At 37.7% G+C, this 67,591-nt stretch overlaps 6 protein-coding genes and 2 pseudogenes across 12 annotated transcripts in view; 3 read left to right on the top strand and 5 right to left on the bottom strand.

Annotated features, from left to right (window-relative positions):
- Window positions 1–2,092: 2,092 nt before the first annotated feature.
- Window positions 2,093–4,569, bottom strand: LOC148698277 (cellulose synthase-like protein E1; annotated as a pseudogene). Its single transcript, XR_015961061.1, has 5 exons — window positions 4,249–4,569; window positions 4,005–4,136; window positions 3,311–3,406; window positions 2,866–3,213; window positions 2,093–2,781 (listed from the first exon to the last, which is right to left on the bottom strand). The product of XR_015961061.1 is annotated as a cellulose synthase-like protein E1 (transcript).
- Window positions 4,570–11,387: 6,818 nt separating this feature from the next.
- Window positions 11,388–17,342, bottom strand: LOC137715137 (cellulose synthase-like protein E1; annotated as a pseudogene). The gene is made up of 9 exons (XR_015961060.1): window positions 16,998–17,342; window positions 16,590–16,911; window positions 14,428–14,568; window positions 13,998–14,129; window positions 13,542–13,754; window positions 13,298–13,429; window positions 12,604–12,699; window positions 12,161–12,508; window positions 11,388–12,076 (listed from the first exon to the last, which is right to left on the bottom strand). The product of XR_015961060.1 is annotated as a cellulose synthase-like protein E1 (transcript).
- Window positions 17,343–22,800: 5,458 nt separating this feature from the next.
- On the top strand, window positions 22,801–23,460 carry LOC137710178 (uncharacterized). The gene is made up of 2 exons (XM_088690418.1): window positions 22,801–23,058; window positions 23,152–23,460. The coding sequence occupies exons 1-2, from the start codon at window positions 22,801–22,803 to the stop codon at window positions 23,458–23,460; spliced, it is 567 nt and encodes a 188-aa protein (XP_088546544.1).
- A 4,732-nt stretch (window positions 23,461–28,192) lies between these two features.
- LOC137715958 (cellulose synthase-like protein E1) lies at window positions 28,193–33,601 on the bottom strand. Of its 4 annotated transcripts, XM_088691727.1 has the most exons (9): window positions 33,202–33,563; window positions 32,794–33,115; window positions 30,667–30,807; window positions 30,238–30,369; window positions 29,789–30,001; window positions 29,448–29,675; window positions 28,987–29,334; window positions 28,807–28,903; window positions 28,193–28,704 (listed from the first exon to the last, which is right to left on the bottom strand). In XM_088691727.1, exons 1-9 carry the CDS (start codon window positions 33,471–33,473, stop codon window positions 28,349–28,351), a joined length of 2,109 nt encoding a protein of 702 aa, XP_088547853.1. In that variant the 5' UTR covers window positions 33,474–33,563; the 3' UTR covers window positions 28,193–28,348. The 4 variants fall into 4 exon arrangements, with proteins under 4 accessions (XP_088547853.1, XP_068311426.2, XP_088547855.1 ...); XM_068455325.2 differs by having other exon boundaries at window positions 28,193–28,903; window positions 33,202–33,601; XM_088691729.1 differs by having other exon boundaries at window positions 28,193–28,903; window positions 33,192–33,530.
- Window positions 33,602–37,942: 4,341 nt separating this feature from the next.
- Window positions 37,943–43,826, bottom strand: LOC137715727 (cellulose synthase-like protein E1). 2 transcript variants are annotated; one of them, XM_068455069.2, is made up of 9 exons: window positions 43,464–43,823; window positions 42,155–42,476; window positions 40,379–40,519; window positions 39,991–40,116; window positions 39,559–39,771; window positions 39,217–39,444; window positions 38,735–39,082; window positions 38,565–38,661; window positions 37,943–38,462 (listed from the first exon to the last, which is right to left on the bottom strand). In XM_068455069.2, the coding sequence occupies exons 1-9, from the start codon at window positions 43,733–43,735 to the stop codon at window positions 38,062–38,064; spliced, it is 2,148 nt and encodes a 715-aa protein (XP_068311170.2). In that variant the 5' UTR covers window positions 43,736–43,823; the 3' UTR covers window positions 37,943–38,061. The 2 variants fall into 2 exon arrangements, with proteins under 2 accessions (XP_068311170.2, XP_068311169.2); XM_068455068.2 differs by having other exon boundaries at window positions 37,943–38,661; window positions 43,464–43,826.
- Window positions 43,827–46,455: 2,629 nt separating this feature from the next.
- On the bottom strand, window positions 46,456–50,556 carry LOC137715760 (cellulose synthase-like protein E6). The gene is made up of 8 exons (XM_068455105.2): window positions 50,195–50,556; window positions 49,428–49,746; window positions 49,164–49,304; window positions 48,940–49,071; window positions 48,342–48,554; window positions 48,006–48,230; window positions 47,557–47,904; window positions 46,456–47,182 (listed from the first exon to the last, which is right to left on the bottom strand). Exons 1-8 carry the CDS (start codon window positions 50,488–50,490, stop codon window positions 46,637–46,639), a joined length of 2,220 nt encoding a protein of 739 aa, XP_068311206.2. The 5' UTR covers window positions 50,491–50,556; the 3' UTR covers window positions 46,456–46,636.
- A 6,635-nt stretch (window positions 50,557–57,191) lies between these two features.
- On the top strand, window positions 57,192–61,607 carry LOC137715088 (weak chloroplast movement under blue light protein (DUF827)). The gene is made up of 3 exons (XM_068454309.2): window positions 57,192–57,728; window positions 59,033–59,235; window positions 59,603–61,607. The coding sequence occupies exons 2-3, from the start codon at window positions 59,068–59,070 to the stop codon at window positions 61,385–61,387; spliced, it is 1,953 nt and encodes a 650-aa protein (XP_068310410.2). The 5' UTR covers window positions 57,192–57,728; window positions 59,033–59,067; the 3' UTR covers window positions 61,388–61,607.
- Window positions 61,608–63,320: 1,713 nt separating this feature from the next.
- LOC137715478 (Sucrase/ferredoxin-like family protein) overlaps window positions 63,321–67,591 on the top strand; it is a 4,611-nt gene continuing 340 nt past the window's right edge. Inside the window, exons 1-5 of the mRNA XM_068454819.2 lie at window positions 63,321–64,037; window positions 66,086–66,171; window positions 66,261–66,566; window positions 66,711–66,794; window positions 67,129–67,591. The exon at window positions 67,129–67,591 is cut by the window's right edge and continues 340 nt beyond it. Coding sequence (XP_068310920.1) covers window positions 63,654–64,037; window positions 66,086–66,171; window positions 66,261–66,566; window positions 66,711–66,794; window positions 67,129–67,585 — 1,317 coding nt within the window. The 5' untranslated portion in view covers window positions 63,321–63,653 and the 3' untranslated portion in view covers window positions 67,586–67,591. The remainder of the gene's footprint in view (window positions 64,038–66,085; window positions 66,172–66,260; window positions 66,567–66,710; window positions 66,795–67,128) is intronic.

Genomic DNA, 67,591 nt, shown 5'->3' with positions numbered 1-67,591 from the left:
ATACTCCTCTTAATTCCACATGCATTCTCACACATGCACATCATTCACTCACATTTCCACCATTCATTCTTTATTCCTTTCCAAACATCTCACATGCATTTCTTCATTATTTCCTAACCCTACATGCATTATTTATTGCATCTTCACATGCATTCACACACACTTCACACATTCAAACCGTGAGCTCCCATTCCTATATGCCATTTTCAGATTTCCACCCACTAACCTAGTCATCAACACATGCACTTCCACCTTTCATCCACAATGATTCATGATTCATTCACTTTGCATCCTTTAATTCAATCACATACTTTCCCATTGTATAATACATCCACATGCATCTTTAACCAACAAACATTACAATCACATGCATTCACACACCATCTTCCCTTTTACAAAATACATTGCCGTGCCTTCCCTTCACAATTTCAGCTTTCCTCCTTTTAATTCCACATGCATTCACTTCATCATTACACCACCACTCATTCTTTAAATCCACATGCACATTCAATCATTCATTCAAGCCCCCTTGTGCCATGTTTCACCCTTTGTTCCCACCTATCACATGCATAATCATCAAACAAACTCTAATTGCCGTGGGTTCCCTTTGCTCCCCTTGTGCAATTCCAGTTTTCACATGTGTCCTAGCTGTTTTTCCATCATTCCTCCACACAAATGCTTAAACAAACAGCCATATGTTCCCTCCATTACCCCTATAAATACCCTAGCATTCATTCATTCACTCCCCATTCAATTAGCATCTCATTTCATACACAACACACCACAAACACTTCCATTCCTTCCCTAGCCGTGAGTTTCTTTCCATTTTGCATCTTTTCTTCCATCTCCAACCACTTCCCATCCCTCCAAAACACTTCACATAATCCCCAAAGCTCACCTTAGACCTTGTGCTACAACAACGAGGAAGAGAAGAGTGCCTAAACGTTCATACAATTCAAGTTAGAGTTGTTGGAATGTTTGGGTGTTTCTTTGATTTCAAAGTTTAAATTCAATTCTCTTTGTTTTGTACGTATAAGGATTGGAAGAGAAGAGTGCCTAAACGTTCATACAATTCACGTTTGAGTTGTTAGAATGTTTAGGGGTTTCTTTGATTTCAAACTTATGAGGAACTAAACCCCCTTTAGCTAGGGGGTGATTCAAAACTATGTTTATATTTGCAATATGAATTGATTAACTTTCGTTGGAATTTCATAAGTTGTGGATTCAATTTGTTTAACCGTTTGATTGATAATTTATTTATGAATGTTTATTAAGAATGCGCGCTTAATTTTCATGCATGAATATGACGCTAGAATATAAGTGAATTTCATCTAATCGTTATGAACTTATATTCACAAGTAGTGGAGGTTGCTTATAAACAATCGCGTTAAACGAATTCTTGGCATAAGTTTCATGCGTATTCCATAGTAACGAATGCATCGTCAATGTTTATGATTTCCGTTGAACTTAATGATCTTTGTTGAATGTCTCTATCATGCGTATTCCATAGTTAGGGACTTTGATTAAGAATAATTTGGTTGTAATGCGTTTTCCATTCAATCCAACGAATCTAGGGAAATCTGAAAGTTAATTTAAGCGGACCTAATTAACTTGGAGCATTGAGTTTCACAACTTATCGAAAGACCAACTGAGAATCAATTTTGTATGCAATTGTAACATGTGTGGAGAAGAACCCCTTGGCTATTCCATCATCCATATTTTTATCACATTCATATTTACATTTTGCCTTTAATTATATTCTGTCTTTTTAATTTAATATCGTCCAACCACAATTCTCCCCCCCCCCTATTTTGTTAAGTCTTAATCATTCGTATATGTTTTATTTTTGTATCTTTAAAGGCACCAGAAAATGCTAGACTAGTAGCCACCAGAAAGAGTAGCTTGTAGATGGCCCACTCAATGATTTCATAGCAGCTTAATATTTGTAATGTGTTTAAGGTAGATGATTAACTTGGTATCCCGGGATTGCATGCTGCGTATGTAGTCTTTCATAAGAACATAAAACAAACTCACTCTTTTCAGAATAGCATAGGGAAATTGCATGGAGCAAGCCATGGAGCAAGAAAGAGGATGAAAAATCACATTTCTTTGCTTGAAGTAGGAATAAAATCACATAAACATAGGTTTTAGGAAGTCATCTTAAGACGAAATCCTCATGGACAATTGACGGCAGTGACAATTTTTAATTGTTCTAATAACGAATTTCTTTCAATACAAATACTGGAAACAAATACAAGCAGACACTGCAAATGCCATCGATTTAAAAGCTACAGAGCTTGGCATCTTTCCCTTGTCCTTCCTTAGGTAAAGGGCCTGGTATAATGGTAGGTTGAGAAGAACTAAAACCCCACACAGAAGAATTTGCAAAGGCATTTTCTCATAAGCTTCTGCTATTCCTTCTCCAGAGATTGCTTTTAAAAACCCAAGAAAGCAGTACAAATTGAGAATTGCTAGTGTTGCAAGTACGGTAAACATTGGCGACGAATCTCCAAATTCCATAACCTCTTTCTTGTATCGTTCTGACACATCTTCATCATCCACCTTAGATGTTATTATGAATGCTGTATCAGAATATCCAAGCGAGTTTAAAATGGTGTCAATGAAGGCAAATAGGTAGGAACTTGTTCTCTTGTAAAGCCAAATTCGTTGATCGTTCCACCAACCTAAGATTGTGCCACCACACCCCAAAAACTCAACAAAACTCCAAGTGTACTTCAAAATTATCACGTATGCAAATGGTATGAGCCAAGGGCTCGAGACCTAAGTCCAGAAAGCAAAACCCTTATTATAAACATTGAGTAAGTTGCAAAAGAAAATATGTATATTTTGCCACAAAAACAGTACCTGTGGAAATAAGGAAATGCCTTTGAGGAGGTAAAGGGAAGGGACAATCGAATAAAATAACGTTGCCAAGGAATTCGAACACCAGAAGCAGTAGCAACAATATCCAAGTTGAAGACCAAAGCTAATTTTTCCATGTGCATACCATGCAGGGCTGTATTTAGAAAGCAAAATCTGGAAATTGCCTTCTGTCCATCTCTTATGCTGCACAAGCGTCTGAGTTAGCGTGGTTGGGGCTACTCCTAAGAAAGCTTTCCTTAAGGGATTGCAATACACTGATTTCCAACCGCGGCATTGGATTGATAGCCCTGTGATCACATCTTATACCGGACATCCATATTTCAATCCCATCTGCAAATTATAGACATTCATCAAGCTCAAATTAGTGTGCAGTTGTGTGTGTGTGTGATCGAGAGAGAGAGAGAGAGAGAGAGAGAGAGTGAGAGACCTCTTTTCCCCATTGAGTGTTCTCTTCAAATGTACAGCTTGCAAGACTTCTTGAATTTTCTTCTAACTCATGAATTCTACTTTCTTCTCTTTGTCCGTTGTGTGGAAATTTTCAGGTCGACGGGCCGAGGGCCCACTCCAACAACACCGATACTGTCCCCACTTAACCACCTGCACAATCCTCAGGTGTGGGGTTTTATCACAAGAGGCCACCTGCACAATCCTCAGGTGTGGGGTTTTATCACAAAAGGCCTCGGCCTCGGTATTAATTAGAGAGGGGTATTTCTATTTAAAGCATTCTTCTCTTCTCCCTCTGTCCGATGTGGGACTGGGGGTTCCAACACTCCCCCGCATGTGAGACCCCACTTATGGGTCACACGTGAATTTCCACACATCGGCAACCACGTGGAGCCATGTCGGGACTCACCCAATCACGCGGGGTCAATGGGGACCCACCCAAACACGTGGCAGTACGGGCCCGTCCCCTGGCTCTGATACCATGTGGAAATTTTCAGGTCGACGGGCCGAGGGCCCACTCCAACAACACCGATACTGTCCCCACTTAACCACCTGCACAATCCTCAGGTGTAGGGTTTTATCACAAAAGGCCTCGGTATTAATTAGAGAGGGGTATTTCTATTTAAAGCATTCTTCTCTTCTCCCTCTGTCCGATGTGGGACTGGGGGTTCCAACACATTGAACTCCCATTTCATATCAATCTTGGATCCCTTGATAAACTTTCTCCCACAAAGAGTCTCTCTTCTGTGAAAGCATCCACTTCCGACATATAGAGTGCCGCCATAACCATCCAAGCCATGGAATTCCACCTTCAATCCCACTCCAACATGTCAACTATAAAGTCCAATATAATTTAACATGAAACTGCAATTAAAATAAGTTCAATTCTACAGTCTTGTAACTCCATTTACATCTACTCACCTCGTAGATTACGCGTAAAGAATTGCTATACAAGTCATTCTTAGTTATATTTTCAAAATTCTGTGGGAACTGTACGAAGGCAACCTCTTGGCCTTCTTCTTCATCCATGAAGAAACAAAGCACATCACGTATGGCCATGGAGTTGTTCGAATACATATCGCAGTCTACATTAAGGATGACCTGGCCATTGCTAATGTTTGAAGATACCCTAATCTGCATTAATGTTAAGGATCACATAACAAACAGTGAATGATTATTATATCAATAAACACTCTAAATTTGATGGTTTTGGAAGCAACATTTTTGGTCTATGAGGGCGATCCCAAGCCAACAAGACTCCCTGCTTTTGTGAGGGTTAGGTGGGAACATCTATCGGAGGTACCGTCCGGCTGCAAGACGTAAAAGAAAGCGCTTAGTGGGAGGCAACCCATGCATCCGAATAGAGAAGAACTTGGAAACCCCTTTAAGAAACTTATTTTTATTCCTTTCTTTTTTACGGCCTTTACTTTGCTTTCTTTCTCGTATTTGTTTATTTGCTTGCTCTGTTGTGACTTTCTGCTTAAAACATTGAGGACAAAGTTTGATTTAAGTGTGGGGGGGTAAACAATTTGTATTTGCATGAATTTCGTGGGATTTATTCACCTATCACTTAGAATGTTGTTTCTTGCTGTTTTAAGCGTTTTTAGAGTGTTTTAGTGTGTTTTATAGTGTCTTGGTATAAAACTCCGAAAATTTAAGACAAAAAAAAAAAAAAATATAAATAAATAAATAAATAAATAAATAAATAAAAAATAAATAAATAAATTTTTAAAATTCTTTTCTTTGTTGCTATTTCGTTTTTGACTTGTTAGGTTGTTTAGTTGTTATTGTTTGTTTGTTTATTAATTCTGTGAGTCTATGATTGTAACATTAAGAAAATGTTTTGTTTATTGATAGGCACTGCTAAACAAAGAAAGATGGAGCCTTCACAAAGGGCGTTTACTTGAAGCCCCACTACTGGGCAAAACTCTCGGAGCGGGAGGCATCGGAGCGGGAGGCATCGGAGCAGAAGACATAGGAGCAGAAGGCATCGGAGCGGAAGGCATCGGAGCGGGAGCATTCCAGGCCCCAATACTTGGCCAAACGCTGGACGAGCCAGGAAAAATGTGCCTCTGGAAGTAAGCCGAAAGCCTTTGACGGTCACTTTGCATTCGAACATTGGATTCTTGCAGCTCATCAAGCTTCCTCTTCATGCCCGTTGAATAGTTGTTTGCAAGCACATGCAAACTTCTATTCTCATACTTCAGCTGCTTGATCTCTTGCTTGAGACTTTCCACCTCTGCCATCAATGATTCCACCTGACGGGAGCGGGCAAGCAGGCGTTGGCCCATATTGGACACAGAGCTCGCACACTGAACACTAAGTGCGAGGGACTCTTGAACGGCCAACTCATCGGACCGTCCTGACAGCAGCCTACTATCTTTTGGAGTGAGGAGGTTCTTAGCTACTATTGTAGCTGTTGTGGCGTCCTGCATCACGGAGTCTTCACCTGTGAGAGGACCGTTAGAAGAAAAGAAAGAAGGGCGCCATACGTTACCTTGACGCGGCGCGCCCGTATCACTGCTAAGGCTCAATTCCAAGCTAAGGTTCGATGAGTTTGCCATTTTTCAAAAGTGTTCAAAGAGAAGGGATGGAGTTAAATTTCAAAGGGTCGGAGTCGATTTTCAAGAATGGGAAGTCTTCAGAGTGTGTTTGTTGTAGTGATCGATAGCTCTATAAAAAGCCAAGGCGACGCGTCCACCGATTCAAGAAGCCGGAATTTCCGGCGTAATTTAGGCGTTGCTTTCTCGGCTTTTCAGAAGACGCACGTGGAGGCCATCATCGCAACTACACCTCTTTAGCCGACAAGCGCAAAGTTCGGCGACGCTTTCTCTGCTTTTCAGAAAACGCGTGCAGCTTTGTCAAAAGGAGCCGCATCTGCACTACCACGTGTCTTTCAGAAAGCGAAGGGGCGTCGTTCAGAAATCGAAGGGGCGCCTGCTCAGAAATCGAAGAGGCGTATTCAAAGATCGAAGAGGCGCCACTATTTCAAAAAGACGGATTTGCGGGATCAAAACGTTTGTCGACAAGGGTAAAAAGTACCACCACTTGCTATTATCTCTATATATGTCGACCTTCATTTTGTTTTTGGCAAGGTAAAACCTGAAGAAAATGCCCAACTCTTCCTCACCTCTGAGGGAGCACTCCCAGCAAAGCCTTTCGAAATACTCAATTCTTTCTTCTTCCCCAAAGATGATACCAGATGCCTGGAGTACAGATGACCCAGGAGGAAACGGCGGATTGAAATACGCTGATTCATTCACCGCTTCTTCAAAAGCAAAGGTATCTCATATCATCAAGGTCAAAAGCAAAAGTATCTCATATCATGCTCTTTCCCTGTCCTTTTCTTTGTCCTTGTTCTTACTCGTATGGCAAAGTGAAAGAAGCAATCAGCCGGCACTTGGAGTCAGTCTTCCGATCTGGAGCCAACTGCCTGGAATCTATTCCTGATTGCTTACCTAGCGTTGCTCTCGAGTAGTCATCTTCAACGGTTGATACACTTCCAGAGAAGGGACCACTCCTGCACAGATTGAACAAAGAAACAGATAAAAGGGATAAGCTCAGACCTTCGGGGGAGACCAAAAGAACCATCCTGCTGCCCAGTTCAAGAAGTAGCACAAAGGAAAATCAACGATGGGCAGAAACTAGTTCAAGAGTAAGCCTGTGGAATCACCAAGATAAAGCCTCAATGCAATTATCAAGGAGAAGATGGAATTTACACTCTATAACCAGATTTGCGTCCCTAAACTCTTCTCTTTGTTAATCATATTATGCCATGTTTAGTATGTTTAAGTGCTTTTTGTGTATTTACTTATGCTTTGTGTGTGAATCTATGCTTAAAACATTGAGGACAATGTTTGATTTAAGTGTGGGGGGGTAACTAAGTATATTTGATACAAATTCGTTGGATTTTATCACCTATCACTTCACATGTTGTTTCTCACTGTTTTAAAAACTGTTTTAGTGTGTTTTGTCTTAAAAATTCGAAAATCCCATAAAAATTTGAAAAATTGTTTTGAAAAACCCAAAAAGAGTTGTTTTTGTGTGTGTGTTTGTGTCTTAGGGTACCTTCCAACACAATGATGAGGATTTGGTTTGTAATTGCATGACTGTTAAAGAGAATTATAAACATAGAGAAAAGTTTGATTTACTCTTGGTATATGCTTGGTTATGGTTATAATGTATGACTTCACATGCAATCATAAAAGAAAATTTAGTTTTTGTAACATGCCTGAAGGAAGGAACTCAAACAAATGCTACAACCCTGAGAGACTTGAGCCTATAACGTTCTTTGGAGAGTTTAATCTGTGATTTCTTGTTTTCTAAAATCGTTGCATGATCTCATTATTCTTTGCTTGGTTACTGCTTAGAAGGCGTTTCATCATATAGTTCCAAATGCTAGAACTCATGCCCATTTCATTCAAAGCATGTTATTGATTTGCATAACATATATCAAGATGAAGTTGTATAGTTGCCACCATAGCCAAATAGCCTCGCTTCCCATATTTCGTATATGTTGTAAGTTTTACCCCCGTTGAGCCATGTTAACCCATGTTCTTTGTTAACCCACTTTATCTTCGCCTAACCTAGAATATGACCGTCCTTACCCTTGTTCTTAAAAGATAGTGAGTATGACTTAATTGAATTCCTTTTGAGTTACATTATGAAAGAAAATAAGTGTGGGGGAGAGAATGTTTAAGTGTTTTTGTTTTGGAGATTCAAAAAAAAAAAAAAAAAAAAAAAAAAAAAAAAAAAAAAAAAAAAAAAAAGAGAAAAGAATAAGTGATTGAAGAAAGGTTCCAAAACACCAATTCTGGGCGTAAATTGTCTAAATTCTCCCTTTTTGTTCAAAAGTTGAGTTTTCATTCAAAAGTGAATTCTAAGTTGATTCAAATGCTTTGCTCACTATTTCTTTAAGAACCTTTGTTTTCCATATCCCTTCTTTGTTATCCACATACCCCAAGCCCCGTTACAACCCTTGACTTCTATCTTGAGTGTTGTGTATTTCAATTTGTGGAGTTTGAACTTGGTATGAGCTTATGGTGTCACTGGTTCTCGCGTCTAAGTAGTAGCATTCCATTCATGAGATCATATCTAAACTTGATTATTAACTCCAGAATTTGCGTTCTTTGTGATACATATATGTGAGTGTCGTTTTCATGTTTACATCAATCTTCTCACATATGACTAGATTAGGGTGTGTAGTTAGAGAATCTGAGTAAAAATTGAGTGCATATCTTGAAAGAAAGTGAGCAAATTCTCTAAGGCATGTTACTACATTCAAAACATGGTTTTAAATGCTTAATTGTGAACTAGTATATGGTAACTATGATTAAGAATGTACTTAAGTGTGAAGATGACTAAAATCTGTGAGAATGATGATTTTTAACATGTCATGTGCATTGGAAATCCCTAAGACGGTTGTTGGAAGGTTTAGGTTGTGTTTTACGTGTTTAGTGTCGTTTTGTTTATTTGTTTTTATTCTGTTTTGCTCGAGGACTAGCAAAAGCTAAGTGTGGGGGTATTTGATAGGAGCATATTCATGCGACTTAAATGGCTTGTTCTCGTGCATTTACGTTATGTTTCTCTCGTTATTTTAGTCCTTTATGTTTCTTTTGTGTGTTTTCAGGTTCTAAGGGCCTAGGGAGCAAGAAAGTGCATTTTGAGGCCATTTGGAGCATTTTTGGGCATGGATTGGATAGCTTATCCATGGAGCCAAGAAGATGGACGAATTTGAAGGCCTTGTATGCACTTGAAGACACAAAACAATGGCCCTAACCCAATTACATTCACCTTGCCTTGGGCTTAACACATTATGCCATACAAACCAACCTATTTTAGGCCCATTCTATGTACTTAAACCCTAGCCCTTTAAACTAGTTCATTTATCACTTATCAAACCATTCACTTATCACTCACCACATATCATTCACTTATCACTTAACATATCATTCATTTATTTCACTTCCATACTCCTCTTAATTCCACATGCATTCTCACACATGCACATCATTCACTCACATTTCCACCATTCATTCTTTATTCCTTTCCAAACATCTCACATGCATTTCTTCATTATTTCCTAACCCTACATGCATTATTTATTGCATCTTCACATGCATTCACACACACTTCACACATTCAAACCGTGAGCTCCCATTCCTATATGCCATTTTCAGATTTCCACCCACTAACCTAGTCATCAACACATGCACTTCCACCTTTCATCCACAATGATTCATGATTCATTCACTTTGCATCCTTTAATTCAATCACATACTTTCCCATTGTATAATACATCCACATGCATCTTTAACCAACAAACATTACAATCACATGCATTCACACACCATCTTCCCTTTTACAAAATACATTGCCGTGCCTTCCCTTCACAATTTCAGCTTTCCTCCTTTTAATTCCACATGCATTCACTTCATCATTACACCACCACTCATTCTTTAAATCCACATGCACATTCAATCATTCATTCAAGCCCCCTTGTGCCATGTTTCACCCTTTGTTCCCACCTATCACATGCATAATCATCAAACAAACTCTAATTGCCGTGGGTTCCCTTTGCTCCCCTTGTGCAATTCCAGTTTTCACATGTGTCCTAGCTGTTTTTCCATCATTCCTCCACACAAATGCTTAAACAAACAGCCATATGTTCCCTCCATTACCCCTATAAATACCCTAGCATTCATTCATTCACTCCCCATTCAATTAGCATCTCATTTCATACACAACACACCACAAACACTTCCATTCCTTCCCTAGCCGTGAGTTTCTTTCCATTTTGCATCTTTTCTTCCATCTCCAACCACTTCCCATCCCTCCAAAACACTTCACATAATCCCCAAAGCTCACCTTAGACCTTGTGCTACAACAACGAGGAAGAGAAGAGTGCCTAAACGTTCATACAATTCAAGTTAGAGTTGTTGGAATGTTTGGGTGTTTCTTTGATTTCAAAGTTTAAATTCAATTCTCTTTGTTTTGTACGTATAAGGATTGGAAGAGAAGAGTGCCTAAACGTTCATACAATTCACGTTTGAGTTGTTAGAATGTTTAGGGGTTTCTTTGATTTCAAACTTATGAGGAACTAAACCCCCTTTAGCTAGGGGGTGATTCAAAACTATGTTTATATTTGCAATATGAATTGATTAACTTTCGTTGGAATTTCATAAGTTGTGGATTCAATTTGTTTAACCGTTTGATTGATAATTTATTTATGAATGTTTATTAAGAATGCGCGCTTAATTTTCATGCATGAATATGACGCTAGAATATAAGTGAATTTCATCTAATCGTTATGAACTTATATTCACAAGTAGTGGAGGTTGCTTATAAACAATCGCGTTAAACGAATTCTTGGCATAAGTTTCATGCGTATTCCATAGTAACGAATGCATCGTCAATGTTTATGATTTCCGTTGAACTTAATGATCTTTGTTGAATGTCTCTATCATGCGTATTCCATAGTTAGGGACTTTGATTAAGAATAATTTGGTTGTAATGCGTTTTCCATTCAATCCAACGAATCTAGGGAAATCTGAAAGTTAATTTAAGCGGACCTAATTAACTTGGAGCATTGAGTTTCACAACTTATCGAAAGACCAACTGAGAATCAATTTTGTATGCAATTGTAACATGTGTGGAGAAGAACCCCTTGGCTATTCCATCATCCATATTTTTATCACATTCATATTTACATTTTGCCTTTAATTATATTCTGTCTTTTTAATTTAATATCGTCCAACCACAATTCTCCCCCCCCCTATTTTGTTAAGTCTTAATCATTCGTATATGTTTTATTTTTGTATCTTTAAAGGCACCAGAAAATGCTAGACTAGTAGCCACCAGAAAGAGTAGCTTGTAGATGGCCCACTCAATGATTTCATAGCAGCTTAATATTTGTAATGTGTTTAAGGTAGATGATTAACTTGGTATCCCGGGATTGCATGCTGCGTATGTAGTCTTTCATAAGAACATAAAACAAACTCACTCTTTTCAGAATAGCATAGGGAAATTGCATGGAGCAAGCCATGGAGCAAGAAAGAGGATGAAAAATCACATTTCTTTGCTTGAAGTAGGAATAAAATCACATAAACATAGGTTTTAGGAAGTCATCTTAAGACGAAATCCTCATGGACAATTGACGGCAGTGACAATTTTTAATTGTTCTAATAACGAATTTCTTTCAATACAAATACTGGAAACAAATACAAGCAGACACTGCAAATGCCATCGATTTAAAAGCTACAGAGCTTGGCATCTTTCCCTTGTCCTTCCTTAGGTAAAGGGCCTGGTATAATGGTAGGTTGAGAAGAACTAAAACCCCACACAGAAGAATTTGCAAAGGCATTTTCTCATAAGCTTCTGCTATTCCTTCTCCAGAGATTGCTTTTAAAAACCCAAGAAAGCAGTACAAATTGAGAATTGCTAGTGTTGCAAGTACGGTAAACATTGGCGACGAATCTCCAAATTCCATAACCTCTTTCTTGTATCGTTCTGACACATCTTCATCATCCACCTTAGATGTTATTATGAATGCTGTATCAGAATATCCAAGCGAGTTTAAAATGGTGTCAATGAAGGCAAATAGGTAGGAACTTGTTCTCTTGTAAAGCCAAATTCGTTGATCGTTCCACCAACCTAAGATTGTGCCACCACACCCCAAAAACTCAACAAAACTCCAAGTGTACTTCAAAATTATCACGTATGCAAATGGTATGAGCCAAGGGCTCGAGACCTAAGTCCAGAAAGCAAAACCCTTATTATAAACATTGAGTAAGTTGCAAAAGAAAATATGTATATTTTGCCACAAAAACAGTACCTGTGGAAATAAGGAAATGCCTTTGAGGAGGTAAAGGGAAGGGACAATCGAATAAAATAACGTTGCCAAGGAATTCGAACACCAGAAGCAGTAGCAACAATATCCAAGTTGAAGACCAAAGCTAATTTTTCCATGTGCATACCATGCAGGGCTGTATTTAGAAAGCAAAATCTGGAAATTGCCTTCTGTCCATCTCTTATGCTGCACAAGCGTCTGAGTTAGCGTGGTTGGGGCTACTCCTAAGAAAGCTTTCCTTAAGGGATTGCAATACACTGATTTCCAACCGCGGCATTGGATTGATAGCCCTGTGATCACATCTTATACCGGACATCCATATTTCAATCCCATCTGCAAATTATAGACATTCATCAAGCTCAAATTAGTGTGCAGTTGTGTGTGTGTGTGATCGAGAGAGAGAGAGAGAGAGAGAGAGAGTGAGAGACCTCTTTTCCCCATTGAGTGTTCTCTTCAAATGTACAGCTTGCAAGACTTCTTGAATTTTCTTCTAACTCATGAATTCTACTTTCTTCTCTTTGTCCGTTGTGTGGAAATTTTCAGGTCGACGGGCCGAGGGCCCACTCCAACAACACCGATACTGTCCCCACTTAACCACCTGCACAATCCTCAGGTGTGGGGTTTTATCACAAGAGGCCACCTGCACAATCCTCAGGTGTGGGGTTTTATCACAAAAGGCCTCGGCCTCGGTATTAATTAGAGAGGGGTATTTCTATTTAAAGCATTCTTCTCTTCTCCCTCTGTCCGATGTGGGACTGGGGGTTCCAACACTCCCCCGCATGTGAGACCCCACTTATGGGTCACACGTGAATTTCCACACATCGGCAACCACGTGGAGCCATGTCGGGACTCACCCAATCACGCGGGGTCAATGGGGACCCACCCAAACACGTGGCAGTACGGGCCCGTCCCCTGGCTCTGATACCATGTGGAAATTTTCAGGTCGACGGGCCGAGGGCCCACTCCAACAACACCGATACTGTCCCCACTTAACCACCTGCACAATCCTCAGGTGTAGGGTTTTATCACAAAAGGCCTCGGTATTAATTAGAGAGGGGTATTTCTATTTAAAGCATTCTTCTCTTCTCCCTCTGTCCGATGTGGGACTGGGGGTTCCAACACATTGAACTCCCATTTCATATCAATCTTGGATCCCTTGATAAACTTTCTCCCACAAAGAGTCTCTCTTCTGTGAAAGCATCCACTTCCGACATATAGAGTGCCGCCATAACCATCCAAGCCATGGAATTCCACCTTCAATCCCACTCCAACATGTCAACTATAAAGTCCAATATAATTTAACATGAAACTGCAATTAAAATAAGTTCAATTCTACAGTCTTGTAACTCCATTTACATCTACTCACCTCGTAGATTACGCGTAAAGAATTGCTATACAAGTCATTCTTAGTTATATTTTCAAAATTCTGTGGGAACTGTACGAAGGCAACCTCTTGGCCTTCTTCTTCATCCATGAAGAAACAAAGCACATCACGTATGGCCATGGAGTTGTTCGAATACATATCGCAGTCTACATTAAGGATGACCTGGCCATTGCTAATGTTTGAAGATACCCTAATCTGCATTAATGTTAAGGATCACATAACAAACAGTGAATGATTATTATATCAATAAACACTCTAAATTTGATGGTTTTGGAAGCAACATTTTTGGTCTATGAGGGCGATCCCAAGCCAACAAGACTCCCTGCTTTTGTGAGGGTTAGGTGGGAACATCTATCGTACACATCCTCACCCTTTTAGTCTCTCTTGTACCAAAAAAAAAAAAAAAAAACCACCGGATAGATGTAAGTTTATAATTACCAGAGCATTCATAGCGCCAGCTTTGAAGTTATGGTGATATTGAGGCCTTTTCTCCCGAGCTAAATACACTAAAGTTGGCAATACACACCCTTCAACATCTCCTGAATTAGGGTTCCTCCCATCAATTAGAATCTGGAAGAAGCGTTTAATTAGTACACATCAAATATCAGACAGTAGTGGAAATGTTTCACTTTGTTTTTTCTTTCCACTGTTTTACTATGATCTAAGAAAAGACATGGAGTACTTGAAACGAACAAAAAACTTGACACAAAATCGAGCGCATTGCCGTTCTAGGACATACAGCCAACCCCATTTAATAGAGTAAGTCTTTGTTGTTGTCGTAGTTGTTAACTATGAGTCTATGACTATGAATTGCATTTTTTTTTCTTTAAAAGAGATCATTTGAGTTTCAAATTAGTTTCATACGTACTTGAAGAATGGTGTCATGGTCACGTCTAGATGAATTTAGATCCCACTGAGAAAAGCCTTTGCATTTTGATCGTACTTCTTCTGAAATCCTGCCTAGCTTCACTGCATTTTGGATTTGATTCTCCATTTCTTTGTATGATTTCTGTAGCAAAAAATTCAGAAAACAGGTATCAGTGAACTAATCAATATAAATTGGGCTGGACTGCCCAAACTTATTTTATTACCGTTAATATTACTTTTAAAAGTGAACACCTTCATTGCTGTTTGCTAAATTATCTCTAAGGACGATATCCTAAGCCCATTACTATGCTCAGCTAATTGTTTTGGTGATATATTTTTCTAAAGAAATTATTATTGACACTTCAAAAATAAATTATGCACTTTAAATTTTTTAGACACAGACGATTAGATTATTAGAGTGTTAATAATAATTTTCTTTTTTAATATACAGACAATATTAAAAAGGTGACAAGAGACCGTAAAAGATACAAACCACTTTCTTTCATAAATAAAAAAAGATTACATACCACTTGCACTTGTTTACTAGGTGTAGTATACTTTATTTTATTATTTTCAGTTTAGGCCTACTTTCAACTTCATTTAATTTTATTAAGATGCATTCATACAAATAATTTAGTGAATAAAATTATAAAAAAAAAAATTTGTGTCATTTGAACATTATTATCTCAATCATACTCTTAGCAAATGTTCCAGATACACATAAAAAAAAAAAAATCCTCTTGGTCAATGACCAAAATACTAACTTGAAAAATGTCAAAAGACTCGTAGCTGATTTTTATTTTTTTATAAAGCGATATGTTATAAACAATCCTAATTTACAAAAACAATAATTAAATTTTGATGCAAAAGAAAGGTGTCTTGCAAAATGAGTAATGCTAAGTAAAACAAATTTTTAGACCAGATTTATAAATTATATGATGTGTCATTAATAAAAAAAAAATTAAGCACATTAATTAACACTTAAAAAATAATTTAATCATTAACAATGATATCATATAATTTACAAAATATAATTAAATATTTAGTCTCCTTCATATTGCCCTTTTGAATTTGTTATATTCAATTGATATATCACATAGATACGACTTTCATAATAGTTACTAGCATTTGCCTACATACTTTGTGTGTATGAACACATTTTTTTAGAAAATGAGAATGAGAGAGGGAGAGAGAGGGAGAGAGGGAGACATAGAGACAGAGAGACAGAGAACGTGGGGGGGGGGGGGGAGTGGGAGGTTTTTTTTTGGTTTTTTTTTTTTTTTTTTAATATTGGAGGTATTTGAACATCACCTGTAGGTGAGGTTTCAATAAAAAATTGTAAAATTTGAACCTGTGAAATTACATTATTGCCCATCTTTTTTTTTTGTGCTAGAAGACTAATTTGTCTTTTCACCCTCTTTTGTCTTGCAAATTAAGTAATGCTAAGTAAACCAAAATTTTAGACCAAATTTATAAATTATATGATGTGTCATTAATAAAAAAAAATAAGCACATTAATTAATACTTAAATAATAATTCAATCATTAACAATGATATCATATAATTTACAAAATATAACTAAATATTTAGTCTCCCGCCCTTTTGAATTTGTTATATTCAATTGATATATCCCACAGATACGGATTTCAAAATAGTTACTAGCATTTGCCTACATACTTTGTGTGTATGAACACATTTTTTTAGAAAATGAGAAGGAGAGAGGGAGAGAGAGAACATGGGAGAGTGGGAGGTTTTTTTTTTTTTTTGGTTTTTTTTTTTTTAATATTGGAGGTATTTTAACATTACCTGTAGGTGAGGTTTCAATAAAAAACTTGAAAATTTTGAACTTATGAAATTACTGTATTGCCCATCATTTTTTTTTGTGTGATAGAAGATTAATTTGTTTTTTCATCCTCTTTTGATTGACAAAGAAAGTTTAATTAATTAGTAGAGATAAGAACTCTTAGATTAAGTGATTAAAAACATTCACCATTACACATGAGGAAACCCATAACTCATGCTTTGCCGTTTTGAGAAAAACAAAAATAAGTTGACCCATTTAATCGTTATCTTTACGTTATCTTCTTGGCTTTTTGGGCTGTCACGAATATAATAAGTTACACAAAATTCTGAATTTGATCCAATACAGAAAAATTTGTGTACCTTAGTAACCCAGAAATCTTTAGCCTGATCATCATCAATTGCATCAGCAGATACTGTGACAAAATAAGCAGCAGGTGACCTTGGCTCCACTTTGTACCTCTTGCAGTATGGTATCCAATGCTTTGCAAACTCAGCAGCCTCCAAGAGAGCATAGTACGTAAGTTCCGACCCGCCATCATCGGACAGATAGACGCTCAGCTTCTCCGGCGGATAATCATAAGCCATCACTGACAAAACCGTGTTAATCACCATCATCGGCGGCTCAATGGTTGGATCTGCCGTGCACACAAATACGTCCACTCCCGGCAATTCATTCTCGTATCTGAGTTCAAATTTCATGAATGATACTTGTTGGATAACAAATATAAAAAAATGAGTATGAAGTTAGAAATACATACACGAAAGTACCTTTGAGATAGCCTATCTTTGAAGGTGTACCTATACACACGGTTCCACCGGGAGGCCTGAGTGAGGAGCCAGTAAAAACCAAACCATATCTCAGCACCCAAAAGTCCAATCCAACCATACCTTCCATCTTCTCCTGCTTTTGGTATGTGACTCAATCTATAAACCCAAATCAAACATATTCCAGCAAATATAGATGCTGCAAAAACCCTATACGGGACTGTTCCCTTTGCTCTCCTCGTCTCGAACAATGGCAAATACCCTTCATTTCCCATCTAGTTCAGACCTCTCTGAGCTCAGCTCAGCTCTCTCTCTCTCTCTTAAAATAACAGAGAACGAGTCAGCCACAGCCTAACATTGTTGACAATTATTTACTCCATTGATGTAAGCCACCTATGGCAGAATGGATATTATATAGCACAAGCACCTACTGGAATTATTCAAATTTGTAATGTTATTGTATTAGATGCATTGAACATTCTACCATCTAGAGGTTGATTGCTTTTGAGAGGAAGATAAATTGTACGTTGACTTTTTCAAAGTGAGACTCTTTATAAATTCTCTGTCACTTTATATTTTGACGTTAATTTCGTACAAACATTATAAAACATTGTTCCAAAAATATAAGATAATAGAAAATTTATGAAAACACCTATTTTTTTAAAGACCCTCATTAGATTTTTTAATATTAAGGGGGGGTTTAAACGGTACCAACTCAAGTTGGAGTTTTGAAGTTTTGATCAACGCTCACAAGGCTTGACATATAGCTAGCTCTAATGATATCATCCATTCGTCACTGGTGTGGTACCTTTTACCACCTAGCAATTTGTCAACTTTGAGTGACATAGGTGACCGAGAGCAATGATATAATCCACTCCTCTAAACCTAAAGTCACTCTGTTTATGAAGTTGGATTGCTCGAGATTGAGTCTTCTTAAGATTCGCTTTTTAATCTTAATTGTTTTTAATAGATGTAGTTGGTTTGATGGTGGCTCTCTTCAGGTGGTGACAGCAGTACCCATAATTTAGCGATTTAAGTTTGTTTATTTAGGTTGTTTGGGGTAGTATGGGTTTGGCACGATATTGAGCTTAATTTTTGTGAGACGAGTTTTTTCTAGATGGTAGTGTGGCTGTTGTCCATACTAAATTGTTCTTTGTGAGCTTGTGTCTTTTGCCGTATCTCACGGTGGTACTGGTGTGGTTTACCTGATGCAACCAGTAGCTTAGTTGTTGGTTTTTGTGCGCAAGGTCTTTTATTGTAGCGATGCTTTGTTGTTCGTTTACCTGATGCAACTAGTAGCTTAGTTAGTTTCTTGTGCAGTTCCTCCTCAGAGTTGGCTATGCTTACTAGTTTTGTTGGTGGTTTTGTGCGTTTTCTCCTATATGATGGGTTATGAAGGGATTAAACACTTTATTTTCACGATGAACTCTTTTGGTTTTGGAGTGTTGGTTGCGTTGGTTTACCCTCGAATTTCACACAATAAAAAACACTCCCCCATTAACAACCCTAAATATCTTTTGAATACGCAAGAGAAGGTGTGACAGCAAGCACCGAGACTTGTGCCAGAGCTTAATTGCAATATTCTGAAAAACTGAGGGACGCATCTTGGTTCTGTCTCTAGACATCAATAGCTACAACAATAGAACAAACAGATCACCAATTTGTAGAAGCATTGTTTCTATTGTTTAAAGATATAAACAAAAGTAGAGACGCTTAAACCTCTGAAGCGAGTGAAGGTTTTTCTTGTAGTGTATTCATCTTCACTCTCAGTCATCGACATTCATTCTTCTTGTGCCCATGCCACAAGTGAAACAAACAAGCAAAACATCCACATAAAGAAGATATATTAATGGTAAGTTTAGATTGCCAATCAATTGTTAAATCCATGGGTATTAATGGTGAGCAAAAACAAACTGAATAGGAAAACAACTAAAGTGGGGCCATGCACGTAGATCCCCCTAAACTGAGAAGGAAAGGAGGGGAAACGGTCAACAAGACACTAAGGCCTCGTTTGGCACACCATATAAAGCATCAGATAGTACTAATTATACAAAGTACGGTGTTTGGTGTCCGTTCGTATTAAATAGCCATCGGATTAAATAATCTGACCCACCTATTTTATCCAGTGAATACTCGCTTCCTTATACTATCCAAAACCACGGGACAATTTAGTCAGGGCTCTCTTCCTCCCTCTGTTCTTCTTCTTCGTTTCCCATCTCTCTCTTCTTCTTCCCAGCTGCTCTCTCTGCTTACAAAAACCAACCACACTCCCTCCATTTTCCCAATCAAAACTCCCCAAAATTCCAAGTAGCTTCCAAGAAACCAAAGAATCCCACAAATCCCAAAACCTAATTCCTCCGCCAGCCACCATGAACCACCACCACCAGCAAGTTCCATCCAACCACCCAGAACAAGACTCTTCTCTCCCTGCATCTTCTTCTAGCGACCGCAGGATCTCCCTCCCTCTTCTCCGCCGCTACATCTTTCTCCGTCTTTGCATCTCTCTTTACTTCCTCCACCGCAGACTCTTCGGTTCTCTCCCTGCATCTTCTTCTGGCTACTGTAGGAATTCCATCCCTCTTCTCCACCGCTGCATCTCTCTCTGGTTCCTCCACCGTAGACTCTTCGACGCTTCGTCTTGGATCTCAACAAACAAAGAAACAAAGATTTGTCAATTTTTTTTTTCTTCCCCTTTCTTATATGTTCAGTACCAAACATAGTATAAATAATACGGTTATTAGTCCGATACTGCACCAAACGCCCGATTAATTTAGTCAGTACTATCCGGTGGCTATTTATCCTATCCGACATAAATAATCAGTACAGTCCGAGCTGCCAAATGAGGCCTAATATGTAATATCCTAATGCAACTAGGGTTTTGTACATGAACAAAGATTGAAGTCAGAGATCTATATACAGGGAGGTCTATTTAATTATCTTTCAAAACATATTGTTGCCTGTGAGCAGAATCAGATTATCAACTAGGCCACCCGCAATCAGAAACCTAATTAAAAACAACAACAAAAAAACCCTACGTGGTCAAAAATTCGACCGTGATCATGATTGCTACCAAAGTTCAGACACCCTAGCTTTAACTATCTCGAATATGGCGAAGCGCTCTGATGACTCCAATTCTTACCGTTCTCAGACAAGAAGAAGGTAACACACTCGCTCTTGCTCTCTCTCTCTCTCTCTCTCTCATGTGGGGAATTGTGGGTACGAATTTAAACTTGCTAAAATTTGTTAGTAGTTAGTAGTTACCTGGCCGAGAGGTGATTGAAAAACTTGAATAATTTTGTGTTGTTTGTTTCAGTGGGTTGGATGCTGTTGGTGTTGGTGGTGGTGCTGATGCTGCTCAAGACACCTCAAATACGGCCAGCAAGGTCACGAAGTATAGGAGGAAGCGGAGGAAAATTACTGCTCAAGGTCGCACATCTGAAATGCAGGACCTCAAGAGGGAAATTACTACTGATGGCACCTCCTAGAAGGTCGGGAAAGTCGAGGAGTATACTGCTCAAGGCAGCACGTATGAAACGCAGGACCTCAATTCTCATGGCACCTCTTGTAAGCCCCAAGGCAGCACGCCGGAAAAGCAGCACCTTAATACTGTTGACACCTTTTATACGGTCGAGGAGTATAGGCAACGGAGGGGAATCAGTGTTGAAGGTTGTGGTGATATTCCAAACCCCGTCATTTTTCATTGTGCCTGGAACACGAGGGTACACTACGTGTTTTTATATAAGTAGTGAGAAATTTTACCTTTTAAATTATTAACTTTTTAATACACATATCCCACCATTTGTTTAGTAACACGTGGTGTACTGTCGCGTATACTGATCACACTGAAAAATCTCTCCATCAGGACTTTCAATGACACTCGGTTTCCAAGGTACCTACTTTTTTTTATTTTTTTTCTTGTCTTAAACAAGTTAACTTGTTATATAATATTGTAGGTAAACTAAATTTGTAGACTAATTTGCAAACTAAATGATGTGCTGTCAATAAGAAATAAGCATGTTAATAATTACTTAAGTAAAAATTCAATCATCAACTTTCATGTCATTTAGTTTACAAATTTAGTCTCTCTAGATTTACCCTATATAATATAACAAACATATACATAATTATTGAGTGTTGATGATTTGAGAACAAAGTGTCCCACATCGGTAAGGGATAGATCAATGCAAGGCTTATAAGAAAATGGACTACTCCATGTATTGCTAATTGGTTTATGAGAGAATTCCAAATTCTTTGTGGTATTAAAGCAGGTTGTCTTTGGTTTGAAAGCCCAAAGGCAACACGTGCTCATACATTCGCCCAATTTGTTGTCCACGTGTAGGCTTGAAAATTGACCACATATGAGAGGGTGTGCTGTGAGTTGATATGCTTGTGCAATATAAGAGATGGTCAGAAGGTAACCTCCAGATTTTGCTTTCAAAGTATAGTCCTGCATGGTATGCCTATGGAAAGATTAGTTTAAGCCATCAACTTGGATATCTTCGATACTCCTTTTGGGCTGCAAATTGCTGGGCAACACTAGTTTACTCAATTCATCCTTCACTTTACCTCCTTAAAGCCACATCCTTATTTCCACAGGTATGGTTCTAAGTCCTTATTCTCATTAATTTGCCACAAAATTGCACAATGACATGTTTCTTATATACATTTGCAATTGTACCTTATTTAATTACCAAAACTAATTGATGGGTCAATAATCATGTGGGTCCTTCCATGAATCTGTGATCCAAATTGGTAATGTCGCTATATATCTATACCTATTTGTTTCAAATAAAAAACCATATGCAGACCAACTATGATTTTAGGGGCCTCATTTAAGTTTTGCTTATGACCCCCAAAATCTCAAGATCAACCTTACTTCTCAATATTTCAAACGAATATCTGTTCTGTTTTTAGATATGAAGCTCATGGCTGACACCATATGTACATGTATGCTTGCATGCATTAGCTTGTTAGATTCAAATCACACATTCAGACAAAAATTAACCTAATAGACCAAGTGAACAAACAGTTACCTTCTAAATATTTATTTAGTATATATTTTATGTCAAATGGGTTTTGTTTTGTGAATTTAGATCTCAAGCATGGTTCATACCATTTGCATATGTGATCATTGGAAAGTACACTTGGAGCTTTGTGGAGTTTTTGTGGTATGGTGGCACAACTTTAGGTTGGTGGAACGAGCAGCGCATATGAGCCTCTATCTCTTTGCCTTCATTGACACCATTCTACACTTCTTTAGATATGGTGATTCAACATTTGTAATAACCACCAAGGTGGCTGATGAAGATGTGTCACACCGCACAAGAAAGAGATTATAGAATTCGGGGACTCTTCTCCAATGTTTACCTCATTGGCAACACTTGCATTGCTCAATTTGTACTGCTTTGCTGGGTTTCTTAAGGAAGCAATCAATGGGAAGGGCATAGCACAAGTTTACGATACATTGACTTTGCAAATTCTGCTATGCGGGGCTCTGATTCTATTGGAAGAAACTTTACTTTTCCATGTTTCCTTCCATGTTTTCTGCTTCCATGTTTCATGCTTTGCTTTTTACTTTTCCATGTTTCCTTCCATGTTTTCTGCTTCCATGTTTCATGCTTTGCTTTTTCTTTCTTTATGTTTTGCTTTCCTTTCTTCCGCTCATTTATATGAGCTTTCCTTGTAAGTTACACACATATACAAAGATAGACATTCAAAATTCAATATGGTATCAGAGCAGTGACCCTAACCGGCCTGTCTCTGTGGTGTTCTCTTGAGAGATTTGTGAGCTTCTTGTCCTTCAATCATGGCTGAAGAAAGCTTAGTAAATTTGGAAGGAGACGGCTTTCATGCTACTCCACCATCACCACACTCAGATATTGATATCAACCCAAATCAACGTCTTAGTTCTGTCTTGCTAAATAAGTTTAACTATCTTCCATGGGAGAGAGCAGTTTCTCTTGCTCTGGGAGGACGATCAAAGCTTGGTTATGTTAATGGTGCTATTCCAATGCCTGAGACTACCTCACCGGAGTATGATGCTTGGCTATGCAAAGACCAGTTGGTCATGTCGTGGCTACTCAATTCCATGGATCGTAAGATTGCAGAAATTTTTAGCTATGCTGAATCCTCCATAACTCTTTGGAAAAATCTCAAGGAAATGTATGGAAATCAGAACAATGTGGCTAGAGTGTTTCAGTTAAAGAAGGACATTGCTGGTTTGCAACAGGAATGGAAGCCATTTGTGCAACATCTTGGAAAGCTGACCACTATGTGGAACGAGCTGAATGTGTATCGACCACACACCATCGACGCTGCTGTGCTAACTAAAAGAGTCGAGGAAGACAAAATATTCCAACTCTTAGCAAGCCTGAGCCCTGAATTCGAAGATCTTCGAAGCCATATCCTCATGAATCCCGACCTGCCTTCTTTTTCAAGTGTGTGTGCCACAATTCAAAGAGAATAGGTTCGAAGGAAAGTCATGACCTTGGACATGAAGACAAATATACCAGAAGCTAGGGCTTACTTCTCTAACCAAAAACTTGGTGAGGAGAGAGGCTACAAAGGAAAGAAAACTGGCTTAAAATGTAGCCATTGTGATGTTGGTGGGCACTCAAGAGACCGATGCTGGATTCTTCATCCAGAGTTAAAACCAAAGTTTCCTAGGGATAACAAAGGTGTCTCGAAAGGCTCGTACAACCCTTCTTACAAGGCAAATCATGTTGCCACAACTTCTTCTGATGGAGCACTGAAGTTCACCATTAATCCAGCTGCACTGATCAACGAGTTTGCTATGTTTCTTCACAAGAAACAAGGTCTTGGAGATAGTGAAGGACCACTAAATCAGTGTGACAACAATCAAACTGCACTACTATGACAGTTTGCTGGCTTCCTGGCTGGAAATGAAGGCGTGGTACAAAGGGACATCCCAGGTATCTTACACTCCTTCTCAACTGCTCTCAGCATTGGTAATGTGCATGATTATTGGATTATAGATTCTGGAGCCACTGATCATATGACTAACAAGTCTACAAACTTGCATAAATTCGAAAAAATTTCTATTCCATCCCAAGTGTCAGTTGCCAATGGAAAAAATGCTATGGTTGTGGGAAAAGGAAAAATACATTTGATCTCAAGTGATGTCGAGTCTAAGGCTCTTTATGTTCCCTCATTCCCTTTTCAACTTTTATCTGTTAGCAAGATCACAAACTCATTAAATTGTCTTGCCATTTTCTCTCCCAAAAATGTGATCTTTCAGGATGTAGTCACCAAGAAGACGATTGGTGAAGGATTTTTCTTAAATGGTCTCTACTATCTTTCCAAGCATATTCAAGTTCCCAAGGTTTTTCAAGTCACTTCAAGCTTAGCTCAAGAACAACAACTTTGGCACCAACGTCTAGCACATCCTTCTGAAAAAGTTCTATCCACCTTGTTCCCAAATATGTGCAAAGTTACAAGTCCTTGTGATGTTTGTCATTTATCTAAGTTTACTAGATTACCATTTACTTCCTCTTTGTCTAGGGCTAGTAACCCTTTTGAAATTGTGCATTCCGATGTTTGGGGACCAACTATAGAGTCTTTTGATGGATACAAATATTTTGTAACTTTTGTGGATGATTTCACAAGGATTACTTGGTTGTATCTTTTGAAATTTAAAAGTGAAGTGATGGAAGTTTTTCAAGATTTTCATAGACTTGTGGCCACCCAATTTGCTTCAAAAATTCATATTTTACGTTCAGATAACGGCACAGAATATATGTCTCATAACATGTCACACTACTTGAGCACGCATGGTATATTACACCAAACAAGCTGTGTTGGAACACCTCAACAAAATGGGGTGGCCGAGAGGAAGAATAGAGATCTACTTGAGAAGACTAGAGCTCTTATGTTTCACATGAATGTGCCTAAGAAGTTTTGGTCTCAAGGAGTCCTTACTGCGGCATATCTCATCAATAGATTGCCTAGTAAAGTGTTGAATTTTAAATCACCTTATGAGGTCTTGAAAAATAGAAAGATCAACTTTTCCCATTTGAGAGTCTTTGGGTGTACATGCTTTGTTCACATTCAAACTCAAAATCGTGACAAGCTAGACCCAAGGGCTGCCAAATGTGTCTTTCTAGGTTATTCATCTACCCAAAAAGGTTACAAGTGCTATAATTCAACAACTAGAAAAATGGTTGTTTCAAGGGATGTTAAATTTGAAGAACATGTTCCTTACTTCTCACAATCACTGGATTACTCTAGACAGGGGGAGCATTTGATGGACTTATTTCCTTTTCCATATCCAAACGGAGAAGATGCAACATGCACTCCTAGTGATCATGTGCCGGATGATGTTAACCTTCACTCGTTGGAACATCTTGAAGATGAAAACCCTTCCTCATCAGAGATTCACACTACACCCTCCAGTGATCCTTCCAACCATGATGTTGTTCAAATACCTGTAGTTCAATCTCCTACAGTTCGTCGCAATCCTGCACGAGAGAGGAAACTTCCATCCAAGTTGCATGATTATGTGACCTACACTGCCAGGTATCCCGTGACTGATGTTATTGATTATAGCAAAGTTTCATCTTCTTTTGCTACATTCCTAAGTGCCATTAATGAAGCTCGAGAACCTCAAAGTTTTCAAGAAGCCAATCTTTACAGTGAGTGGAGAAATGTTATGGCAGAGGAGCTTCAAGCCCTCCATGAAAATAACACATGGACTATAGTGAAACTTCCAAAAGGAAATAAGGCAGTGGGGAGTCGTTGGGTGTACAAAACTAAGTTTCATTCAGATGGCACAATCGAAAGGAATAAGGCTCGCTTGGTTGCTCGAGGTTTTACACAAACCTATGGCGTCGATTATAAAGAGACATTTGCTCCGGTGGCAAAAATGAACATTGTTAGAGTATTGTTGTTGGTTGCAATTAACAATGCATGGCCTCTCTTTCAAATGGATGTTAAAAATGCTTTCCTGCATGGTGAACTTGAAGAAGAGGTTGACATGAAGCTACCCCCAGGTCATCCTCAATCAAACAATCCAGAAATGGTGTGCAAACTCCATAAATCCATTTATGGTCTCAAGCAAAGTCCACGTGCATGGTATGCCAAGCTCAGTCATGTTCTGGAAAGGGTTGGTTTTTGTCGAAGTATTGCGGATTCTTCCCTATTTGTTCGTTCCAGCTTTGTGGGTAAACTAGTTGTGCTCATTTATGTTGATGATCTAATTGTGACAGGTGATAATATGTCAGAGATTAATGCTCTTAAACAGTATCTCAACAACAAGTTTGCTATCAAGGATCTTGGCACTCTCAAATACTTTCTGGGCATCGAGATGGCACACTCTCACAAGGGTTTCTTCCTCAACCAACGCAAGTATGTCATGGATCTTCTTCACGAAGCAAAAATGACAGATTGCAAGCCTGCTCGTACCCCCTTGGATAGCAACTTGAAGCTAAAAACTCACGGTGATCCAGTTCCCAATTTAAGTTACTATCAAAGAATGGTTGGCAAACTCATTTATCTGACTATCACACGTCCAGATATATCATATGTTGTCAGCATTGTTAGCCAGTTTATGCACTCTCCAAGCATGGATCATTTGAAGATTGTTCATCGTGTGCTACGTTATCTTAAGGGTTCCATTGGTAGAGGAATTCTTATGCGCAACAATAGTCACACTCAGATCTCAGGCTATACCGATGCTGACTGGGCAGGCAATTCTCTCGATCGCAAGTCTACCACTGGGTTTTGTACGTTTGTGGGAGGCAACCTAGTTACCTGGAAAAGCAAGAAACAAAGTGTTGTTGCACGCTCTAGTGCAGAGGCAGAGTATCGTGCTATGGCGTCCACTGCTTGTGAACTTATTTGGCTCAAAAGCCTTCTGTTGACTTTAGGTTTTCCTCATCAACAACCCATGTCCCTACACTGTGATAATCAGGTCGCGATGCACATTGCATCGAATCCTGTATTCCATGAGCGAACTAAACATATTGAAGTTGATTGTCACTAAGTCAGAAATCAAGTTCAGTCCAAGGTGATCGACACTCACTACACGCGCAGTCATGATCAACTTGCGGATATTTTCACAAAAGGATTACCCTCTGCTGATTTTCAACGTCTTTTGTTCAAGCTTGGATCAATTAATCCCTTTGATCCAGCTTGAGGGGGAGTATTGGAAGAAACTTTACTTTTCCATGTTTCCTTCGATGTTTTCTGCTTCCATGTTTCATGCTTTGCTTTTTACTTTTTCATGTTTCCTTCCATGTTTTCTGCTTCCATGTTTCATGCTTTGCTTTTTCTTTCTTTACATTTTGCTTTCCTTTCTTCCGCTCATTTATATGAGCTTTCCTTGTAAGTTACACACATATACAAAGATAGACATTCAAAATTCAATAGATTCTCATCAACCTACCCTTGTACCAAGCACTTTACCTAAGGAACGATTCCAGCCACCTTCGCTATGGCATTTGCTGTGGTTGCTTGTACTTGTTTCAAATTTTCGTATTAAAGCATGGAAAGCTCTTTAGATTTAACTCTTTCACACAAGGTATTTTTGTGAACTAAAATTTTGTTTAGGATCAAAATAATGTTGTCTCTCTGTTTTAAATTAGTTTATTGTATCATCTTAATATAAATTCTATTGTCGAAAGCTTATCAGATCAGTGCTTGATCTTCTTCCCAGTAACATGAAAAACGCTATCAAAGTTTTCCTCCTGCACAACGCATAATCTTTGCATTGATCAGAATTAGGCAACACAATCTGCAAAACCTCTAGCTCATTCCCCTCTGACATATCCTCGCCTAGTTAGTGATGCGTATAAACTCCATTTCTGATAGTCCTAATTGCCTCAGTCTTTGCAATCCTCCGAAATTCGGATCAAACCATGTTTTTTGTAAGTTCATCATTCTAGTGTAGTCGGCCTCATGGCTTCAATAATTCTGAAAGCATTCTTGGCTTCAAAGGCACAAGAAAATGCTAGACTAGTATAGCCACCTGAAAGAGTAGCAAGTAGACGGCCTACTTAATGATTTGATAGTAGCTTAATATTTCTAATGAGTTTAAGATAGATGATTAACTTGGTATTCCCGGGATTGCACGCCGCGTAGTCTTTTATATGAACATATTCTAATACTATGGTACCAAACTCATAATTTTCAGAATAGCATAGGGAAATGGCATGGAGCAAGCCATGGAGCAAGAAAGAGGATGAACAATCACATTTCTTTGGTTGAAATAGGAATAAAATCACATAATATCTCATTAGGGTAGAGTTCAGGAAGTCATCTTAAGCCCTGAAATCCTCATGGTAGACCCTCAATCGGGGGTAATAACAATTTCTAATGGTTCTAATAGCACATTTCTTTTAATATAAATATTGGAAACAGATACAAGCAGACACTGCAAATGCAATTGATTTGAAAGCTACAGAGCTTGGCAGCTTTCCCTTGTCCTTCCTTAGGTAAAGGGCCTGGTATAATGGTAGGTTGAGAAGAACTAAAACCCCACACAGAAGAATTTGCAAAGGCATTTTCTCATAAGCTTCTGCTATTCCTTCTCCAGAGATTGCTTTGTTTAAAAACCCAAGGAAGCAGTACAAATTGAGAATTGCTAGTGTTGCAAGCACGGTAAACATTGGCGACGAATCTCCAAATTCCATAACCTCTTTCTTGTATCGTTCTGACACATCTTCATCATCCACCTTAGATGTTATTATGAATGCTGTATCAGAATATCCAAGCGAGTTTAAAATGGTGTCAATGAAGGCAAATAGGTAGGAACTTGTTCTCTTGTAAAGCCAAATTCGTTGATCGTTCCACCAACCTAAGATTGTGCCACCACACCCCAAAAACTCAACAAAACTCCTAGTGTACTTCGAAACTATCACGTATGCAAATGGTATGAGCCACGGGCTCCAGACCTAAGTCCAGAAAGCAAAACCCTTATTATAAACATTGAGTAAGTTGCAAAAAAATTATGCATATTGTGATACAAAAACAGTACCTGTGGAAATAAGGAAATGCCTTTGAGGAGGTAAAGGGAAGGGACAATCGAATAAAATAACGTTGCCAAGGAATTCGAACACCAGAAGCAGTAGCAACAATATCCAAGTTGAAGACCAAAGCTAATTTTTCCATGTGCGTACCATGCAGGGCTGTATTTAGAAAGCAAAATCTGGAAATTGCCTTCTGTCCATCTCTTATGCTGCACAAGCGTCTGAGTTAGCGTGGTTGGGGCTACTCCTAAGAATGCTTTCCTTGAGGGATTGCAATACACTGATTTCCAACCGCGGCATTGGATTGATAGCCCTGTGATCACATCTTCTACGGGACATCCATATTTCAATCCCATCTGCAAATTATAGAAATTCATCAAGCTCAAATTAGTGTGCAGTTGTGTGTGTGTGTGTGTGTGTGTGATCGAGAGAGAGAGAGAGAGAGAGAGAGAGAGAGAGAGAGAGAGACCTCTTTTCCCCATTGAGTGTTCTCTTCAAATGTACAGCTTGCAAGACTTCTTGAATTTTCTTCTAACTCATGAATTCTACTTTCTTCTCTTTGTCCATTGAACTCCCATTTCATATCAATCTTGGATCCCTTGATAAACTTTCTCCCACAAAGAGTCTCTCTTCTGTGAAAGCATCCACTTCCGACATATAGAGTGCCGCCATAACCATCCAAGCCATGGAATTCCACCTTCAATCCCCACTCCAACATGTCAACTATAAAGTCCAATATAATTTAACATGAAACTGCACTTAAAATAAATTCAATTCTACAGTCTTGTAACTCCATTTACATCTACTCACCTCGTAGATTACGCGTAAAGAATTGCTATACAAGTCATTCTTAGTTATATTTTCAAAATTCTGTGGGAACTGTACGAAGGCAACCTCTTGGCCTTCTTCTTCATCCATGAAGAAACAAAGCACATCACGTATGGCCATGGAGTTGTTCGAATACATGTCGCAGTCTACATTAAGAATGACCTGGCCATTGCTAATGTTTGAAGATACCCTAATCTGCATTAATGTTAAGGATCACATAACAAACAGTGAATGATTATTATATCAATAAACACTCTAAATTTGATGGTTTTGGAAGCAACATTTTTGGTCTCTGAGGGCGATCCCAAGCCAACAAGGCTCCCTGCTTTTGCGAGGGTCAGGTGGGAACGTCTATCGTACACATCCTCACCCTTTTAGTCTCTCTTGTACCAAAAAAAAAAACCACCGGATAGATGTAAGTTTATAATTACCAGAGCATTCATAGCGCCAGCTTTGAAGTTATGGTGATGTTGAGGCCTTTTCTCCCGAGCTAAATACACTAAAGTTGGCAATACACACCCTTCAACATCTCCTGAATTAGGGTTCCTCCCATCAATTAGAATCTAGGAGAAGCGTTTAATTAGTACACATCAAATATCAGACAGTAGTGGAAAAGTTTAACTTTGTTTTTTCTTTCCACTGTTTTACTATGATATGAGAAAAGACATGGAGTACTTGAAGCGAACGAAAAACTTGACACAAAATCGAGCGCATTGTTGTTCTAGGACATACAGCCAACTCCATTTAATAGAGTAAGTCTTTGTTGTTGTCGTAGTTGTTAACTATGAGTCTATGACCATGAATTGCATTTTTTTTCTTTAAAAGAGATCATTTGAGTGTCAAATTAGTTTCATACGTACTTGAAGAATGGTGTCATGGTCACGTCTGGATGAATTTGGATCCCACTGAGAAAAGCCTTTGCATTTTGATCGTACTTCTTCTGAAATCCTGCCTAGCTTCACTGCATTTTGGATTTGATTCTCCATTTCTTTGTATGATTTCTGTAGCAAAAATTTCAGAAAACAGGTATCAGTGAACTAATCAATATAAATTGGGCTGGACTGCCCAAACTTATTTTATTACCGTTAGTATTACTTTGAAATGTGAACACCTTCATTGCTGTTTGCATAAATTATCTCCAAGGACGATATCCTAAGCCCATTACTATGCTCAGCTAATTGTTTTGGTGATATATTTTTCTAAAGAAATTATTATTGACACTTCAAAAATAAATTATGCACTTTAAATTTTTTAGACGCGGACGATTAGATTATTAGAGTGTCAATAATAATTTTTTTTTTTTAATATCCAGGCAATATGAAAAAGGTGACAAGAGACCGTAAAAAGATACAAACCACTTCCTTTCATAAATAAAAAAAGATTACAAACCACTTGCACTTGTTTACTAGGTGTAGTATACTTTATTTTATTATTTTCAGTTTAGGCCTACTTTCAACTTCATTTAATTTTATTAAGATGCATTCATACAAATAATTTAGTGAATAAAATTATAAATAAAAAATTTGTGTCATTTGAACATTATTATCTCAATCATACTTAGCAAATGTTCCAGATACACATGAAAAAAAATTCCTCTTGGTCAATGACCAAAATACTAACTTGAAAATTGTCAAAAAACTCATAGCTGATTTTTATTTTTTTATAAAACGATATGTTATAAACAATCCTAATTTACAAAAACAATAATTAAATTTTGATGCAAAAGAAAGGTGTCTTGCAAAATGAGTAATGTTAAGTAAACCAAATTTTGAGACCAAATTTATAAATTATATGATGTGTCATTAATAAAATAAAATAAAATAAGCACGCTAATTAACACTTAAATAATAATTTAATAATTAACAATGATATCATATAATTTACAAAATATAATTAAATATTTAGTCTCCCTCATATTGCCCTCTTGAATTTGTTATATTCAATTGATATATCTCATAGATACGGCTTTCATAATAGTTACTAGCATTTGTCTACATACTTTGTATATGAACACATTTTTTTAGAAAATGAGAAGGAGAGAGGGAGAGAGGGAGAGGGAGAGAGAACGTGGGGGGGGGGAGGTTTTTTTTTATTTTTTATTTTTAATATTGGAGGTATTTTAACATCATCTGTAGGTGAGGTTTCAATAAAAAATTATAAAATTTGAACCTGTGAAATTACATTATTGCCCATCTTTTTTTTTTTTTTTTGGTGCTAGAAGACTAATTTGTCTTTTCACCCTCTTTTGTCTTTTCATCCTCTTTTGTCTTGCAAATTGAGCAATGCTAAGTAAACCAAATTTTTAGACCAAATTTATAAATTATATGATGTGTCATTAATAAAAAAAATAAACACGTTAATTAATACTTAAATAATAATTCAATCATTAACAATGATATCATATAATTTACAAAATATAACTAAATATTTAGTCTCCCACCCTTTTGAATTTGTTATATTCAATTGATATATCCCACAGATACGGCTTTCAAAATAGTTACTAGCATTTGCCTACACACTTCGTGTGTATGAACACATTTTTTTAGAAAATGAGAAGGAGAGAGGGAGAGAGAGAACATGGGGGAGTGGGAGGTTTTTTTTTAATATTGGAGGTATTTTAACATCACCTATAGATGAGGTTTCAATAAAAAATTGTAAAATTTGAACTTGTGAAATTACAGCATTGCCCATCATTTTTTTTTTTTTTTGTGATAGAAAACTAATTTGTCTTTTCATCCTCTTTTGATTGACAAAAGAAGTTTAATTAATTAGTAGAGATAAGAACTCTTAGATTTAGTGGTTAAAAACATTCACCATTACACATGAGGAAACCCATAACTCATGCTTTGCCGTTTTTGGGAAAAACAAAAATAAGTTGACCCATTTAATCGTTATCTTTACGTTATCTTCTTGGCTTTTTGGGCTGTCACGAATATAATAAGTTACACAAATTCTGAATTTGATCCAATACAGAAAAATTTGTGTACCTTAGTAACCCGGAAATCTTTAGCCTGATCATCATCAATTGCATCAGCAGATACTGTGACAAAATAAGCAGCAGGTGACCTTGGCTCCACTTTGTACCTCTTGCAGTATGGTATCCAATGCTTTGCAAACTCAGCAGCCTCCAAGAGAGCATAGTACGTAAGTTCCGACCCGCCATCATCGGACAGATAGACGCTCAGCTTCTCCGGCGGATAATCATAAGCCATCACTGACAAAACCGTGTTAATCACCATCATCGGCGGCTCAATGGTTGGGTCTGCCGTGCACACAAATACGTCCACTCCCGGCAATTCATTCTCGTATCTGAGTTCAAATTTCATGAATGATACTTGTTGGATAACAAATATAAAAAAATGAGTATGAAGTTAGAAATACATACACGAAAGTACCTTTGAGATAGCCTATCTTTGAAGGTGTACCTATACACACGGTTCCACCGGGAGGCCTGAGTGAGGAGCCAGTAAAAACCAAACCATATCTCAGCACCCAATAGTCCAATCCAACCAAACCTTCCATCTTCTCCTGCTTTTGGTATGTGACTCAATCTATAAACCCAAATCAAACATATTCCTGCAAATATAGATGCTGCAAAAACCCTATACAGGACTGTTCCCTTGGCTCTCCTCGTCTCGAACAACGACAAATATCCTTCATTTCCCATCTAGTTCAAACCTCTCTCAGCTCAGCTCAGCTCTCTCTGTCTCTCTCTATCTTAAAATAACAGAGAATGATAGATATGGTTATATTTATTGTCGGCCACAGCCTAACATTGTTGACAATTATTTACCAATTATGTGAGCCACCTACGGCAGAATAGATATTATATTAGCACAAGCGCCTATTGGAGTTATTCAAATTTTTAATGTTATTGTATTAGATGCACTGAACATTCTACTATCTAGAGGGTGATTGCTTTGAGAGGAAGAGAAATTGCACGTGGACACTCTCATAGTGAGATTTTTTATAAATTTTGTCACTTCACATTTTAACGTTAATTTCATATCCACATTATAAAACATTGTTTTAAAAATATAAGGTAACAAAAAATTTATGAAAATTCTATTTTTTTAGAGACCCTCATTAGATTTTTGAATATTAAGACGGAAAGCGGGGTCTAAACGGTACCAACTCAAGTTGGACTTTTGGTCCCCTCACAAGGCTTGACATATAGCTAACTCTAAAGCTAGTGAAGCTTTAGAGATATAAACAAAAGTAGAAACAAAAGTAGAGATATAGCTAACTCTAAAGCTAGTGAATTTGTAGAAGCATTGTTTCTATTGTTTAAAGATATAAACAAAAGTAGAGACGCTTAAACCTCTGAAGCTAGTGAAGATTTTTCTTGTAGTGTATTCATCGTCACTCTCAGTCATCGACACTCATTCAACAGTCATTCGTCTTGTGCCCATGCCACCAGTGAAACAAACAACCAAAACAACCGCATGAAGAAGATATATTAATGGTAAGTTTAGATTGCCAATCAATTGTTAAATCCATGGATATTAATGGTGAGCAAAAACAAACTGAATAGGAAAACAACTAAAGTGGGGCCATGCACGTAAATCCCCCTAAACTGAGAAGGAAAGGAAGGGAAACGGTCAACAAGACACTAATATGTAATATCCTAATGCAACTAGGGTTTTGTACATGAACAAGGATTGAAGTCAGAGATCTATATACAGGGAGGTCTATTTAATTATCTTTCAAAACATATTGTTGCCTGTGAGCAGAATCAGATTATCAACTAGAACGCCCGAGATCAGAAACCTAATTAAAAACAACAACAAAAAAACCCTACGTGGTCAAAAATTCGACCGTGATCATGATTGCTACCAAAGTTCATAAACCGTAGCTTTAGCTATCTCGAATCTGGCGAAGCGTTCTGATGACTCCAATTCTTACCGTTGTCAGACAAGAAGAACTTAACACTCTCACTCTCGCTCTCTCTCTCTTTCTCTCTCTCTCTCTCTCTCTCTCTCTCATGCGGGGAATTGTGGGTACGAATTTAAACTTGCTAAAATTTGTTAGTAGTTAGTAGTTACCCGGCCGAGAGGTGATTGAAAAACTTGAATAATTTTGTGTTGTTTGTTTCAGTGGGTTGGATGTTGTTGGTGGTGGTGCTACGAGTGGATGTCGTCGCTCAGAACGGTTAGCACAGCATTATGATGCTGATACTGCTCGAGACACCTCAAATACGGCCAGGGAGGTCACGAAGTATAGGTGGAAGCAGAGGAAAATTGCTACTCAAGGTGGCACATCTGAAACGCAGCACCTCAAGAGGGAAATTACTATTGATGGCACCTCTTACAAGGTCGGGAAAGTCGAGGAGTATACTGCTCAAGGCAGCACGTATGAAACGCAGGACCTCAATACTCATGGCACCACTTGTAAGCCCCAAGGCAGCACGCCGGAAAAGCAGCACCTTAATACTGATGACACCTCTTATACGATCGAGGAGTATAGGCAACGGAGGGGAATCAATGTTAAAGGTTGTGGTGATATTCCAAACCCCATTATTTTTCATTGTGACTGGAACACGAGGGTACACCACCAAGTGTTTTTATATGAGTAGTGAGAAATTTTACCTTTTAAATTATTAACTTTTTAAAACATATATCTCATTATTTATATAGTAACACGTAGTGTAACATCTCGTATACTGAAAAATCTCTCCATCAGGACTTTCAATGACACTCGGTTTCCAAGGTACCTACTTTTTTTATTTTTTTTCTTATTTTAAACAAGTTAACTTGTTATATAATAACGTAGGTAAACTAAATTTGTAGACTAATTTACAAACTAAATGATGTGTTATCAATAAGAAATAAGCATGTTAATCAATACTTAAATAAAAATTCAATCATCAACTTTCATGTTATTTAGTTTACAAAATTTTGTCTCCTTAGAATTACCCTATATAATATTACAAACATATATATAATTATTGAGTGTTGATGATTTGAGAACACAATGTCCCACACATCGGTGAAAGATAGATCAATGCAAGGTTTATAAGATATTGGACTACTCCCCGTATTGTCAATTGGTTAATGAGAGAATCCCAAATTCTTCGTGGTATTAAAGTAGATTGTCCTTGGTTTGAAAGCCCAAGGAAGCCCAAGGGCAACACGTGCTCATACATTCACTCAATTTGTTGTCCACGTGTAGACTTGAAAATTGACTACATATGAGAGGGTGTGTTGTGAGTTGATATGCTTGTGCAATATAAGCGATGGTCAGAAGGTAACCTCCAGATTTTGCTTTCAAAGTATAGTCCCGCATGGTATGCCTATGGAAAAATTAGTTTAGGCCATCGACTTGGATATCTTCGATACTCCTTTTGGGCTGCAAATTGCTGGGCAACACTAGTTTACTCAATTCATCCTTCACTATACCTCTTTAGAGGCACATCCTTATTTCCACAGGTATGGTTCTAAGTCCTTATTCTCATTAATTTGCCACAAAATTGCACAATGACATGTTTCTTACATACATTTGCAATTGTACCTTATTTAATTACCAAAACTAATTGATGGGTCAGTAATCATGTGGGTCCTTCCATGAATCTGTGATCCAAATTGGTAATGTCGCTATATATCTATACCTATTTGTTTCAAATAAAAAACCATATGCAGACCAACTATGATTTTAGGGGCCTCATTTAAGTTTTGCTTATGACCCCCCAAAATCTCAAGATCAACCTTACTTCTCAATGTTTCAAACGAATATCTGTTCTGTTTTTAGATATGAAGCTCATGGCTGACACCATATGTACATGTATGCTTGCATGCATTAGCTTGTTAGATTCGGATCACACATTTAGACAAAAATTAACCTAATATACCAAGTGAACAAACAGTTACCTTCTAAATATTTATTTAGTATATATTTTATGTCAAATGGGTTTTGTTTTGTGAATTTAGATCTCAAGCATGGTTCATACCATTTGCATATGTGATCATTGGAAAGTACACTTGGAGCTTTGTGGAGTTTTTGTGGTGTGGTGGCACAACTTTAGGTTGGTGGAACGAGCAGCGCATATGAGCCCCTATCTCTTTGCCTTCATTGACACCATTCTACACTCCCTTGGATATGGTGATTCAGCATTTCTAATAACCACCAAGGTGGCTGATGAAGATGTGTCACACCGCACAAGAAAGAGATTACGGAATGCGGGGACTCTTCTCCAATGTTTACCTCATTGGCAACACTTGCATTGCTCAATTTGTACTGCTTTGCTGGGTTTCTTAAGGAAGTAATCAATGGGAAGGGCATTGCACAAGTTTATGATACATTGACTTTGCAAATTCTGCTATGCGGGGCTCTGATTCTCATCAACCTACCCTTGTACCAAGCACTTTACCTAAGGAACGATTCCAGCCACCTTCGCTATGGCATTTGCTGTGGTTGCTTGTACTTGTTTCAAATTTTCGTATTAAAAAGCATGGAAAGCTCTTTAGATTCAACTCTTTCACACAAGGTATTTTTGTGAACTAAAATTTTTTTTAGGATCAAAATAATGTTGTCTCTCTGTTCTAAATTAGTTTATTGTATCATCTTAATATAAATTCTATTGTCGAAAGCTTGTCAGATCAGTGCTTGATCTTCTTCCCAGTAACATGAAAAACCCTATCAAAGTTTTCCTCCTGCACAACGCACAATCTTTGCATTGATCAGAATTAGGCAACACAATCTGCAAAACCTCTAGCTCATTCCCCTCTGACATATCCTCGCCTAGTTAGTGATGCGTATAAACTCCATTTCTGATAGTCCTAATTGCCTCAGTCTTTGCAATCCTCCGAAATTCGGATCAAACCATGTTTTTTGCAAGTTCATCATTCTAGTGTAGTCGGCCTCATGGCTTCAATAATTCTGAAAGCATTCTTGGCTTCAAAGGCACAAGAAAATGCTAGACTAGTATAACCACCTGAAAGAGTAGCAAGTAGACGGCCTACTTAATGATTTGATAGTAGCTTAATATTTCTAATGAGTTTAAGATAGATGATTAACTTGGTATTCCCGGGATTGCACACCGCGTAGTCTTTTATATGAACATATTGTAATACTATGGTACCAAACTCATAATTTTCAGAATAGCATAGGGAAATGGCATGGAGCAAGCCATGGAGCAAGAAAGAGAATGAAAAATCACATTTCTTTGGTTGAAATAGGAATAAAATCACATAATATCTCATTAGGGTAGAGTTCAGGAAGTCATCTTAAGCCCTGAAATCCTCATGATAGGCCCTCAATCAGGGGTAATAACAATTTCTAATGGTTCTAATAGCACTTTTTTTTTTATATAAATATTGGAAACAGATACAAGCAGATACTGCAAATGCCATTGATTTAAAAGCTACAGAGCTTGGCAGCTTTCCCTTGTCCTTCCTTAGGTAAAGGGCCTGGTATAATGGTAGGTTGAGAAGAACTAAAACCCCACACAGAAGAATTTGCAAAGGCATTTTCTCATAAGCTTCTGCTATTCCTTCTCCAGAGATTGCTTTGTTTAAAAACCCAAGGAAGCAGTACAAATTGAGAATTGCTAGTGTTGCAAGTACGGTAAACATTGGCGACGAATCTCCAAATTCCATAACCTCTTTCTTGTATCGTTCTGACACATCTTCATCATCCACCTTAGATGTTATTACGAATGCTGTATCAGAATATCCAAGCGAGTTTAAAATGGTGTCAATGAAGGCAAATAGGTAGGAACTTGTTCTCTTGTAAAGCCAAATTCGTTGATCGTTCCACCAACCTAAGATTGTGCCACCACACCCCAAAAACTCAACAAAACTCCAAGTGTACTTCGAAATTATCACGTATGCAAATGGTATGAGCCAAGGGCTCGAGACCTAAATCCAGAAAGCAAAACCCTTATTATAAGTTGCAAAAGAAAATATGTATATTTTGACACACAAACAGTACCTGTGGAAATAAGGAAATGCCTTTGAGGAGGTAAAGGGAAGGGACAATCGAATAAAATAACGTTGCCAAGGAATTCGAACACCAGAAGCAGAAGCAACAATATCCAAGTTGAAGACCAAAGCTAATTTTTCCATGTGCATACCATGCAGGGCTGTATTTAGTGAACAAAATCTGGAAATCGCCTTCTGTCCATCTTTTATGCTGCACAAGAGTCTGAGTTAGCGTAGTTGGGGCTACTCCTAAGAAAGCTTTCCTTGTGGGATTGCAATACACTGATTTCCAACCATGGCATTGGATTGATAGCCCTGTGATCACATCTTCTACCGGACATCCATATTTCAATCCCATCTGCAAATTATAGACATTCATCAAGCTCAATTAGTGTGCAGTTGTGTGTGCGTGCGTTTGCGTGCGTGCGTGCGTGCGTGTGTGTGTGTGTGTGTGTGTGAGAGAGAGAGAGAGAGAGAAAGAAAGAGAGAGACCTCTTTTCCCCATTGAGTGTTCTCTTCAAATGTACAGCTTGCAAGACTTCTTGAATTTTCTTCTAATTCATGAATTCTACTTTCTTCTTTTTGGCCACTGATCTCCCTTTTCATATCAAACTTGGATCCCTTGATAAACTTTCTCCCGCAAAGAGTCTCTCTTCTGTGAAAGCATCCAGTTCCGACATACATAGTGCCGCCATAACCATCCATGCCATGGAATTCCACCTTTAATCCCCACTCCAACATGTCAATTATAAAGATTAGAATAACTTAACATGAAACTTTTCAATTAAATAAGTTCAATTCTACAGTCTTGTAACTCCATTAACATCTACTCACCTCGTAGATTACGCGTAAAGAATTGCTATACAAGTCATTCTTAGTCATATTTTCAAAATTCTGTGGGAACTGTACGAAGGCAACCTCTTGGCCTTCTTCTTCATCCATGAAGAAACAAAGCGCATCACGTATGGCCATGGAGTTGTTCGAATACATGTCGCAGTCTACATTAAGAATGACCTGCCCATTGCTAATGTTTGAAGATACCCTAATCTGCATTAATGTTAAGGATCACATAACAAACAGTGAATGATTATTATCAACAAACATTCTAATATTTGAGGGTTTTGGAAGCACCATTTTTACCTCTCTAAGGGAGACCTAAAGCCAACAAAGCTTCCCGCTTTGCGAGGGTTGGCCATGAATGCCTATCGCTTTTAGTCTCTTTTGTAAAAATAAAATATTACCGAATAGATGTAAGTTTATAATTACCAAAGTATTCATAGCGCCAGCTTTGAAGTTATGGTGATGCTTAGGCCTTTTCTCCCGAGCTAAATACACTAAAGTTGGCAATACACACCCTTCAACATCTCTTGAATTAGGGTTTCTCACAAGAATCTGGAAAAAGAGTGTAATTATTACACATCAAATATCAGACAGCAGTGGAAAAGTTTAACTTTTTTTTTTTCAATGTTTTACTACATAAAAGACATGGAGTTCTTGAAGTTAACGCAAGACTACAAAATCGAGCGCATTAATGTTCTAAGATTCATACAGCGACCCCACTTAATGGGATAAGGCCCTGTTGTTGTTTACTATGACCCTGAATTGCATTTTTTTCTTTAAAAGAGATTATTTGAATATCAAATTAGTTTCATACTCGAAGAATGGTGTCATGGTCACGTCTAGATGAATTTGGATCCCACTGAGAAAAGCCTTTGCATTTTGATCGTACTTCTTCAGAAATTCTGCCTAGCTTCACTGCATTTTGGATTTGATTTTCCATTTCTTTGTATAATTTCTGTAGCAAAAAAAAAAATATCAGAAAAACAGGTATCAGACTATCAGTGAACTAATCAATATATATTGGGCTGCACTGCCCAAACTTATTTTTTCACCGTTAATATTTACTTTGAAAGTGTGCACCTCCATGTGCTGTTTTGATGATATATATAAGAAATTGTTATTAGCATTAAAAAAATTTAATTATATACTCTAAATTTTTTATATTTAAAACAAATACTTTTAGAGCAACTTTATCCCATCCCAATTGCCAATGGAATAGGATAATTTTATCCCCCAAAGCCCAAAAACCCCTCTCCATGCCAGCCCAAAAAAGTCCGGCTACATGTGGGCCCATCCATTATGGACAAAGTAATCGGTCAGGGATAGCTTGTCTGTGTGCCTGAGTCTATCTGACGTCAAGCTGATATCAGCCACATTTATATTCACTAAGTTAATAATTGCCTTTGTCCAATTGTCTCAACAATTATTACATTAAAGAAGGATGTAATTGCTCTTATAAGGAGTGCACGATTAAAATTTTAAAATGTCAATAGTAATTCTCTTTTTAAATGTATAAACAATATTAAAAAAGAAGAGCCAAAACACAGTAAGAAAATACAAAGCACTTACATTTGTTTACCACGTTTTGTATTGCCAGCTGCACTTTGTTTTATTTTTTCAAATTTAGGCCTACTTCCAACTTCACTTATATTAAGATGCACACGTACAAATAATTTAGTGAATAAAATTTATAAATTAAAAAAAAAATGTGTATAAATTTGAACATTATTATCTCAATCATACCCATAGGCAAATGTTCCAAATACACATGAAAAATTTTCCTTGTGGTCAATGACCAAAATAATGACTCGAAAATTGTCAAAATACTCATAGCTGATATATATATATATATATATATATATATATATATATATATATATATATTTATTTATAAAGCGATATGTTAGGGAGGGGGGAAAAATCCTAATTTACAAAAAAGATATATTTTGGTTTAAAAGAAAGGCATATTGCGAATTGAGCAGTGGTAAGTAGATCATATTTTTTTTAGTCAAATTGACAATAATATGATGTGTCATAAATAGAAAATTAACACGTTAATTAATATTTACCTAATAATCCAATCATCAGCAACCATGTTATATAAAGGGAATTGTTATTAACATTCCAAAAATCTCATTTAGCATTCTAAATTTTCAATAATTAAAAAGAAAAATAGTAAAATACACTTGTAAGGAGTATAGAATGAGATTTTTAAAATGCTAATAACAGTTTTCTATACTAATTATAAAATATACTTGAAAGAGTTGGTCTCTCTAACATTACCTTACTAATTTATATTCAATTAGCCTTCACAACTAGTACTTAGAAGAAACGTTGCAGTAAGTGGTTAAAAACATTCAACATTACACGTAATGATACCCCACAATGATGCTTGCCCCTTTTGAGAAAACAAGAAGTAAACGTGAGAAAACCCGTAACTAATGCTTGCCCTTTTGAGAAAAGCAGAAAATAAACATGATTGACTGACGGACTTAGTCTTTATCATTACGATTCTTCTTAGCTTTTTGACCCGCCACGAATATTATAAAAAATTCTGAATTTGATGTAATACAGAAAATCTTTGCGTTACCTTAATAACCCAGAAATCTTTAGCCTGATGATGATCAATTGCATCAGCAGATACTGTGACAAAATAAGCAGCCGGTGACCTTGGCTCCACTTTGTACCTCATGCAATATGGTATCCAATGCTTTGCAAATTCAGCGGCCTCCAAGAGAGCATAGTATGTAAGTTCCGACCCGCCATCATCGGACAGATAGACGCTCAGCTTCTCCGGCGGGTAATCATAAGCCATCACTGACAGAACCGTGTTAATCACCATAATTGGCGGCTCTATGGTTGGGTCCGCTGTGCACACAAATACATCCACTCCCGGCAACTCATTTTCATATCTGTTCATGTAACCCCAATATGTCATCAGGTCAAATTTTATGAAGGAAAAATTAGTATTCGGTCCCTAGTTACTAATGTTTATTGACTGAAACCTTATTAGTTTTCAAATTTTGATTAGAGTCTCTAGCATTAATATGATAATGAATTTACATGTTTATTACATATTTTTTTAAATAAAAATTAGTAATTGATTTAGAGTTTTAGTACTCACACCTCTATTAAACTCCTAATTAATTTTCAATTCAAACATTTCCAAAATAAATTAATTAATTAAATTAGAATAAGTTTGTACCCATTAGTTTTTTATAAAAATATTCTCAACTTTTTTTAATCTTAAATGTACCCATTCTTAAATATATCAATTTGTTATATGTAAAATGTATCATTTTTTTAATATAAATGTACAAATTTTTTAAACAAAAAGTACCCAAATTTTTAATATAAAATCCATTAAAAAAAAATCAATCCATTTTTAAAGTTATATAGGTACATCATTTTTTTTTCGTTGATTTGAGAATGTATCTATGTCAAGTTTAATCGAAGAAATTTACTAATGTTATTAAGTCTAATATCTTCTTCTTTTTTCTGTGTTTCAAAGAATGTATTCATGCTTTGGTACAATAATTTCTTTTGTTAATTTTGATGAATGTATCCATATATATATAGAGAGAGAGACACACACACACACACACAATATAATAGAGAGTATAATTTATATTTTATTATTTTTAATCCCGTAAATTATGGGTTATATTTAAAATCTCATTAATATAAACATATACAATTTTCAATTTTTAATTTTTAATTTTAAAATATAATAATTTACACGATTACATTAATGTCAGGGACTTCGATCAAAAACTAAAAAAATACAAGATTTCAGTCAAAAAAATATTAATAGTTAAGGATCGCATCCAAAGTATCCATTTTATGAACCACGGTTGTTGAATAACAAATAACAAACTAACATGAAGTAATTGATATACCTTTGAGAAAGCCTGTCTTTGAAGGTGTGCCTATACACACGGTTCCATCGGGTGGCTTGAGTAAGGATCCAGTAAAAACCAAACCATATCTCAGCACCCAAAAGTCCAATCCAAGCAAACCTTCCATCTTCTCCTTCTTTTGGTATGTGACTCAATCTATAAACCCAAATCAAACATATTCCTGCAAATATAGATGCTGCAAAAACCCTATACAGGACTGTTCCCTTTGCTCTCCTCGTCTCGAACAATGGTACGTACCCTTCATTTCCCATCTAGTTCAGACTCTCTCTCAGCTCAGCACTCTCTCTCTCTCTTTCTATCCTAAATAATAGATTTTCTTTTTTGGTCAATATCCTAAATAATAGATAAGGGCATATGTGGTTACATATATTTGTAAGCTACAGCCTAACATTGTTGACAATTTAATCCATGTGATGTGACTTCCACCAATGGCAAAAAAGCACTTATTGGAATATTCAATTTTTAATGTTATTGTAGTCAGTGCACTGAAATGACACTCAGAAGGGCAGCTCACCCCCAGCAAAAGTACCTTTCAAGGGCATGGCTAGGTAAATAAGTGGTAACTCGCCATGTTCCGGAGGTCATCACCAAAACGTAAGGCTTGGACAGTCGAGCTAAAAAATCTATAAAAGCGGAAAAGGACACCATAGACAATGACACTCAACCAATCAATCAAAAGACTTTCAACTTTGCTCTCATAAAAGCAAGAAACTAGAATGTTTTAGTTTGTCCATTCTCTGTTCTTTTAGTCATAGATTCACCATAGAAAGCTATCTTTTATCAAGTTTTAGAAGCTCTACCACTTTTCCCCAGCGTTATAGTATTGAATCCCTTTAGTAAACCCGTTTTACCTTTCATTCTCTAAAGATTACAACCCATGTAAAATAAAAAGAGAAATGGTCGCAAGAAGATGAACCTTGCCTGACAAGGTTATAATCTTGCCCAACTATTTTTTGTTTGTACTTACATAAAGTGGATCTGCTGTTTAAATGCATCTTCCTTTGTGTTTTAAATCATTTTCAACTGATTGTCATTCAATGTTCATCTATGATTAATTTGGTTAAACTAATTAACCTTACTTCTTTAGTGTTAACTGTCATCACAGAAATAGTTGGAAGGGCCTTGAACTCCCTTTATCTGGACTTACAATATTATGAGTAAAAGTCCTTGTTTACAAGGCAAGAAAAAGAACTTTATACAAATTTAACTTATCTGTAAAAATCCAGTAAGCTCAAGAAGTATAAGTAACTTGTGCGCAAGTAATCAACCCAGTTAATAAACAAAAAATAACAATCTGTTATACAAAGATAACAGTGGCAGGCTCAAATCCATGTTAGTTTTGATTGTGAGCCTTAAGGCCTAACAAAGGCCCCACAAAGGCACCTTTCAAACTAATAGCAAACTCATATTACAGCACACCAAGCAACAAACCTTGCCCGACAAGCAAGACCCTAGGGAGTTGTGCGAGGGACAAATCTAGCCCAAACATAGTTTTGGCATGCCCAATGGAACTTATTTTGTGATATTGTATGCCAAGACAAAGGAATGATCGAACTTTTAGGTGGAAGGTGGAATTTGGGCAACCTCTTTCCAACAGAAGTAGGCATGATAGATCACCCATAAGACTTTCCTTCACTGCACGGCCCCAGAATGATAGAGAGCCCGACCTTTTCTGAGAAGTCAGGTGGAAAGGTTACTAATGAAGATCTACAAGCCACCATGGTGCAAGTATTGAAGAGTATGGAGAAGATCTCTCTGGAGACCAAAGGAAAAGTTAACAAGTTGTGTTCCTTAACAGGAACGCTACAAAGAAAGTTCAAGTTAGAGTACTCCACACCGAAAGATGGTTACAATAGGGAAAGCTAGATAGAGACAGCCAGACCTATAGAGAGAAGCTTTTTCGGGCATCAATCATAGCCCAAAGTGGGGGACTTCCTATCCCCACACAATAATATGGCTAATCACAACAACTCAGGAATAAACTGACAGAATTAAGGAGGATGGTAGTACAAAATGCTTAACTACAAACTCGCCTGATATTTAGGATAACATATCATAAGCGAGTACATTGATGAGCATAGTATTTTCCCTCTCAATTTCAAGATGCCCGTGTTCCCAACTTTTAGTGAGGAAGACTGTACTGTGTCTTCCAGATATCACATTTTTCAAGTTTTCAAATCGTTGTGTGGCATTTAAGGACAACCCCGACTACAAACTATTTGGAAACTCACTGGTAGGCTTGGCTTCTCAATGGTACTCTATATTACCCCTTAATTCCATTGCCAACTGGGGGCAAATGAAGATGGCCTTTCATGAGCAGTTCTATAGGGTGGAACCTGGAATGATCATTAATGATCTGGTGGAAGTAATGCAATATGAACATGAGCCTACAAAGGATTTTATGATGAGATTCAGGAAGACCAGGATGAGATGCTAGTTCCCAATCAACCATGCTCAACTCATAGCCATTGCCTAGAAGGCTTTGAGACTACCCTAAGGAAGAAGTTCTATGATGTATAGTTTAACGAGCTTCAAGAGTTGGTGACTGAGGCCACTAAGTATGAGAAGCTGTTAGCAGAAGAACAGCAAGTGAAGCATTCATCTAAAGTGCCCCGTTTTTATAAAGCAAAGCGCTAATACATCAGCTGGAGTTTGAAGGCCTAGAGATGGGAGAAAATGATAACAGCCGGGAAGAAGGGATAGAGTTGTGCGTTGTAAAGATGACCACTCATTGGACTTGAGTAACAATATGACCTAAACTAACTAATTTAGACGTCGTTTGAACAGCAACTTTGGCCCTAGCTTTCTCCATTTCATATCACCTTTACCAATTGGACTCTAAACTCTTTTCTTATTGTAACGGGGTAGCTAATCGCCTTGCGATTTTTCTTTTATTGCGGAAATTTTATTCACATCATGATATGTATCTTTGCACTCAAAATGTTAATGTGCATGTTCCTACATTGGACGCTTGTCTAATTCCGCATTCTTATTTTCTACTGGATATCTAGTACACCATGTACGATGCGACCTCATCAGTGGCAGTATTGCCTCCTGTTGATAGACTTTCTAATTATAATATGTGGTGTTTCAGGAAGAATACTAGTTCATAAACAATGACTGTTCATTAATCTTTCAGCTAGCTAGCTTTCCTAGTAAATAGGCATCAGGCATGCCAGTGTAAGCAACAAAACAGACTTGAAGATGACAGATGATGGTACATGACCCTTATCGCTGCGGAAGAAGAGCGCCTGGTACACCGGTAAGTTGATCATGACCAATATGCCACAAAGAAAAACTTGACTGATCAACTGCTCTGAAGCTTCGGAATCTATATCCATGGCAACCCTACTTGTTCCCCATACTAAGCTTAATAAGTTCAGCAACGCTGATGTTGCCAAGACGGTATACATAATGCTTGGACTTCCAAATTCCATGACCTCCTGCTCATACCTCTTTGTCACATCCTCTGTCATCACCTTATCAGTGAGGGCAAAATCTGTTTCGGATAGCCCCAATTGCCTCTTTATGGTATCGAAGAAGGCAAAAAAGTAGGAAGTAATTCTTCGGATCAGCCACATTCTTTGTAAGTTCCACCATGCTTTGAGTGAACTACCACATTGGAGGGCCTCAATTATGCTGTAAACATTCTTGGCCACAAAAACATAAGCAAATGCTAGGAACCATGGACTTGACACCTGAAAACATCAATTAGAAGCAATCAGTTAATTTAAATGACCTTCATATGAGTAGCTTGCCAATGACCATTTGGTCTTCTAGCACTCGGTCTCCACTTTGTAGGAGGAGGTACTGAGTTCAAATTTTATACTCAACAAAATTGTTGATAAAAGAAAACATACAAAGGGAAGTGGTATTCCGCTCACTCCTTTTCTCCCATGCAATTTCTATTTATTTATGGTCTTTCGATTGAATAAATTAAAGTAGAAACCAGGGACAAAAATCAACGCTGTGCAGGAGGAAAGAGTTGTGCGGAAATCATTTTTCTGTATAAATAACTAGCTCATAAAGGAAATCCATCCCTCTAATATCAAGAAGAGTGAAATTGAGGTACCTTTGGGAACAAGGGAATGCCATGGAGCAAGTAAAGTGGAGGAACAGTCACATAACACATAGTTGGGAAGGAAAGTGGTGCCCACAAAAGGTAGAGACAATATCCCATTTGGGCACCCAACATTATCTTTCCATGCCCATATATGAAAGGGCAATACTTGGAGAAAAATATCTGAAACAAGCCCTCACACCACCTTTTTTGCTGAATAAGTGCTAAATCCAAAGTATTTGGAGAAATACCTAGAAACCCTTTTCTCTCTGGATTGTAATAGATTGACTTCCACCCCCTACATTGGATCGCCAAGCCAGAAACTATATCTTCAACCGGGCATCCATATATCAGTCCCATCTGCATTAAAAACAACATATATTTCATCGTGATATTCGGGTCTAGTATTTGGAAATAGGGAATGAGTATGAAGAGAAAGAGGGAGAGAGAGAGACAGAGACCTCTTTGCCCCATTTAGTACCCTTTTCATAGCTACAAGTGACAAGAGCTTTTGCAGATTCCTCCAACTCTTGGATACTTCTGTCAATAGTATTTTGGCTCTCTGTATTCCGTTGTCCCCTATAATCCTTGGTATATTTCTTTCCGAAAAGACATTCTCTTCGATGGAAACATCCGGTGCCACAAAACAAGGCCGCGCCATATCCACCCAACCCAGCAAGCTCAACCTTTATGCATGACAACCCAAACCAGAACATGTTAGTCCAGCAAAAACCATGTACCTTTCTTTACTAATCATTTAAAAGTGCAAAGCTACAACCACAATCTGTGTCTCTCACCGCATTAATTACAAAACATCCACTTCCATAGATATCGTCCTTGGTGAGATTGCTGTAGTTTTGGGGATGTTGCACGAAAGCAATCTCGTGGCCATACTTGCCGTCCAAGAAAAAGCATAATGCCTCTCGTATTGAGTCTGCGTTGTTTGCGTACATATCACAATCCAGGAGGAGGATGAAGGGTGCCTTGCTTATTTCTGATGACACTCTCAGCTGCACAACAACAAAAAATAACCTTTTGCATTTTGCATAACACAAAACTTTAGTAAAATTAATATTGGAAGAGCTAATGATTTTTAATCAAACACAAATTTGCCTAAAACGAGAAGATCCATTATTAGTGTCTACAATTGATTTCTTCCGTGTAGTCGTAATCGATAGGGTCTCATTGGTAATGTTCATCCTGATTCCTGAGCTAGGATCTAAATCTCCATGAAATTCATGGTTGTGCACAATTTCTCATGCAGCGAAATTCTCATCAGTACAAGTCAACTGAGAACATATGAGGGTAAAATATACACAAGTTATGCGCAGATACAAATTAAAATTAGTAGGAGCAATGTAGTTGGAACTTGGATGTAAGGAAGCTAAAGCTAACCAGTGCATTCACAGCTCCTGCTTTGAAGTGGTGAGGCTGTTGGGGTCTTTTTTCTCGTGACACATACACCATTGTTGCCAACCGGCATCCATCATTATCCATGGCGTTCGTGTCTCTTCCATCAGTTATAATCTTCAAAAGAAACGAAAGGGACAGAGCAATCAAACAAAAAAGAGTGACAAAAAGTAATGGGCAAAGATCAGTTCATTCAAAGAATTGCATACTTGCACAATTGGCTGATGATCATTCTTTGATACTTTGAGGTTCCATTCTGAGAACCCTTTGTGTTGCATCTTTGTTTCTTCTGGAATCTTGCCCGTTTCAACAGCAGATTCAATCCGATTCTTCATATCTTCGTAAAGTTTCTTTGAAAACATATAAGTGTGAGTCAGTCAGTACGTTACATGGATGTCCTATCTAAAACAAAGAAAACTGAAAACGAAATTGTCACCCAACGAACCCTATAGCTCCACTCGGCATTTTTTTACCTTGATTTCCAACCATTCCTGACCATACTTTACGTCATGCACATCAGAGTGCAGGGCAAAGTAGGCCTGTGGAGACCTTGGCTCAATGTTGAATTTTTTACAGAAGGGAGTCCAGTACTTAGCGAAACTGGCGGCCTCTAAGAGCGCGTAGAAAGTGAACTCCGAACCGCCATCATCAGAAACATAAACATTCAATTTCACAGTTGGATAATTGTAGGCCAGGACTGATAACAAAGTGTTGACCACCAAAGTTGGTGGCTCCATTTTGGGGTCTGCAGTGCATATAAAAATGTCAACACCTGGTAACTTGTCCTCATATCTGCAAAATATTCAAAGAAATATAATCTTTATTGGTTAGAAAATCATAACTGCACTCTCATATGTTTTACGTTTTTATTTTTTATTTGATTTAATTATTCAAAGGAGAATCAAAGGTAGAGAAACAAGAGAACTGCAGTTGCAGCAGGAGAAAACATGAGCCTAGAAATCACTATCCTTTCTTGAGGAAGTTTTAACAAAATCTTTCATTAATGTTCATTTTTTACGAAAAATCACATTTTACTTTTTTCACTAAAACACACCATATTTCGTTAAGGACCCATTTATTTATAACATTTGAATCATATAAATCAAAGAAAAACCAGGTGATTGACCGAACTAAGCAAAAGTGCGCAAAAAGAGAAAGATGTGTGCGAAGATTATTTATCTGTTCTTAAACCAACTGTATACTATTAACTGTATGAACTTAAGATGGAGGGGTAGCAAACCTGTGAGAAAGCCTGTCCTTGAAAGGTCGACGATAGGTAACGTCCCATCGGACAGACTGAGTTATAATCCAGTACAGGCTAAACCAGAACTCAGCTATGAGCATGCCAATCCAAGCCCATCTTCCTGCCTCTCCTGGTTGTGGGATGTTTGTTACTCTATACACCCATATCAAACATATACCCACCAATATTGTTGACGCAAATACTCTATATATACCCCTAAACCTTGCACTTGTGCTCTCAAACAACGGAAGACTACTCTCTTCTCCTTCTCCACCACTCTCCTGCTTGCCCATCTCTCTGTTTCTTCACTCTCTCTGGTTGGATGAAGAGAGTTGGTTCATTTGTTTATACATATATGTATAATATATATATATATTTAAAGTAAAATAATGCTGACGTACCAAACAGTCTTTAAGCAACAAAACGATTGTAATCAAGCACTTAGAAAATCAATTTTTGGTTTTGTCTTCTGCCTTCTCATCCCTCGGAGTCGTTATCATGGTCAAAATTCAAAATTCAACCGTTTCATTTTCATTTGTTCTTTATTCAAAAAATATCTTGCCCTTGATAGGCTCAAATTGAAGTTCACCGTCGTGAATTTGAAGAAGGGAGTTTTAACGAAAAATTCACAGTACTGTTTACTTTAACGAAAAATCATATTTTTACACTAAAAAATCAATCCTGATACTATTCACTTTACCTTTTATTTTGTCCTTATCATTAAAATTCAAAATTTTCAAACTTTTTTTTATTAATTTTCGTTTTAAAAAAATCACTTGTTACTTAGATGTAGATAGACGTGTCAAGTCTATTTAAATAAGGGATGGTGTGGTCCAAGTTCATTTAATAAGACACTACATGACACGATTTATAAAAAGTAAGGTGGGGCAGGTCTAAGATTTTAGGCCTAATGGCCAACTGGTCGTGCTGCGGCCAATTAGACTTGTCATGGGACTAGCATGGCCCACAGTCCTAACCTATTACGTATAATCTAGCTTATTTTTTATTTTTTTAATTACATACATACATTATAAGGTTAGTAAGACTATCTGACAAAAGAAAGTTAGTGAGACTTGATGTTAAGCTTAATAACATATTCAAATAAGTTTTTTTTTTTAACTTTAAAATAACTAAAATTTGTTAACGAAGTCAACCCGTTTAGTGACCACGCAGGGCCAGCCCGGCACGATCCATATCTTATGGGCTGGATTAGGCTTAGTATTTTATTAAGTGTGTCGGCCAAAACACCATTCATTTATTATGTGTGACAGCCCAAGCATGGTCAAAATGTACGTGGACCAACTTTAAATGGTCGGGTCGTCCGGTTTGACACCTCTATTTAGGGGTGGACTTTTTTTGTCAACCGTACCACACCGATTTTGTGTCAATCAATAATTGCATGGTATTGTACCGAACCAAAATGCAATGCCTCCTTCAAATGCTTCTACAACTCAAGCTTAAAGAATTGATTAATGAATTTTTATTTTTTGAAGTATAGATCCACTTCCAATTTTCATTTGGTTTGAAATTTTAACTTCTATTGGATTGTAAACTTAACTTCTACTTGATTTGGTTTGTAACTTCTATTTAAATTGTAACCTTAATTTCCATCATGAATCTTGATGCATTATTTGACTTATTATGTGTCTGAGTTGAAAATGATGAATGGTAGATGAATTGAGGCTACAATATATGAGGTAAAGGTACAAAAAAGGTCTTGCCCTTGAATTGGGTTGGTGAAAGAAAAAAAATCATATTTTGGCCCAAAAAAGTTGCCCAAAACAAAGTGACAATTACCATTATCATCCCTACCAAACTGTTTGGCATATCGAAACTTTATATATCGAAAGTTTGGCATGGTGGTAATTTTACCAAACTAAAAATTTGGTAAGGCAATTGGTACGGGGGTTTTGGCACAGTAATTGTACATAACCCACCCCTACCTCTATTTGTAGGGAGATTGTCTAATGGTGCGAGAAGGGGTAGAGTCGGACTTTTAGTTTCGGGGTGCAAAATACTTGATTGAATATAAATATTTTTCTTTATGAGTGAAAAATTTTAAGTTCGATCATTATACATAATAAATTCGATAAAAATGGTGGTTTAGTCTAATCTTAGTGTGGATTGTCATTACAAAATCACCAGCTGGTCCATCTTTTGTTTGTTTTTTTTTTTCAAGAAAAAGTCTAATCTCAATGTCACTATTGTTGTATTAAAAAAGATTGGTGTATTTTTGCCCCAATTTGTTTTTTTTTTTTTTTAAGAAAGACAACTGGTGGCAAGTCACGATTATATATCCACCCCTTCTCGGGGCTGGGAAGACTCACAGAGGCATTTCAGCTTTCCTCCAGCCACAAGTATGGCTTCCACACCAGCAGCGGATTTCGAACCCAAGACCTCCAGTTTTTAGTTTGAAGGAAGTCTCGCAATCTATCATTTACCACCGGATCACTAGCTCGTGGTTTTTGCCCCAATTTGTGGAGGACACTCTTCTAACTGTGCAATATAAAAAGACTTGTTTCTCTGATAAGAAATAACTATTAATTCCACCATGAGTCTAATATACAGTAGCAACAACTTTAAAACTGTGTAATGGTTCAGTAGTTAGTAACTGAAAATTCTCAAATATTGTCTTTGGCTTTTGTTGGATATTTGAAATGCTACAAGAGTAAGGTACTCGATAGCAATAAAACGAGGTTCAATGAGTTAGTAATTAAGGATCGTTCTTTTTGAAATTACTCATCGTATCATCATTGTTTCTAGCTACTATCAGCATCGTCCGTCACTGCCACCCACCATCATCACCACCACTACTACACCACTTATCATCATCACCATCATTACTGTCGCTGTAACATCTGAGTGGTGATGCCACCACCTCCACTCACCATCATCACTGTTTCCCATAAACTCTAATTCCTCATGAGGAGTTTGAATTCTTATTTGGTGTAGGTTCATTCCACCTTTGTTTTGATTCCTCTATCATTCATCAATACAAGAAATCGATCTAACTCCTCATTTGGATTCCGATTACAAATCATGAAATAATAAATAAACCGTCAATGTAAATTACACTCTTGGCCACAAATGATTCAAGTATGGACAGAACCAATTAAATCTAATTAAGTCGAGCCCCATTGTCTGTGAACTTAATAAGTCACATCCTACAATTACAAAGGCCGAAAAGGTCACAAGAAACAACATAGAAGTCATCGCTTTTATGCGAAATCGCACTACGTGCATAGTGATAGTGTGGAATCAAGGACCACGTACACCAATCTTAAAAGTTATGACGCACAGCTTTCTGTTTGTATACACGGCATCAACTTCATATATTAAAAACTAATGAAGACACGCTAGTCGAGTTAGGGATCGAACCAACTTTGGAAACTCGAGCAGACGACTTTTTGTTCTATGCATTCCCATATCTATGAGAAATTCTGGTGTCCGTCATTCGGACCACGTGCCCGTGCGGCCGCATGCAAACACAATAAAACCCACATACTCCATCCCTCTAACTCACCACCACCACATAATCCCTCTGACGTTGAGACCACACCCGTGACGCACAAACCCCATCCGGAATGGAAGATTTTCTCCATATCTATTGATAGTAGGAACCACCCTAACCCTAGCTAAAAACTAGCGTGTGCAAACCTGACCTATGACTGGGTGAGGAGTTGAAAGTGGAATCCATTTTGCCTTATAACTTCTTTCCTTTTCTGAATATGAAGTTATAGTGCACTAATATTATGTCCTTATAAATTTATATCACAGATAAATATGTTATACTCACATAATTTTATAACTAAATTTCAAATTTTAATTATTGTTTGTTGTTTAAATTTGAATGTTAATCGAGTTGTGTTCGTGTTACTTATTTCAAGTTTATATAAAAGTAATTGATGAACAAGAATGTATGTATTTTACTTGCTCAACCATAAGAACATAATAAAGCAATAACAAACCCAAACTGTTTCTATCCTCCATAGTTGGGGAAAGACATACATACACCCACGTTCTCTTCAAACATACGTATCAAATTATGATGTCTGTGGCGGTCCAAACATCGTTCCTCTTTCTCCCTCACTCGGTTCACTCGGTACATCTGAAGTGGTCTGCTTGTTGCTTCATACCACGATATGTGTGATCTGCTACATCACACGACCCGTCATCAGCATTACAGTCGACTAAATGGTCTCTTTGGCCAGATGAAACACCATATCCATGGTGGGATTGTAAATATTCAGTTGCAGGCTTTGTGTTGATCCTTCTCTCACTCTCTTCTGCTGTCTCTGGCTTCTTTGCTCGTTCTGTGCCTTGGTTTTGCGGATGGTTTGCTTCTTTGGTGGTTGCCCTTTTTTTTTTGGAGAAGAAAACTAATGAAAAAAGTTTAAAATTTTTGAATTTTAACTATAAAGATAAAATTAAAGGTAAAATGAATAATACCAAGATTGATTTTTTAGTGTAAAAATGTGATTTTTTGTTAAAATAAATAGTATATGAAGCTTTTTGTTAAAGTTTCTTTTTTTGAAATGTATTAGGATTTTAGGGTTTTCTTTCTTTTGGGTTGATAGGAATAATAGTTTGGTACATGCCAAGGGCCTGAGTTTTTGTCGCCTAGTGTCACGAGCCATGCATGGATGTGATGATGTGTCAACAAGCATGAGTTTTGGGCCACGTGTCAATCTTGTGTGAGAAAGAACTGTCTAGTTGGGGTTGGGCAAGAAGTTGGACTTGGGCTTCTCTAAATTTCTCAGCTCTCCAATGCGTTAGATAGACCACCTCCAATGTATTGGCCATAATGGGTCGGAGGACCTCGAGTGCGGAAGCGAATGATCCTCGTGTGCGAAACGAGTGACTTTTAGTGCTGAATAAATGCTTTTAAATATTTAAGTTACATTTTTTTCTATTGACGTAATTATAATTTGATCTATATATCTGGTTTTCCCATTAAAAATTAAACAAAAAAAAAGAGAAAACAAATTGTTACTATATGGATGAATTCCAAACCATTTATGCTTGGAAAATATTTATTAGGTGATTGAACTTTGGTTGAATTCCAAATTTGGAGTTGGGCATGGATAGAAGATATGGACTTTGCCACTTTGAGTCCAAATTTCTTTCTCACACCAACAAAAAAGCAGGAGGGAAAGGTCCAATTTCTCTATTTCAAGACCCTCTCAAATCCAACATTTAGGGATAAAAAGTAGATGATAAAAAATAAAAAAAAATAAAATTGGGGATGAAAAGTAGTTTTTCAAAGAGAATGGAGATTTGGTGGAATGAGGTTTTTTTTTGGGTGAAGGGTTTGCTTTTTGCATTTGCTAGAAGCTTTCTTTCTTATATTTGTCTTTGATATTTTGGGAAAAATATAATATTGGGGGTTCTTGTAGACTTTCGGTTTGTCCAAATTAACTAACGCAATGTGTTCATTCATCTACACTAAAGTTCAAATCTCTATTTTCCTAGTTTAACAAACGCAGTGTACTCTGCCTTATGCAATGAAGTTCTAATCTTCATCTTGTAGTGCACATTTATGGCTGCACTATGAAGATTACCATTTCGTCTTTTACTTAGACCTACTTTATGGTATTGTGAAGAGATGTTGATAATATACTAGCATACACGAAAATGGACTCAACTTTCCCGGTAAGGAGATCATGCAAAAGTGTGGAGGCGTCGGCCAAAGACAGACTTCTAGGTGAGGAGATCATGCCTTTTATTTGAGATAACATGGAGCTTAGCTTCAAGCTTGTTCTGCATTGTCACTTTAATTGGGTTTCAAGAGTACCAAACTAAATGTGGAGCATGGACTAAGCCGATGGCTTGACGTAGTTCATGTCCCATGAGTTAGATAGGCCACCTCCAATGCATTGGACATAATCGGTTTGGATAACGGATAACCTTGAGTACAGAAACGACTAACTTTAAGTGCGAAAATAAATGTTGTCAATTATTTGAGCTACAAGTTATACTCTACACGTTTTTTATTGACGCAGTTATAATTTGATCTATGTATGTGTTTCCCCACCAAGAAGTAAATAGAAAATCAGAGAAAACAAATTAGACATATACTAAAAGTCAGCTCAAAAAACTGTTCACTAACAATGTTTTGATGATTTTGTCCCTGCTTTATTGGAAATGGGGACATCTCATTTCTTTTTCGTGGCAATTATACATTTTAGGAAATTGAAATATCAAATTCTCTTTCTTTTCTCTTTCTCGCGACTCAATTAGTCTATGGCGAATTTCTCTATTCGCAATTTACTCCAACTTTTTCCATGAATTTTCAATCGAATCTGGGCACAATATGGCTCCAAATCACCACCAATCAAAGGTGATTTGAGATCATGTAAGATTAGTCCTTAATTTTTGGATTTTTGTTTTTATTTGATTCCTCTTAATGTATGTCTAATTTTTGTTTTTATTTGATTCCTCTTAATGTATGTTTAAGATTCGTGTTCGTGATGGTGATTTGAGGCAGAGTTCATTGTCACTATTTGGATGGAATTCTAATTCAAAAATTATGATGGATCATTTCTTAGATGAATCATTTATACTTGGAAAATATTCATTAGATGATTGAACTTTGGATGATCAACTTGCATGTTGATTGTCCATTTTTAGGTAAGCAAACATAACCATTATCCAAACACACACCACCCCACCCCCCAAACACACATCATCACATGGAAAAAATAGAAACATGACATGAGAGAGCATTAAATTATAAATACATTTGTCATATGACGCATTGGTGTAACATTTTAGCAGATAAAGTTTAGAGATAGAGAGAGAAACAAACAAACAAAAAACTAAAAGGCAAAGCTATTCCATTCTCAATCCAACCAAACCCATCTCCTTCTCCTATGGACGGTGCCACGTCTTCACCCTCACTTGCCCCTACACTTGCTGACTGGTTGCTTCAGAGCATTGTACATTCAACGAGCTGACCATTTCTTTCAAAAACACAAGGGTAAAACCGTCTTACAAGTACAATTGATTTCTGCATTAAAAAACTAAAAAGACAGTCAAGGACAAGAGATATCCCACGGGATACTTCTCTCTCTCTCTCTTTCGCAGACTAACCTGCTGATATAATATTTGTCTCCAACCAGCTTTCGAATTCTCAAACCTCTCTCTCTACTTTCTCTCTCTAAAACACTATAGACTCTCTCTCTATCCGCTTTTATCGTCCAAGAAAACAAAAGCCGATTCTATTTCTAACCCAAAGATTGGTTCTTTTTCCCCTTTTTTCTCTGTTTTTATTTTCCAGGAAAACACCACCTTTGCCGAGAAAGTTTGAATATTCTCGAGAATTCTCGCGCAAGCCTGAGATTTCTTGGTGGGTTTTGGTTCTCGGGTCGAGAATTTAAAAGGGTTTTGGCTTCGGAAGGAGATGAAGATCGGGGAAGGTGGTCGGAGTTCGCCGGTGTGTGGATGATCCAGTAGCGCGATGGTTTCAGACTCTGGTGATTTCTAGGTTTTGTGCTGCGTAGATTTTTGGGGCTTTGATTAGGGCTTCTGGGTAAGTAACTGTCACATATTTTGGAGCTTAAATTTTGTTCCTTTTTTTTCCAAATTTGTCTGATGGCATGATGGTTTGATCTTTTACTGAAGAATTGTAAAGAAAAGTTGGAATTTTTAATTGTTTTGAATTTGTTTTTTATTTTATTTCCGAGACTTGAATTTTGTAAGGACTGTTTCGTTGTTAAAAGTGTGAGTTGATGATTACATGGGCCCATATTCTTGGGGAATTCAAGTAATGTAATGATGTCTCATGAATGTGTGAATGTTTATAAATTTGGTTGTGAATCTTTGAACTAGTTGCGGCGAAGCATCGTTGCTGAGGCCTTTTAGACTGTATTACGGAGCTTGAACTTTCCGGTATAAAATTTCAAATTGGAACTGGTTAATGAAAATTGATTCATGGTGTGAGAATTGAATTGAAATCGCCCCATTCAGTTACCTGTAATCGTGTGTCAATCCAATGCCGTTAATGAAACGACAAAGTTGGTGTGTCCATGTGAAATTTGTGGCCTTTTTCTGAAATTAAATTCGTGTTTTGGCCATAGTGTGGACCATCTTATAACTTCGCGTTGGTGGATTTTTAACGTTGGCTAAATTTGCTATGCCATCATTTACTTTTTGCAAGTCCTCTATATCTGACAGAACATTAGGTGGTGGGAATGTGCTCTTGAAACCTTAGGAGATTAATGTTGTAGGAATTTGTTAATTATTAGGTGACGAGAAGTGGTGGGACTTTTAGGTGGAACTGGGTGTATTCTGAAGAAGAGCAATCTCAGTTTAAATGGGTATGAAAGAACGAGATTCTCATCCTTTCGTTCCCCTTTCTTGCATGTGAATATGTCCTATGGAGAGGCTTTTGTTGGATTGACTCATATTTCTTACGGTTGTCGTGATGAAGGCCGTGTGTTAAACAGATATGTTGCAACTTTCCTGTTGTCTCCTGAAGCATTACTTCGCTGCATGAGGTTTGAAAGGGCCTCAAAATTGATAAAATTAAAAATTTCAATGCTGCACGGTATATTTAGTATCAAACGTTGACATCCCTTGACAATATCCTGCCTTAGGTTGAAGGTTCCTTTGAACTTTTGTAGCGTGAATGTAGTTTCCAGTCGTTGGTCGTTTCTTGTATTACTATGTTTCATGAGGCTGTATTTCTTACATGTACTGTTTGTATGAAATCTAATGAGCATTTGGTTGAGTTTCATGATCAGCTGTGGAGAGATGTGGGGTTGTCAGCTTTCTGCTATCCTTCTTTCTCCTTCCTCTAGTATAATTTTTTTAAAGTATATTTATCATTTTCAGCAAGCAGTCGAAGTATAACAAAATAGTTGAGCAGTATGGTTGCAAATAGTGCTACAAGTTCTCCTAGTCCTAAAGTGGAGGTGGGAGAGATCGACACCAGGGCACCTTTCCAATCTGTTAAAGATGCCGTTTCGATGTTTGGTGAAGGTGCATTCTCTGGGGAGAAACCTGCAATTAAGAAGGCAAAAGCTCATTCATCAGAGGTATATCTAATTCCTTTACCTTTGAGTTTAGCAAGCACATAGATGTTGTATGTATATTGTTTGAAAAGCTTCACATAGGATACTCTTGCAGGAAGTTACCCTTCCGAATATCGATAACTCACACTATGTCCACCTATCATGAGAAGTTATTTAGTTTGGAAGCCACTCTTTGAAGGAAGTTGTATATTCATAACTATGGATGTGAATGATTTAGTGTCGCCCGCATTTTTTCTTTTCCTCCATTCAGTCTCTAGATTAATTGAAACTCTTAATCATTTTTAGATTATAATGTTTCATTAACGCATGCTCTTCTACCATCCAAATGCATTTTGATGTGATGTCGATAATTTTTGTTGTTTCAATGCAGAGGATACTAGTCAATGAGACACAACTTCACCTGGCCCAGAAAGAACTGAACAAGTTGAAGGAACAACTGAAGAATGCTGAAACTACTAAAGCCCAAGCACTTGTGGAGCTTGAAAAATCCAAGGCAATTCTTGAGGATTTGTCAAAAAAGGTGAAATCCCTCACTGAAAGTAAGGAATTTGCAATAAAGGCGACCGAAGCTGCAAAAAGTCAGGCAAAGCAACTTGAAGAAGCAAACTCTGGCAACCTTGGGGGAACTGATGGTGCTTGGAAAGAAGACTTGGAATCTGCAAGAACACAGTATTTGAGTGTGATTACTGAACTTAATGCTGCAAAGCAAGAGTTACAGAAAATTCGTCAGGACTGTGATGCATCTTTGGAATCGAAAGCTGCTGCCATCAAGCAGGCAGCCGAAGCTGAAGATGCAGCCAAAGCCAACGCGGAGAAGGTAAATGAGCTATCTAAGGAAATTTCAGCAGTACAAGAATCAATTGGGCAAGTGAAGCTCGCCTCTATGGAAGCCCAGCAGGAGCAAGCAGAGATATTTGCTGAGAAGGATGTTTTGAGGCAGTCCTATAAAGCTTCATTGGAAGAGTCAGCAAAGAAATTGCTCTCTCTGAAAAAAGAATTTGATCCAGAACTTTCCAGAAATCTTGAAGCACAGCTTTCTGAAACGTTGAATGAAGTTGGAGCATTGCAAAAGCAAATGGAGAATGCAAAGGCTTCGGATTTAGATTCTGTCAGAACTGTCACTTTGGAGCTCGATGATGCTAAGGAATCACTGAATAAAGTAGCCGAAGAAGAAAGCAGCCTCAGAAACTTAGTTGAAGCCCTCAAGGTGGAACTTGAGAATGTGAGGAAAGAACATGCTGAACTGAAGGAGAAGGAAGCAGAAACAGAATCGCTTGCTGGGAATTTACATGTTAAACTGCGGAAAACTAAGTATGAGCTTGAAGCCTGCCTAGCAGAAGAATCTAAAGCAAGAGGTGCTTCGAATGAAATGATAGCTACACTAAACCAGCTATCGTCGGAAACAGAAAATGCAAGACGAGAAGCAGAAGAGATGAAGATAAAAGCAGAGGAGTTGAAAAAGGAAGCAGAAACCACCAAAATTGCAGTAAGGGAAGCAGAAAAGAAGCTGAGACTTGCTTTGGTAGAAGCCGAAGACGCTAAAGCCGCAGAAGAAAGGGCCCTTGAACAGATTAGAGTCCTATCTGAGAGAACTAACGCTGCTAGGGCATCAACATCCGAGTCTGGTGCCAAGATCACTATATCAAAGGACGAGTATGAGTCTTTGAGCCGAAAGGTTGAGGAGTCTGATACATTGGCAGAAATGAAGGTGGCTGCTGCCATGGCTCAGGTGGAAGCTGTGAAGGCTAGTGAAAATGAGGCCTTGAAGAGGATAGAGGCAACCCAGAAGGAAATCGAGGATATGAAGTCTGCAACTGAGGAGGCCAAAAAGAGGGCAGAAATGGCTGAAGCCGCCAAAAAGGCAGTGGAAGGAGAGCTCCGAAGGTGGCGAGAAAGGGAGCAGAAGAAAGCCGCTGATGCTGCATCGCGGATATTGGCAGAAACAGAGACATCAGTGGAATCATCCCCACACCATTACAGGGTTCAAAAGCAGAACCCTGAGACGAAAACTGTTGTTGCCCAGAAGTTGGACAAAGATAAGACATCAATTTCGAAGAAAACACTCTTGCCTACTCTCAGCGGCATGTTTAATAGAAAAAAGAACCAGGTCGAAGGCGGCTCCCCTTCTTATCTCCCTGGTGAGAAACCCCTTTGATGTCTGCGTTTGCCACGCCTGTGTCGAGATTATGAAGAAGTTTGGTTGTGTCCGCATTTTGTGAAGAAGTTCGGGGAGAAATAGAAAAAACAGGGGTGTGAGATTAGTTAGATTTGGATGCAACTCCAGGTACCGTGTGATTTTGTATATTGGGACAGACAATTGTTGGATGATCGGTTGAAGATTTTCTGTAGAAATGAAGTGTCTAGTATTTTAGCCTTTTGCTTTTCTTATTGGATTCTTGTTGGTTTCAGCTTCTAATCCACTCTTGCATCAATGCATGGTTCTTTCACAAGTTGCACAAATTACATACCAAGTTCATTGTAAAACCATTGCTTCTACACAACAAACATTACCTCTAATTACGAGATGTTTACTTACATGGAATGAGTAATTATGTATTATGGATTTCATATGGGTTTATTAAGGGAAATTTGAAAAAGTAACCATATTTTAGATCCCATATAGAAGTATAGCCATCATTTTAGTTTTATGATATTTCTAACTAAAACTTAATGTAAAAGTACTAATATAGCCTTAATGACAAAAAATTCCCCATTGTTCTTAACCATGAAAAAACAACAATTAGTTGAGATCTTGAAGCATAAAAGAGGTAGCCTCTTGAATACTACCCAGTACCCCTAATCTCGAACCCCTCCATTTCCTACACTTTTTTTATTTTTTATTTATTTTTAATTTTTTTTATCAATATATATATATATATAGAGAGAGAGAGAGAGAGAGTAGATATAGATATTCAAATGTAATCAGAGAACGTGAAAATTGAAGATAACCCAGTAAACTAAACATAAAAATTAATCAGAAACTGAATCATTAAAGTTGTTGATTTGTCAAAGGATTCATAATATATTCACCTTGCATTGGAACATGAAAATCATTAAAGTTTTGACTAAAACCATGATATGAAATATCAAAAAGTTGATTTAGGAAATGGAAGCTACAATCGACCAACTATACCATTGTTTCTTGGACAATTTGAAAAGGCAGAGAAACCAAAAGGTTGCGAGAGTTTAAGGAGGTTTTGTTCTTGTTATGAAAAACCCTAATATTAAAGGTATATTAATACTTTTTCATCAAGTTTTGGTTAGAATTATCATAAAATTAAAATGGTGGCTATAATTCTATTTAAGATCTAAAATATGATTACTGTTCCAAATTTCCCGTTTATTAATGCAAATACTACAATCACGCTGATTCTTAAATTTTCCTGCGTTTATTGTACTATTACACAAATTACACTTATAGTTAAGGACATGTTTACTAACCTGAAATGAGTATTAAAATTATTCTGATTCTTGACGTCTCGAAGGTTTACTAACACATAACGCATTTTCGATTCATAACTTTAACCGCATTTATTATCACTTTATAATCACACACAGTGCACTTCTATCTTGTTATGCTCTCTTATCTTTTACAGTTTTTAGAGTCACTATGATTTATTAACACACGAGTACTGAAATTATTTCGATTCTTGACTTCTTATGTATTTATTGTGTTAACTATATAATTACGCACATTACACCTCTAGTTTGGCATTTTTACTTATCGATAATGGTTGTCGCGATCAGTGACGGATGCACATTGAGACCAAGGTGGTCTCAGGGCTACCTGAATCTGAGAAATGTATATGTGAAGGTCTTCAGATGATTCTTCGAATGTTTGGTACATGTCATTTTTGTGCCCACCAGTGTTTTTTTGACGAAATGTCTCTCCCAGGTTACTTCGACAACACTTGACAAATTCTCAATAACACACATCAGATTACTTCGACATATGTCAATATATTTTAACATGTGTGCAACTTGATTCGGTTAACGACAACAAAACCACTAAATATTCAACGAAATGTATCAGTTAAAAAATTGAATTGCGATTCGCGCTATTTCTATCTAAAAAGCGTGAACATTTTAACACTGAGATCCCATTCATGATTTTTCTTATTCCGGAAAGGTAAACATATGAGACAAATTTATTCAAATCTGAATCTTTAGGTTTTCTTATAAATTATTGTTTTTATTGTTAAAGTACAAATTGAGTAGGCGTGGCCTCTTCTAAACTCACAGAAGTCTGTATATATACGTACCTCAAAGAGAAGACGGACACTACAAGCAATTAATGCACGTGTCATAATTGCCCGACCGAAGTCTCCCACTCCACCAGTCTCCACTTCCCGTCCACTGGAACAACGGCAACTCGGGCTCAACTCGGTTTCGACTCGGACTCGACTCGGACTCCAAGACCCATGGGGAGCGCCAGAGACCGAGACGACTCACTCGCATTCACCAACCCATCCACGTCCTCCTCCCCAATCGTCATCTCCGACGCGCTCGAAAGCTTCCTCTCCGACCCCAATTCCCACATCGGCAGCGCCTCCGGGAGCTTCCAGAACGAGGGTCTCCTCGCCGACACCAGCGGAAGTTGCAGCGACGCCGAGTTGGGGTTCTCCCGGTCCGAGTTCCGGACGAGCCAACTCGCCGGGACGGTGGAGTTTTACCAAAGGCATGTGTTTTTGTGCTACAAGAACCCGCAGGTTTGGCCGCCGAGGATCGAGGCCGCCGAGTTTGATCGGCTGCCGAGGTTGCTCTACTCCGCCGTCATGGCCAGGAGGGCGGATATGAAGAAAGAGGTATACTTTTTTGTTTTTTTTGCTTTGTGATTGGTGCTTAATTTGGTGAAAATCTAAGTCTTTTTAGGAATGAATTGGATCGATATTTGGTGCTATTTCGGTTTTTTTTTCGAATTCGAATTCGTTTTGTTGATATGGGTTTTGGTTACTTTGTGGATTGCTTGTTGTTTAAGTAGTGATTTCAAGGTGTGTGATTTAGTAGGTTGGGTATGAATTCTGATCAATGGAGTGGATTGCTTGTGTTTTAAGGCTGTATGGTTTGGTAGTTTTCCGCTTTCGGGTTGAATGCGGTTGCTTGTGAATGTGGCGAGCGGAAATGGATCTTGGCTGCTTGTTTGGTTTGCTTATAATCTAAGGTTGATTTGGAAGCATGTGATTTAGTGTGTAGCTTGAACATGAAGGGGGTACCTTTCATATTTTGGTGTTGTACAGTGGGTTCTGTTTTAGCCTTTTAGCTGTTCTTTTGGGTAATTCGGAATCCGGTTGTGTAGAATTTGGATCATTCTAAAATGGGAACTGTTAAAGGAGGTGGGATATGGCAAAACTTGACGTTGATTGATGAGGTATTCGGTGTTTACTTGCGGGTGTAGGATTTAGTTTGGGAAGGCGGAATAGTGTGAAAAATATGGATTTTGAAATAAGTTGAACTGATTAATCCCATGGCATCGTACAACACAATATAGGAAGCTGGTGTATACCAAGGTTTATGCTATAGGTCTTTTTACGTCGTTTGTTTCATACTGAATGGAATGAAATGAAAATCACCAGCAGATAAATTACCTGGCCAGATGAATGAATGATGTGATATTGATTTGTTTGCTTGGGTAGGATCCTCTCCGGATCCCTTCCCTGGGGATCCTCGGGATCCTTCAAGCACGAGCATTCAACAATAAGTAAACGGCCAGGATTAGTTTGAAACTTTTTTCTTCTCTTTACGAAACGCCTCCCTCTCTTTTATTCACCCTCTTCTTTACCCTCTCTCTCTTTCTCAATCTTCACCTTCTCTTCACCATTTCTCACTCTCCCAAAAATTAATTTCAATTTTTTGTTCAAAATTTCCTGTAGAGCGAAGTCGTTCACATGACATCTCTCTCCCGTCCCATTTTGCTTCTCAGCATTTCACCTTTCACCTTCCCCTGGCCTCCCACATCTCAGAATTTCAATAAAGCCATCTTTGTTGTTGGTCTCAAGCAGAAAATCAATCAATCCAACAAATTAAACACCCAAAACGCAATCTTTACCCCCGTCCTCCATCCCAAACCCGACTTCTTTTATTCACCTAACCAAAAACACCCATACACCAAGAATAACATTTTTAATATGTTCTTCTTTTTTGTGTATTTTCCAAACTCCCTTACAACCTAGAAATTAAAATTTCCAAACAGCCAAGCAATAGATTGCAGGGAGAAAGAAGAAATTTGTCAGATTTTGTATTTGACGTGAAACCCATTAAACCAAGGGAGGGAGAAAGAGGAGAAAAATAGTTCAGATTGAGGATCTTTGGTTGGGCCGTCTCGCGATGATCGGCACTCGGAGGCTTGAGGAGCAGCCTGCTAAAAGGGAAGCCATGAAGATGGCGGACTTGCCAGTGCAGTGTTGAAAGAGAAGAGAGAGAGGCGGACTGTTTGATGTGAAATTGAAATGGTTCCTACTGCTCTTTGATGGAAAAAAGAGAGAAGAAAACTGAAATCTAGTGAAATTGAGAGAGGAGACTCAGAAGAGAGAAGAAAGAGAGAGACAGACTTTTTGATGTGAAAATCATTAAAAAGATAAATTAATTACTAGCCATAGGATATGCATCTAACGTCCACGATCAAATTGGTCTCCGCTGTGAAAGTTCCAGAGAGGACCCGAGCCCTGTTTGCTTGGATGCAGTGTTTACTGACCATTCATAGAAGTTGGATCTATTAGCTGCATATTCTATGCTGCTTAAAATACCATGTCATTACCAGTTTATTCCTTTTTAACTTCTTATTTTCTCTAACGTTATACTTTTTAGTTGAGGCTAACAATTGTTTTTTGTCTCTTTCATCTCGTTCCTCTTCTAGACCCGCTTAACAATATGTGAAGGACATGATGGAACTGAAACATCAAATGGCGATGTATTAATTTTCCCTGACATGATCCGATACAGGTAAGCTACAAGTTCCATTGGGATTTCCTTTCGATTCTTTGATTCCCCTTAAAATTTGATACTGACATAAACTGAATGATAAAATGCAGGAGATTGACCCATTTTGATGTTGATACATTTGTTGAAGAAGTTCTTGTGAAGGATGGTGAATGGCTGCCTGGAACTCCTGAAACTCTGAAGGGTTCATATGTTTTTGTATGTTCTCATGGGTCCCGGGATCGCCGTTGTGGAGTCTGTGGACCTCCCCTGATCAATAGATTTAGAGAAGAGATAGAATTGCATGGTCTTCAGGGTAAAGTGTCTGTTAGCCCATGTTCGCATATTGGGGGGCATAAATATGCTGGAAATGTTATCATATTTGGATCAAATTGCAACAGAGAAGTCTCGGGCCACTGGTAAATGGAATTGTTTTTCTGTTAATTTATATAACTTTTAGTACTCTTTTCTGTTATCATTGCTCTTAGGTATATTTTTCGCTCTTTTCCAATTCTATTGCTTGATTAATTGTTAGCAATATCTGATCATTTTATTTCTGATAGGTATGGATATGTTGCTCCAGAAGATGTAAATGTATTGCTTGAACAGCATGTCGGGAAAGGAGAAATTGTAGACTGGCTATGGAGGTAATCTGTTTAAATCTTCAACTTTTTTGTCATAATCCATAGGCTTGCTTTTGAAGCAATTTTCGCATATCGATGCTTGCTCTATTATTGAAACAATGTTTAGCCATGAAACTGGATCTTAGAGGAAGGGCCTCTTTTGCACCTATGCAATTTTATTCTGATTAGAGAAAGGAGGTTGAAAATATAGAGGAAATAGTCGGTTCAACCTTTGCAAAATTAGTAGCCGATTATTTTATGAAGTGGTCACTCTTCTTGTTTGAGGATTTTTTGTTCCTACCGTGTGCATGTGTTGCGTAACTGTGATTACTGACGGGAATCTATGGTGTGGTTTCAGGGGTCAGATGGGTTTATCAGAAGAACAGCAGAAGGAATCTCAAGAACGAAGGCTCCAGCTTAATGGTGAGACAGATGTGGGAAAAACCACTACAGAGTTGACACAACCAAAGGAAAGGGGGATGAATACTAGTGTCTGTGGATCGCAAGTCGAGATTGGGGGCTGTTGCCAGGAAAACGGAAACTCTTGCTGTCAGAATGCTACGCTAATGGAAAACAGAAATAGTCCCGACCTGAATGATGAGATTGCAGTGAAGGCAACAGCCGAAAAGAAAAAAGGCAGTAGGAAACCACTTTCACGAATGAATAGTGGCAAAGGGGCATCCACACGCAAGGTTTGTGCGATGCCAACATGGTTTCAGAGCTGGGAGCGTGAAGATACATACGCAGCTGTAGCTGTTGTTTGTGCTGCTGTGTCAGTTGGCGTTGCTTACAAGTGCTACAAACAGTTGAGCTGAAACCGT

This window comes from Pyrus communis, chromosome 3 (assembly GCF_041283825.1).
Source record: "Pyrus communis isolate YQ-2024b chromosome 3, ASM4128382v1, whole genome shotgun sequence".
Classification (NCBI taxonomy): Eukaryota; Viridiplantae; Streptophyta; class Magnoliopsida; order Rosales; family Rosaceae; genus Pyrus; species Pyrus communis.
Note: the sequence above shows the minus strand (reverse complement) of the source record. Positions and strands in the feature narration are given on the sequence as shown.

What these genes read in the sequence shown, in the direction of transcription:
- LOC137710178 (XM_088690418.1), top strand. Translation starts at nt 22,801, where the DNA reads ATGGCTGAAGAAAGCTTAGTAAATTTGGAAGGAGACGGCTTTCATGCT. An exon ending in GGCTATGCAAAGACCAGTTG is followed by an intron (nt 23,059 to 23,151) that starts GTCATGTCGTGG and finishes AAAAATCTCAAG; the next exon opens with GAAATGTATGGAAATCAGAA.
- LOC137715958 (XM_068455325.2), bottom strand. Translation starts at nt 33,473, where the DNA reads ATGGGAAATGAAGGATATTTGTCGTTGTTCGAGACGAGGAGAGCCAAG. An exon ending in CTGGCGCTATGAATGCTCTG is followed by an intron (nt 30,002 to 30,237) that starts GTAATTATAAAC and finishes ACATTAATGCAG; the next exon opens with ATTAGGGTATCTTCAAACAT. An exon ending in GCATTTCCTTATTTCCACAG is followed by an intron (nt 28,904 to 28,986) that starts GTACTGTTTTTG and finishes TTCTGGACTTAG; the next exon opens with GTCTGGAGCCCGTGGCTCAT.
- LOC137715727 (XM_068455068.2), bottom strand. Translation starts at nt 43,735, where the DNA reads ATGGGAAATGAAGGGTACGTACCATTGTTCGAGACGAGGAGAGCAAAG. An exon ending in AAAGACAGGCTTTCTCAAAG is followed by an intron (nt 42,477 to 43,463) that starts GTATATCAATTA and finishes TTACATGAACAG; the next exon opens with ATATGAAAATGAGTTGCCGG. An exon ending in GCATTTCCTTATTTCCACAG is followed by an intron (nt 38,662 to 38,734) that starts GTACTGTTTGTG and finishes TTCTGGATTTAG; the next exon opens with GTCTCGAGCCCTTGGCTCAT.
- LOC137715760 (XM_068455105.2), bottom strand. Translation starts at nt 50,490, where the DNA reads ATGGGCAAGCAGGAGAGTGGTGGAGAAGGAGAAGAGAGTAGTCTTCCG. An exon ending in ATCATCAGCCAATTGTGCAA is followed by an intron (nt 49,072 to 49,163) that starts GTATGCAATTCT and finishes TTTCTTTTGAAG; the next exon opens with ATTATAACTGATGGAAGAGA. An exon ending in GCATTCCCTTGTTCCCAAAG is followed by an intron (nt 47,183 to 47,556) that starts GTACCTCAATTT and finishes TGATGTTTTCAG; the next exon opens with GTGTCAAGTCCATGGTTCCT.
- LOC137715088 (XM_068454309.2), top strand. Translation starts at nt 59,068, where the DNA reads ATGGTTGCAAATAGTGCTACAAGTTCTCCTAGTCCTAAAGTGGAGGTG. An exon ending in CAAAAGCTCATTCATCAGAG is followed by an intron (nt 59,236 to 59,602) that starts GTATATCTAATT and finishes GTTTCAATGCAG; the next exon opens with AGGATACTAGTCAATGAGAC.